Below are 72,089 nucleotides of genomic sequence, written 5' to 3'. Positions count from 1 at the left end.
CTCATAGGAGGCCTCCAATGGGAGAGTATGTGTGGGTGTTGTGTGTTAACCCTTTCTCTTGGGGAGTATAAACTCTAGGTTCCTTGTGTGGATCCTTAGCCTGTGTAGCCTAAAACCTAGGTGTTGTGTGTTGATCTTTGCTCTTGTGTAGGGCATAAACTCTAGATTACTTGTGTGGATCCTTGGCCTGTGTGGCCTAAAATCTGGCTGCTATGTGTTGACCCTTGCTCCTGTAGGGGGCATAAACCTGTGTCTCATGGAGACATGTTAGGTACCTTGTGTAGGTCCTAGAGTCAACCTAGTGTAGGTTGTACTAGTTTGAAGTGAACCTGACTTAAAACCTCTGTTAGTGAGATCCGGAACACTCAAGGGTTGAGTGCATCCATCGGAAGTGGAGTAGACATGTAGTCGAACCACTATAAAAATGATTGTGTTTGGGATTGCTATTTACTTTTACTGTTTGTGTGATTTCTCTGAATGTTCTCATAATGCATGTTTACATGATTACCTAGAACTAATTAGAATCACATCTCGCACACTGCCACATCCATCATGAACTATGTTAAACATCTTGTTTATGTTTTGAATAGTCTTATAATTGGATCCTCTATTTAGCTTGGAAACCAATAGAGTTACATTGAAGAAATCTTGTTATTTACATATTAGTTCAGGATAGCGTTGATAGGTTTTAAATCATCATAAAAATTTTAAGTCCTATTCACCCCCCCTCTAGGACATCTTGGCATATTCCCACTTTGACTAAAGTGGTCATTACCACAATTTCAATTGTTATCAGAGAGGGTCTCTCTTCAGGGCTTCACCGCCTAGAGAGTGATCTTGACTGAAGTTAGTAATATGGCCAAAGGAGAGGGCTCATCTGTAACTAGCCCTCCAGTATTTGATGGACCAAATTATGTGTACTAGAAGGCTAGGATGCATTACTTTCTAAGATCTTTAGATCATGTTGTTTGGGATATTGTTGAAAAAGGATATGTGCCGCCAACCGAGCAAATAGTACTTGAAAATGTCACAACTACCATCAAACCAAAATCAAAAGAAATGTGGACAGCATTCGATAAAGAAAAACAAACCTCTGAAGCTAAAGCAATTAATGTTATTTACTGTGTTGTGTCCCAAGAAGTCTTCAATCAAATTAGTATGTACGGAATAGCTAAAGAAGCATGAGACTTGTTGGAAACAACTCATGAGGGAACCAACAGAGTAAAAAGATCCAAGCTGCAACTCCTAACATCATAGTTTGAAAGTCTCATAATGGAAGAGCATGAGACCTCCATGGAGTTCTTCGCATAACTAAACATCATCTGCAACTCCATGGGTGGATTAGGAGAAAAGGTTCTGGTTCCAGAAATCTGTAGGAAAATTCTGAGATCCTTACCAGAACGGTTCAACTTGAAAGTTTCAACTATTGAAGAATGTAGAAACATGGATGAAATGAAAGTATAAGAACTCGTAGGTTCCCTACAAACATTTGAACTACACTTCAAGCAAACTCCTAAACCCAAAAATATTGTCCTCAAAACTTCAAACAAACACTACTAATGAGGAAGATGAAAGTGAAAGGGGAAATGAAGATGAAGAAGTGGCCTTGTTGGCTCAACGGTTCAGGAAATTCTTCCATAAAAACCGTGGCCGGCCATTTAAAGAAAATAGTTGGACAACAAGCATTATATAGGTAAACCTGGTAAAAAGTCCAAAGAACCACAGTGTTACACTTGTCGAAAGTTTGGGCACCTGTCCACTGAATGCCCAAATAGGAAAACCAAAGGAAAGGCAATGATAGCCACATGGGATGATACTAATGAGTCAAATTCATAATGTAGTGACTCAGAGAGTGATCGAGACCAAAAATCCCTGAAAATTCTTATAGTCTCTACAACCTCCAACATTCCCATAGAATCTGAGAAAATCAAAGAACCTCAAGCCACTGAATCATTTCCATTTAATGATGAGGAGACAGAGAAAGAAGAAGAAGAGGAAGAAAAGGATAAACTGCAGGATGCCTATAATCAACTTTATATTCATAGTATCAATATCCTTAAAAGACTTGGGATAAATGAAACAAAAATAAATTGGTGCAAATGGATCTAGACAAAACATTAGAAAACAATACACACTTGATTAACGATCTATAACAATACCACTCTGAAAATGATAAACTAGAAAGAATCAATCTGTCCCATAAATCTGAATCATCAAAACTTACTAAACAGATTGATCTATTGAAAGATGAAAATGAGCATCTAAAGAAAGAGAATCACACACTTAGGTTTGATGTAGAACAATCCAAGAAGTCGGTTGATCTAAATTACAAATTCTCCCAATGTAGTGAAAAATTAGAAAAACTCTTAGGGATGGGAAGACCTGGAAGAGACAAGAGTGGATTAGGATATGACAACTTCAAATCAAAATCTAAAAATGCAGCACCAGTGTTTAAGAAATCAGCTGCATCAGGAAGTAAAACAAAAGCTACTTCTATCTGTCATTCATGTGGAGACTCCAACCATTTCAAATTTGAATGTATTTCTCCAAGGTTGAATCAATCTAATTCTGATTCGAATCTTACTGGTAAATACAGAGAAACCTGAAAATCAATACAAAATGCCGAGAGTCCACTAAATAATATGGCAAAAGGAACACATCCATCTCTACCCAGAATGACCAAGAGAATGAAAGAGCTATTAAATCAAGTGGCTGAACTAAATCAGAAAACAAATGAATCTATGAAATAAGGAAACATGGTTCAGTTACCCAACATGCCTACCAAAATTGTTAATGAAGCAAAAAAATGACCATAATAAGAAATCCAGTCACAAAATGGGTAGCGAAAGAAAAGAAAACTTGTCTTGTTATTCACTCAAATCATTCAACAAGCAATAGTACTAAATGGTACCTAGACAGTGGGTGCTCAAGGCATGTCACGGGTGATAAATCCCTTCTCTCAAATTACACAAATCTTGATGATGGGATAGTCACTTATTGTAACGCCCTGAAATTCGGGGGTCGAGCATAACTCAGCTCCCGAGTTCCAAAACATCACTTATGCAACATAATTAATGAATGATGTATGTTGACTGTATTAGCACATAAACATGGGATAGATTAAGCCAAAACACAGATATGATTCAAGGATAAGTGAATAAAGCAAGCGGAAGACTTATAGTAAAATATGTGTACAAGTGTAAGTCCCTGAATTACATATACAACCAGATCGTGTAAAAGTGTTATTTATCAAAATTATAAGTACAAGTTACATCATTTCAGTTCCCAAAATAGTAATCCCATAGATCCCGCGCAACAGACCAAGGCTCGCTAGAACCCGTCTGAAAACTGCATATAGGAGAAGGCAGCCTCGTCGTCATCCAGCTCCCGCTCTGCCTCAGACGTCGCATCCACATCTGCAACATCAGGGCCTAAGACAGAGTCTGGTGGGTGTGAAACACCGCCCCATAAATGTGGGAGTGAGTGATCAACTCTGGAGCTATAAGGCAAAGGTTAACATGTTATCAGTTCAATCAAACAGTAATGATAAAGCAGGACAAGGAAATAAATCCTAAGTACTCTTGTTAATGCAGGTATGAATGCAATATGATGCGTGCCCTCACGCGTACACCCTCAGCGTCTTCATCTTACGTTACGCATGACATCGCCTCAAAGTGCGCCACATCTACAAAGCACATGCAAATGCGGTGCATGGTTATGATTACCAAGTTGTTATTAGTCCATTTCACACAACAGGATTGGGAAGCTAAGATACCTTCCTCATGTCACCATCCAAACAATGATCCATACTAGGGTCGTCAATCCTAGATATCGCATACGATCATATAGTTGAGGTCGTATCAAAGGGCTCGTCACCAATCAATGCACGCCTTTCATGCCTTTACTACCACAGATCGGCTCGTCACCTCCTTGCGGTATCCGGTATGCTCGAGGTCACTACAAAGGGCTCGTCACCAATCAATGTAGGCCGACAAAGACGAATATAGTGTCCCATACCACCATAATCGGCTCACGAGTTAAGTTGCTCACCGGTCACTACGGGAGGCTCGTCACCCCAGTAGGCCGACGGCTCGACCACGGTGTCCCATACCACCATGTCCTACTCATGAGTCTTAGCGGATCGTACCATGGTTATTAGGATTTCACCGGTAAGTTCGGTACCCTAGATTCAAGCGAGCGTCCATACATGGTTAACATACACTGGACAATCGGGTTATTTGACGAACTCGACTAGCACGAGCGCACGTTGAATTGAACGACATGGAGTGCGCAAACACTCCGCGTGGCCAAACCACTGCCGCCAACTCTAATACGGCTCGGGTTCGTCTAATACGTCCTACGTGGCGAAAGCAATCTCAACCACGAATATAGGGTCAATTACCGATCTCCTGGACTAAGGCATAGTCCCAAATATCCTACACTACTACAGATATTTATATGGAATGTAAAACAAGAATGGAACAACCACTCAAATCATGGTGCATACACATCCAAGAATATCAACTTAACATAAATGTAAGCATAGGAATGCTTGAATTTAAATAACTTGGAATGTAAATGCATAAAGGAAATCATGCGCATCCATAGAAGTATTGAGAACCACTTCTCAACGCCTGCATTTAGTGTAATCAGTTACACTTAGGTCATTCATGCATTTCTACAAACACTTAGCATACAAGGAATAACATACATGACGTATGTTGGAATACATGCACTTAGACAATTCCCTTTACCAAGGAGTTGTCATACATGCATCTAGCATACATACATGACCAATAATCATGGCAAGCACAAGTGCGTATTTTATACGTATACGGTACTTTATAAATACACTTAGAATACACAAATCTCAATATAGCACATGCATATCAGAAAGCAATGCAAACATAACATTTGACATGTGAAATCTCATCCATAACAAGAATAAATCACTAACTCTGGGATTGAAAGCCTTGAAAACCATAACATATACACTTAAAGTCCGCACCTTAAGCAAAGAAAGAACCGCCGAACTGATTTAGACGAGTTGTCTTCACAACGGCGCAAGAATACCCTAAAATAAGGATAGAAATGAGATACAACAACACCAAGTCTAGTCTAAGCTCTAACACAGGTTAGGGTTAGGTTAACTTACCCCAAAAGAACTCAAAATCGCCAAAGGAACGATTCAAAGTGAAGGTTCAAAGGTGAAGAAGAACAAGGAAGAATCAAGGTGATTCACCAACCAATCTCTCTCACTAACTCTCTCTTTTCCACTCTCTTTCCAAGCTAGGGTTAGAGAAAATTCGTATGGAAATGAGAGCTAGGGTTAAGGACTATATATAGGCCTTAAAATGATGGAAATAACCCCAGGGTCAAGGTATACTTAGGTTATAACCAAAGTACGCCTTTCTCGATCCAACGAAGCACTTCTGGTGGGCCTATAACCACGAAAGGTCGGACTTAAGCTCACTGACCATGGATCTAGGTCAGACTGAGTTTTCGTACCGACCGGCTCTTCAGATCAGCCGTGGCGGACCACACTCAATTCAACGGTCACGGAAACTCGATCAGGTCCACAAGCACTAGGATATGCCTGGGCCAACCATCCTGATCAGAGGGTGAAATTGGGTCAGAATCCAACGGTCAGATAGCTTAAAATCGTCGCGCAAGCGACACGACTCAGATTTCATAAAAAGCTTAATAAATTCCAACCGTTCTCACACTCTTCACTCCGAGCTCAACCAAATCGACCCAGAACATCAGATCGACTTGATTTTTGAGGTGAAGACCAAGCCCAACTCAGTGACCGCAACAGCCTAAGATCATCGCCATCGGACCGTCCAGGTCCGATCTAGATCTTCCAAAAATTCTCCAGAACAACTGGATTTAGCGATGGATCCCAGATTTCAGAGTAACGTAGCGCTCACTAATCTACACGTTTAGAGCCATGCAGATACAATTTAAAGTGATTGATGCGAATTTCACAAGCAATCGAGTAAAGCGCTAATTACCCCAAAACAACTACTTAAGGAAAGATTAGCACAAAAATTCCAAGGTCGTTACACTTATGTTGATGGAAGTACCACTAAGGTAGTAGGGTGTGGAACTATAGAAGGAATGGAAATGCTTGAAAATGAGAATGCTTTTTCCATAAAAGGACTGACTCACGATCTCTTAAGCATCTCTTAAATATGTGACAACAAACATGTGGTGACCTTTGACAAACTAAAGTGCAAGATTCTAGACTTATCAGGAAAATCCATTATCGAGGGCCTTCGCACCAGTGACCACTGTTATGTCATTAAAGGAAATAGAAAGTTTGATCCATATGCTTAGTAATAATTGAGCATGGAAAGCATGTCTAGGCTATAGCATCTAAGTCTGGATGAATGCATGCAAATGATGCATTTTTTTATGATTATCATGATACATTAGAGGTTTCTATACCTCAGGAACTTCTTTTTGTGCATAAACATTATTAATGTTTATAAGTTTTGATGATTACAACTTTTTGTAAAGATTTTGACTTATACTAAAGCTAACATGAAAATATTTGAAGATATACATGTATGGAAGATTATCGAAAACTAGAGATAACTCATCCCATCCTTCTTCTCGATAAGTGAATCGTTGAATCGAACAAGTCGTCGATATCATCGAAACCGCATCGATCCCATCGATGACCTCTCAAGAATTTGAAATGTTAGGTCAATTGGTCTGCCCTCAAACTCATAATCAATAACATCGATTAGGGTATATCGATAACATCGAACCAAGTTCGATGATATTGAAGGTTACCCGCTCGATAAAAGGCGGACGAGCAGGAAAATTTCATTTCTTTACTCGAAGCTCGTTCTTCTCTCTGTTGCTCATCCTCCTCGGCCGTTTTACATGTTTTTCCATTTATGAGCCTTCCATGATCACCCAAATCTGGTAATTCCTTGACTATTCCCTTAATTTCTCAAGATTGCACCTTGTGTCTTTGGGTATTTCTAGATTATAGAAAGAAGTTCTGTCTAGAAGATCATTAATTCATTTTCAAAATCCTTCAATCTTCTATCAAATCCCACTCTCATTCATCCCATTCTAAGTGGTAAATGTTCAATGGGGAAGGACAAAGGAAAAACTCCTATTTCTAAGGAATCCTTAAGATCCTCCAAACATAAACTCCTTGCACCTAAAGAAAGGGCAAAGGCATCTGATCAAGGGATCCCAACACACTAGTGAAGTACCAGACAAACATCACATGGTGGGTCGCAACATGCCACACCTGTTCCTCCTCCTACTATGGTAGATCCTATTCTGGCAAAATATACTGAAAGGAAGTTGGTCCATGAACGAAAAATTGACAGGGATTTCCTAAAACCCTATAACCTAGAACCTTTATTGGCTGCAATAGATTGGCTACCTATGTTCAATTTTAGCAGCCCATGTCATTATGAAAGAACCTATAGCTTCTTTGCTTCCAACCATTCTCCTGTCGTAGAACCTCCTTCCATCACTGTCTTTGTTGGGGATATAGATGTAGAAATTATCCCTGAATCTATTACAAGTATTTTGGGTCTCACTCTGTCTCCAGTTGGTCTCTCTGATCTAAATCTTGAAAATCCAGTGACTCGGTCTATGATCACGTCGTTCCTATGCTAGGGTAGGGATATTCCTTGGTACCAGGGTAATGCATTGAAGGCAAAATTATGGAAACCATGTATCGAGTTCTGCATGGCATCTTCGCCACAAATGTGTACCCGAGAGGTACAAACCAAGCTGACCTTACAGGATTTATGTTCATGATCATGTATTGTGTGGAAACTAGGATCAAGATATGTCTTCCCACTCTGATAATTCACCAGCCGGTGTACGTAATTCACACGTCTAGAGACGTCCATCCACCCTTCCCTCAGATTATTCACGTGCCAAGTGATAAGATCGGTCTTCCAATGACAAATGATCGGGAGCTACCTCTCCAACATTTCAACAAAATCAATATTAGAAAGAAGGATTTGAAGTTTCATCGATATCTAGAAGATCAACCCTCCTCGGGGATTCTAGAAGAAGGTGAAATGGGTGAAGGAGCTGCATAAGCTAAAGGAGCAGCACAGGCCGAAGGAGACCCACTCGAATCACAACAAGCTTCGCCTCCATCTAACGATGTGCAGGCCAAAAGATTTAAAGTACATCAAGATCAGATCAGGACGACATTACGAGAAGTCACTTAGATGAAGGAAACGATGAATGAATGGTTCACTGTCCTGGAAAGATTGGTGGCTGGGGTGCAGCAATCGGTACAGCAACTGGTTGATCTAATAACATGCTGACGAGACAATACCGCACCATCTTCATCAGCCCCTCCACCATAGTATCAATAGTCTTCGTGCCGTCACATACACTAGATACTCATCTCGGTGTATGGGCATGGATATCTTTTTGAATGCCCTGCGTCTTATGAGTGTATGTGATGGTTACCTAACATGAAAAGTTTAATATTTTTTTGTGTGGTTTATGCATATCCTCTACATATGGAAAACACTTGTATTTTGATGTGGCCATGGTTGGGTCAGAATTTTAGTTTGATTATTGTTGGATTGGATGTTGAAATACTGCTAAGCTTGGGCAGTTTTTATTGGGGATATTTTTATGGCTGTTTACTAGTTCATATATATATATATATATATATATGCTGCCATGATAATCTGATCTCTATAGAATGCTGATATCAACTGTGATTGCTTTCTTTTGCATATTCCTTAACGGTTGCAAATTGGATTGGGATTTCTTATCTTTATACTGCTAATTTCCTTGCGAAATCATAGCTCTCCTTCGCCCTCGTATGCATGGATGGTTTCCATGAGTATAGAAATGTCGTTATCTATTATACTCCTGTCTCTTCCTGATTATGCATTTAGAGATATCTACTATACTCTGTTATGAATTAGATTATCTAGATCTCTATTGTTTCTCCCATATTTTTATGCTTCAACTTCAATCACTAGTATTGCTATACTGCCCTTTGCCAATGACTGACAAAAGGGGGAGAACAAATCCCATCATGGAGAAAATTGTGTGCATCTTAATATGAATGGTGGTGCAGGTGTTAGGGGGAGCAGCTGTAAGAAGATAGGGGGATCAGCTACTACTGAATGATACATTCGTGTGTGTGAACTTCATAGTATCTTTGTAAATTTGTGTAAAGTCCATGTACACACAATTTAGGGTGTTGGTCTATATGTTGTTCTAGGACTTCAGGTGTTTTGTCATGTTATTGACAAAGGGGGAGATTGAAAGTGCCCTGGTTTGTCAATTAGCATGAGTGTTGAGTCAGCAAGACAAGTGAGCCCCATGAGAAGATCATTCAAGCGTCTGTCTCAACAAGATGTGTGCCCAAACTCGCCAAAGGTAAACTTAGCCTCACATCCCCTGACCTAAAACACCAGGTATATAAAACCCTTAAAAATGGATAGAAGATCTTAGGGTTTAAGGTGTGAAAAAATATTTTGCAAAATTAGGAAAATCTCTAAGTTTTCAGCCTTTGTAGATTTATCGATAAGTTCTTCAATGAAATCGAACTCTATTATCGATGTCCTCAAAACTCACTCGATGATATCGAATGAGGACTTCAAATGTCCAGCAGCCTAAATGCATCTTGGGCTGAATTCTTAATGAATCGATGACAGATCGATATCATCGACTTTCGAATCTCGAGTCCATCGAGAAGGCTCGATAAAATCGACATCTAGCCAGTTTACGTCCAGAAAATAGTTAAGGAAAATCATGTGATTATCGATGTCTAAAAGGGAGTCTCGATATCTTTGAAATTCAAATCTCAATGATATCGATGGACCTTCGATGATATCGGATTGGGACACAAATCTCACCATCAAGCTTTTAGGTAAAAATCTTTTTTAAGTATCAAGGATCACTCGATGATATCGATATTCAAATATCGATCATATCGAGACTAGGTCGATGTCATCGAAATACGACACTGTTGAGGCACAAAAAATATTCATTACATGGCCATTGCATTGGTTAGAGAATTCAATGGAGCAGATCCTTTTCAGGGTTGTTTACTCCTTATTTTGGTAAAAATGAGTAAGTTGGGGTATTTTAGTAAAAATGAGTAAGTTGGGGTATTTTAGTAAAAATGAGTGAGTTGGGGTATTTTGGTAAAAATGAGTAAGTTGCGGTATTTTGGTTAAAATGAGTAAGTTGGGGTATTTTGGTAAAAATGAGTAAGTTAGGGTATTCTGGTAAAAAGGATTGTAAGGGGTTATTTCGGTAAAAAAAAAAAAGAGTAAATGGGTATTACCTTGTATGAAGGAAGAAGTAGTTGTACACCATCATTTAAGGGAGAGCTTGGTGGACACCATTGTTTAAGAGATGAGGTTGGATTTTATGTGAAGGAGGAAGTGGTGTTGATCAACACTATGTAAAAGAGGGATGCCTATAAATACCCCTCCCCATGCCACATTTGGGGGGTTGGTTGTTTTTGGTTGGAAGACAATAAGGAAGGGAGACAAGAAAGAAGGAAGACAAGAGAGAGAGAGAGAGAGAGAAAGGGGAGAGGGTTTGCGTGAACCCGTGCAATGGAAAGTTGCTTTGCGTGAACCCGTGAAATGGAAAGAGGCCTTGCGCCTATCCGCACAAAGGAAAGAGCTTTGCGCCTATCCATGCAATGGAAATTGGGAAAAAGCCCCATGTGCCACTCCATGTGGAACAATGTCCAAACAAGAGGCTTTTGTTGTCCTGAAGAAAACCCTTTGCGTGAACCCAAACAACCACTTTTGCAAGAAAACCCTTTGCACGAACCCGCGCAACCACTTTTACAAGAAAACCCTTTGCGCGAACCCGCACAACCATTCTTACAAGAAGCCCTTTGCGCCACTTTATGTGAAAGCTTGTCTTAAGACAAGACTTTTCTTGTCTTAAGAGATAGGCCATGCGCCACTTTTTATGGAGCATTGCAAAATGAGTCTGGCAACTCACTTTTATAAGATATCCCATGCACCACTTTTCTCTCCCTTGTCTTAAGGGATGCCTTTTGTAGTCTTAGAGCCTTCCTCCATGCACCACTTCACATGGAATGTTATCCTGAAGACGGGCTTTTCATGTCCTTAAGACTCCTTCTTGGGCCACTTTGTGAGGAACCATGTCTTAAAGCTTGGCTCTTGCACCACTTTGCATGGATTTATGTCCTAAGACATGGCTTTTGCACCATTTGAAGAGGGAACATGTCCTAAAGCAAACATTTCTCGCTCCACATTTCAAGGGATGATCATCGCTCCACATTTCAAGCGACAATCGCTCCACATTTCAAGGGATGATCGTCGCTCCACATTTCAAGGGATGATCGCTCCACATTTCAAGGGATGATCGTCTCTCCACATTTCAAGGGATGATTGCTCCACATTTCAAGGGATGATCGTTACTCTACATTTCAAGGGATGATCGCCGCTACACATTTCAAGGGATGATTGCTCCACATTTCAAGGGATGATCGTCACTCCACATTTCAAAGGATGTTCGCTCCACATTTTATGGGTTTCAAGGAAGAATGAACGGAAGGATGATCATAACTGATCTCAATGGTCAGATCAACGAAGAATGAAGGAAAGGATGATCAGAACTGATCTCAACGGTCAGATTAAGGAAGAATGAACGGAAGGATGATCAGAACTGATCTCAACAATCAGATCAAGGAAGGATGATCAGAACTGATCTCAACGGCCAAATCAAGGGTTACAAGCTCGCATAACCTTTCCGCCTTGACGATGAACATCAAAAGCATCGAAATGTTGCCGAAATCAACATCAGACCTTCTATTGCATTCATTGTTTTACATTAATTGTACTTTGTTTTCAGAATCAAGGGAATCTGAGTATGTAAATGAACTCAGGATGAATAGATATCTTGTGATCATTGTTCTCTCATTATTTCTTTGTTTATCATTGAATAAATCTCCCAAATCGAATGCATTTGTTTTCTTGTCAAAACAAAATGGCGACTCTTCTGGAGATTCTTTTCAATGATAACTTAGAAAATATTCAAAGAACGTTTATCAATTTTTGGCATCTGTATAAACGCCAAAATGGTGACTCTAAGTGGGAACATCCTCCCCTTCATCTCTAAAAATAAAGTATGATTTTATTTAAATAAAGTAACTAACATTGTGTTCTAAATGACAGGTATATCGCAACGACCTTTCTCCCATCTAACGTGGTTATCTACTTCGTATCCAACAAATTTCCACCAAAAAGCATCAAAGAAGATCAAATCAGTTGTGATTAAGGACAAACAATATTAGGTAATATTTGGAATGGTTTCTGCTTCACCTGTAGCACATCAAGACGATGAAGAACGGATGATAGTGACATCTAAAAAAACGAAGGGTTCGATCTTCTTTCACAAAGAGTATCGTCCCGCCAAGTATGGTTAACGAATCAATCATGCGCAATACTATGAGCGACTACCATGAACAACAGTAAACCTTGAGGAAAGCCTTTAAATGAGAGGTTAGTTCGACTAAATTAGGTGCTGCTCGCTGACGAAAAAGCAAATCAATTAACTAATTCATCAGTCAATAGAGAACCCTGGGAGCATTGTCATGACTTGCCAGAGTAGAAGAGCAAGTTAAATTTGTAATTTGAAAAGAGTTAAAGTGAAGCTGCTCAACTCTCATATGAATCGACTATTTCAAAGTCTTAAGAGAACAACAGCAGATATTGCCGAAGAAAGAAAGCAAAATAAAGGATCGTCAAAGGTAAAGAGTTGAAATTCCAATAAAGAGAATATTGGCGATTTTACAATTATGAAAGTAAAGAAATCGGACAATTCAAGGACTACATGAAACATACATTTGAAGAATACGAGATACTCCCTATGATGGCTAGTTGCGGAGAAAATAAAATTGCCACGGCTAAAGTATTTAAAGGAATGAAGCAAAGAAGAAAAGGTCTTCTACCGAAGATGACCAACGATAATAAAATTGTCATAGAGAGGACATATGAAATAAAAGAGAAAGTAATGACATATGGTCCAGATTGAAAATATTCACTCCATAGATAGAAGAACAGATAAGAAGAAATGAGATAAGTATATTTATCATGGGGGCACATTTTCATCAATATACCCGCGGGTTCAGCAAAATATATCATCTCCGAATACCAAGAGGATTCACGGCATTTTGACCAAGAAGTTTCATAGCATTTTAACTCAGAAGATTCATGACATAATTATTCAGGGGGCAGATAAAAGAATACAAAATATGTTATCTTTGAAGATAAATTACAGTTTTGATTTGAAAGATTATTAGCATAATACTTCCAAATCAAAAGGGGGCAAGATAAGCTGAATACCAAGAAGGCCAAAGTTTCAGATAACCAAAGTCTCAGAATCTAAAGTCTCAGAATCTAAAGTTCAGAATACAAAGTCTTCGAATGTCGGTGTAATACATGAATAAAAGACAGATGGCAGATTCCCAAGCATATAAAGTTGAAGTATATTATTATTGTCGAGCACCGACGATGGTTGCTGGATTATATTAGAAAAACTACCATTTCCATCGCCAAATCGCTGACGTGAAGATTATTCTATTATCAAAATTTATCAGAATTGATATTATTATAGCAACAGCTGTAACGCCCCAGATTTTGAGGGTCAAGCAAAGCTCAACTCCCGAGATCCAACGCATCACTTATGCAACATAGGTAATGATGTTTAAATGTTGTCCATATTAGTGCATTAAATATGAGGGGGATTATATTAAATTAGCATATCATACTCTAGGTGCAATTAAATTAAGCAAGTGGAAGACTTAAGTATGTGTATTAACACATGAAAGTGTTTCATAAACTGGAGTATGAATATGTACCAGGCTGAATATATACAAGTGTTGTTTCAAAATATATAAAATGTCAAAATGTAAATGTCTGACTAATCCATATAACCCTGTAACCCCGTCGAATCAAAACAAGGCCTACGAAGACCCACCTGATAGCTAAACGTAGGAGAATTCCTCCTCCTCAATGATGAAGTCTATTTCAGCTACATAGGCTCCATCATCACCAACATCTACAACAGAGTCTGGTTGGTGCTTTAAAACACCATCCCAAAGTGGGAGTGAGTGATCAACTCAGTGGTACTATAAGGCAAAGGTTAACATGTTATCAATTCAATCAAGCAGTAATGATAAAGCAATACAACAATCACTTCCTAAATACTCTGATTATTGTAAGAATGAAGTGCAGTAATGATGCATGCACTCACACAAAGCTCCCTCACAAGCGACAACATCAGCCTTTCACGCATATCCAACTCCCTAATCATGCCCTTCATCTACAAAGGCACATGCAATGCGATGCATGGTCGTGTTAGCTGGGTTCTTAATTAGGCTTATTCATATAGCAGATTTGAGAAGCTAAGGTACCTCCCTTTAAATCATTTACCCAAATAAAGGATCCATCTAGGGTCGTCAATCCTAGTTAACCACATAAGATAGGCAAGTTGTAGGGCATCACCCTAATGAAAATAGTGGATGGGCAAATTTAAGAGTTTATACTCAAAGTCACTATGGGGAGGCTCGTCACCTCAGCATAGGCCAATAGCTTGAACATGGTGTCCCATACCACCATGCCTGACTCATGAGTTTGGGTTGCTCACTGGTCACTACGGGGAGGCTCGTCACCCCAGCGTAGGCGACAGCTCGACCATAGTGTCCCATACCACCATTCTCGGCTCATAAGTCTTAGCGGATCAAGGTACCATGGTTGAAACGAGCATTAACATTGGTAAGCGGTACCTTAGATTCAAGCAGGGATGTCCATACATGGTAAATACATAATAGGCCAATCGAGGTATGAGCGCACACTGAATTAATCAACATGGAGCGCATAAGCACTCAACATGGCCTAACAACTGTCTACAATTGTCGTTCGACTCGAATTCACCAAGCATATCAAATGTGGCGAGACTAATTCTGCCCTCAAACGGGAATTGTTACGGATTGCCTAGGCCAGGGTATGGCCCCAATCTTACTCAGATGCGGTAGGTAGATACATGTGATAATCATATCAGCATTTAGCAAATAATCTAAGTAAATACTTCATTTGAGCATTTTATCAAAAACATTGACCATGTTACTAAGTATTTGCATTTTGTCCATATATTTGCATAGAGGCAAATAAGATTGCACAAAAGAACTATACATATATATAAGGCAATACAAAATCCTAAGTTAATTCTTGTAATAAATACAAATCATTAACAATTTCTCATTCAGACAATTTAACAAACACTTAGGCTATAATACACCAAATACATAGACTAGGTTAGTTACAACATATATTTCAGCAAATCCTTATACAAAGAGGTCAACATGCATATAATAACGATGACTCCTAGATCAGTAGACGTGGCAAACACAAATCATATTTTCATATTCATTCAAACATTTCAACAAACACATGAGATGCATCATATATTCAACATAGTTTGCACATGTATAATTTATCGAAAACGTCGTGACTAACATCATATGGTAGCAATCAAGTCAAATATAAATCATTAGCTGACATTGAAAGCATTGAAAACTATAACCTAAACATTTATAGTCCGCACCTTTCGTCAGAATGCTCAATTAGGATGCAGTTTGAATCCTACGTTCCCAAACACAGAACAACGGATACCTAAATCATGAAATAGGTTAGCTATTTCGTTGATTACTCAATCCTGCTTTCTAAATCAGGATTAAGGTTAGGATTTCTTACCCAAATCGTAGTTGAAATGAATCGGTTAGCTAGATGTAAAGGCGATCCAGTGCGTGGAGTAGCAGGAAAGAATCACTGCAGCAAACTCCAAGGATTTCCCCTCACTCCCTACTCTTTTCTCTTCCTTTCCCTCTTCTCTCTCCTAGGGTTAGAGAAAATTCGTATGGGATAGTTATGGGGCGGTTTAAGGGATTTATATAGGCTCAGAAGTGATGTCAATGGCCCCAGGGCCATGGTATACTTAGGTCATAACCAAAGGGTGTCTATTTTTGACAAACGAGGTTCATCTGGAGGTCTGTTACTCACCTACGGCATAGGGTAAGTTTCTTGACCATGGATTTAAGCCAAGTTATGATTTCGGTTCGATCGAATTAGCAGATCGACTGTGGAAGACCGGTGTCAAATCAATGGTTGTGTCACTCGATCAGGGCCATAAGTATACAGATATGTGCAGAGAAATTTCCCTGATCCATGGGTGAAGTTCGGTCAGAAAATGACAGTCTGAAATCCTCAATTTCACCCACAAGCAAAAGGCCCAATTTACTTAAGTTTCGTTACGTTTTCTAAAGATATTCACGTTTCTCACACACTTCGCTCAGGGCTCAAGTTGTACGCTTCAGGATACTATCTAGGCTCGATTCCCATGATGGTTGTCAAGCCCAATAAGACGGTCATAATCCTATAGTTTTGCGGTCATCGGACTTTCAACATGTGGTCCAGGTCCGACATGGAGTTTCAATATGCTCCTAAGAGCAATAGGCTTTTGGGATTTCTCCTAGGTTTTTAAGTAGTGTTGAGTTAGCGATTCTGATGGTTTTGGGTCTTTCCATTTGTATAAATAGTGGCTGGAGTTAAATCCACCGATTATTTAGTTCAGTACTTAACTAAATTTTCATCTAACTTCCACAGGGTATGGTCCTTAGGGATTTTTACCTGAGGTGTTACTCAGGTCTTTATATGGATTTTTCTAAGACGTTGTAACAGTAAATGCCTTCAAAATATTGGCAATTATCTACTCAAAAGTTCTTATTTTTAAGATCAACTATTAGTCTTCAATTACAATATATTTGTTCTGGTAACAAGTGTCACAAGGTCTCTTGCCTTCTTGATGATAGAAAAATATTATCGCATAAGATTCTCAAAGGTTGCAAAGAATAAACTAGGGAAGAATTATCCATCCTTCAAGGGTATCAATAGGCTTCAATTCAGAAGTATTATCTTCTGAAGAAATATTTATGCGAAGTTGACCTAGAAAGGGGGCATGATCTATGTCTACAAAGTAATGTGGTAACTTCTCATTGTGAAGAATGATCCAGTATGAACATTTAAGAGTTGTTTTTATTTCCAGGCCCAGTTATATGGTCCAATGCGGTAACTTCTCATTGTTCTAGTAATGATATCACAAGTCTCCGAGTACTAGATCTGATGGAGACAAAGAACAAACGGAATCATCATCAGTAACTTTTATGACCTTCAGAAAGTTATTAAATGAAAATTGTAAAAAGTCTTATCTATTTTTCAGAATCAGCAAAGATATAAAGAAAAGTCTACGCCAAGGAGCACAAGCTAGAAAAGACTCAGTAAAAAGACTCAGCAGTTGAACCTTTAAAGCTGGAGATGACATCTCCAAAAGCACGATATAATGAGCAAAGAATGCAATGCGAAGCATGATGACAAAGCACAAAGATGAAATGATTAAATCATTATCATATTATGAATATCACGATCGGCCTAAAAAAGAAGAAGTTTTCAATATATTTCAAAATTATCAATACTTCATAAAGCTAAATTGAAAATTATAATGTCTTGAGATACTAATTCCGATTAATTTGGTAGGAAAGACTATCATTCGAAAGCTTGGGTTATGCAGATCATGAATAAAGGAAACAATCAAAAAAGTTGTTACGGCAGGAGCAGCATTAAAGAACAACCCCCTAGATACAGAGTTCAAAGAAAGAGACACCAGAGTTGATCAAAGATGTTGTTGTAACAGCAGCAACAATGAAAGATAGTTCTCTGACCAAGATACTCAGAGACGAAGTCTCCATAACTGTTACAGTGGCAAGTTTGATGAAAAGAAAATTTTATCCTCTAGTGAAGCATCCGCTCTGCACTGCTGGCGGGGGACATTCAAGTCTTCCATTCGAGCGCGATCATTGAAGTCTTCCGTTCGAGCGAGATCATTCAAGTCTTCCATTAGAGCGTGATCATTCAAATCTTTTGATCGAACGCGATCATTTGATCTTCTGGTCAAGTATGATCATTCAAGTCTTCCGTTCGAGCGCAACCATTCAAATCTTCCATTTGAGCGTGACCATTCTAGTCTTTTGATCAAACATGATCATTCGATCTTCTGGTCAAGTATGACCATTCAGTCTTCCATACAAGCATGATCATCCAGTCATCCTTTAGTTGTAGTTCATTCAGTTCTTCAATCGGAAGAAGATCGATCCTCCATTTGATTTCATGAATCGATCAAAGAAGGATCGAGCGGACATCTGTTGAGCCACAAAAAATATTCATTGCATGGCCATTGCATTGGTTAGAGAATTCCATGGTGCGGATCCTTTTCCAGGTTATTCACTCCTTATTTTGGTAAAAATGAGTAAGTTGGGGTATTTTGGTAAAAATAAGTGAGTTGGGGTATTTTCGTAAAAATGAGTAAGTTGGGGTATTTTCGTAAAAATAAGTAAGTTGGGGTATTCTGGTAAAAAGGATTGCATGGGCGTATTTTGATTAAAAAAAAGAGTGAATGGGTATTGCCTTGTATGAAGGAAGAAGTTGTTGTACACCACCATTTAAGGGAGAGCTTGGTGGACGCCATTGTTTAAGAGAGGAGGTTGGATATTTGTGAAGGAGGAAGTAGTGGTGATCACCACTATGTAAGAGAGGGATGCTTATAAATACCCCTCCTCATGCCACATTTGTGGGGTTGGTTGTTTTTAGTTGGAAGACAAGAAGGAAGGGGGACAAGAAAGAAGGAAGAAAAGAGAGAGAGAGAGAGAGAGAGAGAGAGAAGGAGAGGGTTTGCGCGAACCCATGCAATGAAAAGTTGCTTTGTGCGAACCCGCGCAATGGAAAGAGGACTTGCGCCTATCAACACAAAGGAAAGAGCTTTGCGCCTATCTGAACAATGGAAATTGGGAAAAAGCCCCATGTGCCACTCCATGTGGAACAATGTCCAGACAAGAAGCTTTTGTTGTCCTGAAGAAAACCCTTTACGCGAACCCGCGCAACCACTTTTGCAAGAAAACACGCCACTTTATGTGAAAGCTTGTCCTGAGACAAGGCTTTTCTTGTCTTAACAGATAGCCCATGCGCGACTTTTTATGGAGCATTGCAAAATGAGTCTGGAACTCACTTTTGCAAGATATCCCATGCGCCACTTTTCTCTCCCTTGTCTTAAGGGAAGCCTTTTGTTGTCTTAGAGCCTTCCTCCATGTGCCACTTCACATGAAATGTTGTCTTGAAGATGAGCTTTTCATGTCTTAAAGACTCCTCCTTGGGCCACTTTATGAGGAACCATGTCTTAAAGCTTGGCTCTTGCGCCACTTTGCATGGATTTATGTCCTAAGACATGGCTTTTGCGTCATTTGATGTCACGTCTCGGATTTTTCCCAACTTAACAATGGACGTCCTTAGGTAATGGGTCGATCATACAACCTTATTGACTTCTCAGAACTCATTCCCAAATTCTCAAATCCCCTTTCAACCCATTCCCTTCAAACTCTCACCTTTCACCACCTTATTCTTCAAATTTTTCTAAGTACTTTCACATTAGACATTAATCCTAAAGTTTAAATAATGAAGAACAATACTTAAACTAAAATTTACAATAAATAGGTTGTTAGAATAGAGCAGCTTCTCCTACCCCAAAATCATATATTGCACGTCGAATAAATCATTTATAAGATACGCTCATTTCAAAAGTCACATGGCAAAACCACCACTAGACAACACAACGGGGCGCGGCACCACCGACCTTACCGCGGGGTGCCGCCAGTGCACCAAATTTCGATGGACCCTCGCTGCAATTTTCTGCACTTTTTGACCGACTTCAAAAAGTCATATCTCCCTCAATATAACTACGATTTAGGTAATTCAAAAGCCAAATTGAATCTTGATAAGTCTAGTTTCATATAAAAATAAGTAAAAAATAAAATAAAAATTTTAATATAGTTGAATCTAGGTTGATGTGACAACTATCAAAAAATTATTAGTTCGGACAGCTGCTACTTCCTGAATTTTTAGAATTTTTGTAGAACACGAAACTTAAGGAAATTTGGTGGAGAGAGTAGACTTGATGATGAACTACTAAAAAAATTAAAATAATATACTAACTAAAATTGCCAAAAAGGACATAAAACTACTCTAGGACCTTAGTCTGTCATAATTAGGGCGGAATTTAGTTAAGTACTAAACTAAATAATTGCTAGATTTAACTCGAACCACCATTTTCATAAATGACAAGACCCAAAATCATTAATACCATTGACTTAATGTCCCTTACAAACTAGGAGAAATTCCAAAACCCAGTTGCTCTCGGGAGCACAATGAAACTCTGTATCGGACCTGGACTGCGCATCGAAAGTCCGATTAGCGAGAAACTATAAGGTTATGACCACCTTATTGGGCTTGACAACCATTACAAGAATCAAGCCCAAATAGTATCCAAAAATGCACAACTTTAGCCTTGAGCAAAGTGTGTGAGAAACGCGAATATCTTTAGAAAGTGAACCAGAACTTAAGTGAATTGGGCCATTCGCTTGCGAGCGAAATTGAAGACTTCGGACCATCAAATTCTGATCAAACTTCACCCATGGATCAGGAAAATTTTCATGCTCTTATCCGTATACTTGTGGCCCTGATCGAGTGACAATGACCGTTGATCTGATATGGGTCCTCCACGGTCGATCCACTTCTATCATACCGAAATCATAACATGGCCTAGATCCATTATCAGGGAACTTACTCTGTGACATAGACAGGTAATGGACATCCAGACGAGCCCCATTTGTCAGAAACAGTCACCCTTTGGTTATAACTTAAGTATACCATGGCCTTGGGGCCATTGAAGTCAGTTCTGGATACGTTCGATGAATTCGAGCCATACGGTGATTGTCAACAGTGGTTAAGCCACATGGAAGTGCTTATGCACTCTATGTCGATTACCTCCGCATACGCTCGTACCAACCGAACTTGTCAAATAACCCGATTGGCCTATTGTGTGTTTACCATGTATGGACGTTACTGCTTGAATCTAAGGTACCGCTTACCAATGTAAAAACCTGTTTCAACCATGGTACCAAGATCCGCTAAGACTCATGAGCCGGGCATGGTGGTATGGGACACTGTGGTCGAGCTGTCGGCCTACACTAGTGTGACGAGCCTCCCCATAGTAACCAGTGAGTAACCCATACTCATGAGCTGGGCCTGGTGGTATGGGACACCGTGTTTGAGTTGTCGGCCTACATCGGCACAGCTTGGTTGTGGTCCTAACGTGGGTTGGGGTGAGCCGTCTGATAAGGACCCCCTTCGAAAATAGCGCTCCAGTCAGTAAGGCGTTTGTGGAGTGACCTCGAGTATAAAATTTTGAACTTACCTATCCACTGTTCTCGTTAGGGGTGATGTCCTACAACTTGCCTATCGTATGTGGCTAACTTGGATTGATGACCCTAGATGGATCCTTTTTGGGGTTATTGATATAAAGGGAGATACCTTAGCTTCCCAAATCTGTTGTATGAATAAGCCTAATCAATTACTTGGCTAACATGACCATGCACTACATTGGATATGCTTTAGCGAGGAAGCGCACATTTAGGAAGTTTGTCATGCGTGATCATAAAATAAAGTCGCTGAGGGAGTGCAGGCGAGGGCATGCATCATTACTGCATATCATTCCTGCATTAACAAGAGTAGTTAGGAAATGCTTGTTGTACTTCTTTATCATTACTGCTTGACTGAATTGATAACATCTTAACTTTTGCTTTATAGTTCCACTGAATTAGCTACTCATTCCCACCTAGGATGGTGTTTTAAAACACCAACCAGACTCTGGTTTAGATGCAGGTGACGATGGAGTCTATACTATGGAGCAAGTCTATATGGATGAGGAGGAGGAATTCTCCTATGTCTAGCTCTCAGGCGGGTCTATGTAGACCTTGTGCTGTTTCAACGAGATCACAAGGATATATGATTTAGTCGAACACTTTACATTTTGACATTTTGTACATTTTGAAACAAAACATGTATGTATTCAACCCTATTACATTATCATACTCAGGAGGCAGATAATCGCTTACTTATCTCAATACATATATTTCAGTCTTCCGCTTGCTAAATTACATTATCTCTGGAGTATGATTTGTTATTTTAGTATAATCTCATTCATGCTTAACCCATTAATATGGGTGAAATCTAAACATTATCATCCATATTGCATAAGTGATGTGCTGGATCTCAGGAGCAGAGCTTTGCTTGACCCCCGATTTTCGGGGCGTTACATTTGAAGAGCGAACATGTCCAAATGCATGGATTTTATACTATTCTCATGGGGACTTGTCCTAAAGCAAGCATTCTTCGCTCCACATTTCAAGGGATGATCGTCACTCCACATTTCAAGGGATGATCGTTGCTCTACATTTCAAGGGATGATCATCGCTCCACATTTTAAGGGATGATTGCTCTACATTTCAAGGGATGATCGTCGCTCCACATTTCAAGGGATGATCGTCCCTCCACATTTCAAGGGATGATCGCTCCACATTTCAAGGGATGATCATCGCCCCACATTTCAAGGGATGATCGCTCCACATTTCAAGGGATGATCCTCGCTCCACATTTCAAGGGATGTTAGCTCCACATTTCATGGGTTTCAAGGAAGAATGAACGGAAGGATGATCAAAACTGATCTCAATGGTCAGATTAAGGAAGAATGAACGGAAGAATAATTAGAACTGATGTCAACAGTCAGATCAAGGAAGAATGAATGGAAGGATGATCAAAACTGATCTCAATGGTCAATTAAGGAAGAATGAACGGAAGAATAATCAGAACTGATCTCAACGGTCAGACCAAGGAAGATTGAACGGAAGGATGATCAGAACTGATCTCAACGGCTAGATCAAGTGTTTCAAGGCCTCATAACCTTTCCTCCTTAACGATGAACATCAAAAGCTTCGAAATATTGTCGATATTGCCATCACACTACCTTCTATTTCATTCATTACATTGCATTAATTGTACTTTATTTTCAGAATCAAGGGAATCCAAGGATGTAAATGAACTCAGAATGAATAGATATCTTATGATCATTGTTCTCTCATTATTTCTTTGTTAATCATTGAATAAGTCCCCCAAATCAAATACATTTTTTTTCTTGTCAAAACAGACACAAACTGTCTAACAAGTTTATAGGAAAATTTCTTAAAAATATCAATGAATTGAAACTGGTATTGATATCATCGACATTCAAAACCAGATGATAACAAGGGATGCTCAAAAATATCAATACCTGTTAAGTTTCAAAGGCAAGTTTGCTTTCATGTTTTCAAATGTCGAGGAATCGAACAATATATCGACAAAATTAGAGTTTGAAATTCGATGACATCAAAGCATGTTCGATATCCTCGACCAGTTGACAAAAAGGTTCAAAAGAATTTTATAGATTGAGTTCATGTCATCGAGCAGCCATTCGATGTTATCGAGAGTATACGCTCGATGATATCAAAGCCTGCTCGATGATATTGAACTCTGTCAAAAATATGACTATTTTATTTTCGTTGGAACTTTTTACCTATTTAATGAGAGCTTGCCTTAAGTTATTTGTAGAGAAAATAAATAGAGCTTTTGAGTATTTAATTCAGATCACCTACCCTAAGCCTTTTTCTCTCATGGGAGTTCATCCTCCAATCCACCCTCATCATTGATATTTAATAGAGTGGATTGGGGAATGAACTTGTACATTCAAGGATCCTCCAGCTACCACCTTAATGGCAAACCATTGAGCTAGGATACCTTAAATGCATAGATGCTTAGAATCACTCCATCTCTAATATTGAAAAACATTTAATAGAGTAGGATTCCAACATAAACTTGACCCAACCCGTCCCTTACATTAGAGCATCATCTGTGTTGCGGTTCAAGGGAGCTGAAGATTCTTCATCATCAAAGGAGAAGATCTTCATCAACGTGCTTAATGGGGCTCATCTGCTTATCTATAAGTCATTAGAGTCCAGAGACCCTACTGATCATTCCTTTATGTAGGATTGGGTCACAGGTGATTCTCACCCCTTTCAAGTCCTCATAGGAGGCCTCCGACAGGAGAGTACGTGTGGGTGTTGTGTTGACCCTTACTCCTGGGGAGCATAAACTCTAGGTTCCTTGTGTGGATCCTTAACTTGTGTAGCCTAAAACCTATGTATTGTGTGTTGACCTTTGCTTTTGTGTAGGGCATAAACTCTAGGTTCCTTGTGTGGATCCTTGGCATGTGTGGCCTAAAATCTGGGTATAGCATGTTAACCCTTGCTCCTGTGTGGGGCATAAACTTGTGTCTCGTGGAGACATGTTAGGCACCTTATGTAGGTCCTAGAGTCAGCCTAGTGTAGGTTGCACTGGTTTGAGGTGAACCTGATTTGAAACCTCCGTTAGTGAGACCTGGTACACTCAAGGGTTGAGTGTGTCCACCGGAAGTAGAGTAGACACGTAGTCGAACCACTACAAAAAATGACTGTGTTTGGGATTGCTATTTACTTTTACTGCTTGTGTGATTTCTTTGAATGTTCTCATAATGCATGTTTACATCATTACCTAGAACTGATTAGAATCACATCTCACACACAGCCACATCCATTATGAACTATGTTATACATCTTGTTTATGTTTTGAATAGTCTTATGATTGGATCCTCTATTCCGCTTGGAAGCCAATAGAGTTACATTGAAGAAATCCTACTATTTGCATATTGGTTTAAGATGGGGTTGATAGGTTTTAAATCATCATAAAATTTTAAAAAGTCATATTAACCCCCCTCTAGGACATCTTGGCATATTCCCACTTCAACTAAAGCACTCATTATCGTAATTTCATATTCAACTGTTTATATTAGTGGATATGTGATGATAATGTTGCCTTTATGATTTGGGTAAACTTATGGTTATGCTTCGTATGAGATAAATGCACGTTGGAAAATCCTCCTTTTAGGATCACAAGATTGGAATCTGGTGTATGGTCGTTGGGAGCCTAGAATGGGGTATGACGGAGGCTGTCGACACTGGATTCGTTAATCAGGAATTTTCTGAGCTCGGTTTCTGAGTTTGGGGTGTGACAACGATAGTGTAAATTTTGAGGATAAAATTTTTATTTGGAGGGGAGAGCTGTAAGGCCTGTATCCTAGATCACACCGTTCCTTAGACTTTCGCAATCCTTCCCGTTGAATTTCGGCAACCTACAACCTGTAATCAGCGTTTGCGTGTGACCCTAAATTGCATCCTGTAAATCTGAGTCAACTTGACCTGAGACTTTTACCATTATGATCGCATCATCATCACGGTTCCAACGTCGCATCTTATGCACCGATGCAATACCCAGACCAAGAGTTGTGGGTCCATGTTTAATTCGAGGAAATGCCACACGTTGCAAATCCCGAGAGAATCTCTACAATCCATCACATCAATCAATCACAAGTCAAGTACATCCCATCACAACCCATACCTCTCTCTTCACCAAGTCAAATAAACCCATACCTAGCCATTCCTTTCTTACCAACAAGTGAAGGCAACCCATACCCCATGCCACCCCAAAAGTCAAGAGAGCCCATACCCTCTATGTCACCTCCTCTTACAACATCCTCTCTCTCTCATTCTCTATTATTTTTTTCGTAGCAACTAAGAGAGAAAAAGACTAAGGAGAGAAAAGAGAAAGAACCTAAGATCAAAGCCCACTTCCTACCACCAAATCTCACCATCCAACCCTTCAATCTTCATCATCCTCCATCAAAGAAGAAGCCAAGGAGCTAAGGAAGCCATAGAACCAAGAAGAAGTGGAATCCGTGGGTGTTTTATAGGCTTAGATTTGTGTTTTGATGATGGTCCAAGTGGGGCTACCGATTGATGGTATGGATCTCACTTTGGACCCTAGGTGTGGCCAATGGCCCACCATGATTCATATGTTCATTCCATGATGGGGCCATTCTCCTTAGACCCCATCATGATGTTTATTTTCCTAGTATGAAAAGGTCATCTAGAACTTGCATTTTGAGGGAGAAGGGATCTCCACCATTGATTTTGATTAGTGTGCCCACATGTAACGGGACCGACTTGATGTGTGTTTGTAATGCATGAAAGGGAGGGCTCATTATAGGGAGCCCTCCATCACTCGACTCTCTCTCTCTCTCCCCCTCTCTCTCTTCCTTGTTTGCAGCCCACCATGATGCAAGTATTTTATCTATGTTGTCCATGATCAAGCCCACCTTGCTGACGTCTAGCGGACCGGGCCACCCTGGCTGTCCGTTTTGGACAGCCCCTAATGAAGGGAAATTACAAATATCAACTTATTTCAAGGCTAGTGGGCCACACGTGTGGACCCACCTTGGTGTATGTGTGATATTCACACCGTCCAGTGGCTGGACGTGTGGAACCACCTAGATGTATTTGCTTCATCCACACCATCCAGTAGCTGCACGTGTGGGGCCACCATGATGATGTGGTGTCCATACCGTCCGGCGAAGGACAATGGGACCCACCTGATGTATGCACCCTATCATTGACTGTCCACATGGGATGGTGGGGACCACCACCTATATAGCTGCTGGTTTGATGTTAGCAGGCTCTGTGGGTTTGATCATGAGGCATGTGTTAAATCTAAACCATCCATTAGTTGGGGACCCCACCTATAAAGTTGTTGTATTAACGTCAGCAGGCTCTGTTGGACTGATCATGGGGTATGTGATACCTCCATACCATTTGTCCATTTTTCCATGGACGTGGACCCACCCCACACATGCTGCACAAGTGGGGGTGGGGTCCACCTTAATATATGTATTCTACAGCCACGTCATCCATTTGGTAGAGATAGTGGGCCCCTTGATGCATGCATCCTATATCCAGCCGTCCATCTATTTTGACGTGGGACACGTGGGGCCCATTTTGAGGTATGTGTTGTATACACCATCCATCCATGTGGGACCAGCCGTGATGTATGGATCTGATCCACACCGTCCAGCACTTTAGACGGTGGGACCCACCACATGTATGTGTTATATATCTAGTCCGTCCATCCTTGGACGCAAACCCCACTATGATGTTTTTGTTTCACCCCATTGTCCATCCACATGGCCCCCACATGATGTACGTGTTTGATCCTAGCTATCCATCTGGTGGGGCCCATTTGGAATGTACAGGGCCCACCCCAATGTGATGTATTTATGGCCCATTAATGAGGCCCAATGTAATGTATTTGCGACCTATGTATGAGGCCCAACGTGATGTATGTGGGCCCATTGCGATTGTATGAGGCCCATCATGATGTAAGTATTATATGTATGTCGTTTATCCATTCTAAGCCTTGGACCCCGCCACCTTATATAGGCCCACCACATATGAGTGATGTGTACATGCAACCCATCCATTTCCTAGGTATTTGGAGGGCCGAGGGCCCCATTATGATTCTGATTTCCAAATGGACTGCACCTAGACAATAGTGGTTAAAAGTCCACCGTTGTAAACCTCCCTAGGGCCCACTATAAGCCCACTTCCACCTTTACCCTATTCCCCTAAGCCAAATCGTTAGGCACCCATTGATGATGGAGCTTTCCACCATGCCTTGTAGTAATTATCCTAACATTGAAATCCACCTTATGCTCAGGTCGGGCCCATGGAAAGGCCCAATTCATTGCACGATTTAGGTTGAAGAAACCCACTGGTTGTACCTAGTTTCACCTACCCTATTACCCTTGTCGTAGATAGAAGAATACTTAGTATCATGTTGGTATTTCCACTGCTTAGAGCCTATCTTGGTGGTTGGGCTAGATCCGTCATCCCTCTATGGACCCCGCCATGTATTTAGGCCGATTATTGTTTATATCTAATAACCATGCTAGTCTACTTAGTCTAGTAGGACACACTAAGAACATGCTTAGTATAACATCATAATACATGCCCATACGCATCATTTGTATGCCAGATATGAGGAATGATTGATCATAGCATATGTCATTGGGCTGAGATGTTTATAGGACTCCCTACGAGATGGAGTTACCCCACATGATCGTGCGGTACGCGCAGGTTTGATGCATGACTAGATGGTATGACTCATCGATCTCATATTTGTGTGACATGATCACTATACGTGATAGGGACATCAGGGTCGTGGCCTCCACAGGCACATCGTGGATGGCTGGATTGGATACCAAAAATACTTAGTTCTAGCACTGTGGGCACATAGGATGTCCTTGGGTGAAAGTGTCAGAACCTTTTGGTACCAGGAGACGCTCCAACGTCTAAATTGAGTGGATACATGAGCGAATGAGTGCTGAATACCAGTAGGCCGTGTCTCCCACTGTGTCGTGGTCGGTTAGAAGGGGGTGTGGCCTTATCCGCCTGAGTAAGGGGGTTGTAAGCTAGGCTAAGTTTGACCATCTCACAACTAGATCTGCTATCGAAGAGTCGGGTAGGTATTGGTAGACTTCTGGTTAGGAAGATAGTGTGGTCTCTTCCACTCGCTAGGCTGTGCGGCTAGGGAGATGGCAGTCAGTGTGGAGTTTACTAGACCCCAATGATATCCCAAATGGGAACTGTACTGATATATGTACTTGATGAGGACTGGCATGCATGTTTTACATCTCGCATATGACATTTGGCTACGTAGGCCTCGCCTTGCATGGCCTCGGTATGGATGACAACATTCATGCCTTGCATCACATAGTCTTGGTACGGCTGATAGTATTCATGAACTTACCAGCATATTTCTGCATTACTCTGATATTGTATACTTAGCACTTGCCTTACATACACACTTACACCACCCTCTAAGCTTTTCTTAAGATTATGCACAACCGTTGTGTGCAGGTGGCGTCGAATTGTAGCAGCGTTAAGGCAGGAGTGCATGGCAGATTATTTTGGAGTATTTTAATCATCTTGTATTTCCCTTTCCATATTATACTCAAAGTTTTTGATATAGTGGATATGTGGTGATGTTATTTTTGTGACTTGGTTATGCTTGTGGTTATGCTCCTTTACAAATAAAAAACATTCAGACTAAAAATCCTTCTTGTGGGATCCCAGGATCGGAATCTAGCATATGGGTGCCAGGATCCAAGAATGGGGTACTACGGAGGCTATCGGCGCCATATTCGGTGATCGGGAATTCCATGAGCCCGGTTTCCAAGTTTGGAGCATGACAGAAGTTGGTATCAGAGCATAACTTGGGAATACCTGAGGATCACATCACATATCTACTATAAACTTAGAATGAATAGGTCCCGAGTCTGAATAACTTAGTAATTTTCTAATATATACCCTTAACGTGTGCGCCTTCGAGAGTTCTTAAGGTTAACAGACCCATGTTCCTTCCTGTAGGACATGCTGCCTAGGAGAGCGACCCGAGTGACTCCCACGGCCTCGACAGTGCCCGTGAGTGCAAATCAGCTGCAATAGATGCTACAGGCGATGACCACTATCTTTCAGGGGTAGGGTAGGCGGTCCGTTGTTACGCTCGCCCAGGTAGAGAAGGAGCGCGCAAACGCCCTCCTTCGAGACTTTCGATGGCTCGATCCCCCGTGCTTCCAGGGCAAGCCAGACCTGATAACAGCCGAGAGTTGGCGCTCCAATATGAAGAAGATATTTGACACCATGAGATGTACGACCCAGCAATGGGTCCCATTAGCTGTATTTCTTCTCCAGGGTGAGGCTGAGCACTGGTGGGCATCAGTCACCCAAGTAGCATGAGCCTATTTTGAGTGGACTTGGGAGGATTTTGTTGATCGATTCGACCCAAAGTTCTTTCCCTAACATGTGCGACAGCAGCACGTATTAGAGTTTGAGACTCTGGTCCAAGGGGACATGTTGTATCTCAGTATAAGGCTTAATTCGTCACCCTATTGACGTTCATGATGTATCTTGTCAATGCTTCAGGGCGGAAGGCCCACCGTTTTGAGAACGGCTTGCACTCTTGCCTCAGGAACTGTGTTATCAGACATATGCTTCTGACATTTGAGCAGGTAGTGTAGAGGGCCAGATATCTGAGGCAGATTAAGCTGATTCACAGAGGGTGTGTAACTGTAGAGGAGACTGTAAGAGGAAGGCACCCTCCGGTAGCTTCCAAAAGTAGCCGCAACGACGCACGACCCGCCCAGCATTCCGAGCACCAGCACCACCTCTGGGACCATTCCCAGGTGCTTACTTTAGATGCGGTAGGATAGGACATCATAGGCATGAGTGTCCCCATCCACAGCATCAGCAGCCAAGGGAACCACAGCAGCCTCCACAGCAGCAGGATCGACCGCAACACCAGCCTCTAAGACCTCTCCCGAAATAGTAAAGGCAATAGGTCAGGTTACCGCAGCGACAACAGCAGTAGCAGAGACCTCATAGGAGACATGCACCTCCCCAGCAGGACCCTCAATCATCTGAAGGGGTCGTCGAGGGTACTCTCCTTTTTTCTGTATGCATAGCTCATGTATTGTTTGACTCTGGTGCATCACATTCCTTTGTGGCTGAGAATTTTTACCGATCGATTAGTTTGCTGTTAGAGTCTACTCGTGAGGGTTTGTCGGTATTGACGCCCTTGGGGAAGACTGTAGTGTTAGGCCGATTTTGCTCATCTTGCCCCATTCTGGTTGGGGATATCTTTTTACCTGCCGATCTATTTGTGTTGCCAATGTCTGAGTTTGATGTCATCCTTGGCATGGATTGGCTCATTGAGTACCACGTCATATTAGACTACTCCTCCAAGACAATCACGTTCTGTATACCCGGTGTGTCGTAGTTCCATTTTGTAGCAGAGCCTAGAGGAGAGCAGCTTTCATGCCTATTGTCGTATGCCATTTAGGAGTCAGTTGCTTTAAGTATCGACCAGCTGCTGGTCATTTGTGGTTTTCCTGATGTGTTCCAGGAGATTCCGGGTTTACCACTTCGCTGACACAAGGAGTTTCAGATTTATCTCGTGCTTGGTACCACGCCTATTTCGAAGGCCCCATATCACATGGCACCATTGGAGTTGTGAGAACTACAGAAGTAATTGGATGAGTTAGTGAGTTGGGCTTTATCCGTCCGAGCAGTTCACCATGGGGAGCACCGGTACTCTTCGTGAAGAAGAAGGATGGCTCGTTAAGGCTTTGTGTGGATTACTACAAGCTCAACAAGGTCACAATTAAGAAAAGTACCCGCTCCTGAGAATTGATGATTTATTTGATCAGCTGCAGGAGGCTCAGTTCTTTTTTAAGATAAACTTGCAATCTGATTATCATCAGGTTCGGGTCTGAGAGGAGGATATCCCGAAGACAACCTTTAGGACACACTATGGTCATTTTGAGTTTCAGGTCATGTCCTTCGGACTGACTAATGCGTCGGCAGTATTCATACAGTTAATGAACGAGGTCCTCCATCCGTATCTCAATCAGTTTGTTGTGGTATTCATCGATGACATTCTGATATATTCGAGGACCTGTGAGGAGCATGAGCAGCATCTGGAGATTACCTTGTAAAACCTATGTGCACATCAGCTCTATTTGAAGCTGGAGAAGTGCGAGTTCTAGCAGGATTAGATGAAGTTCCTCGATCACATGGTGATGAGGGAGGGAGTCACAGTGGATCCCTCGAAGATTGATGTAGTGCATTGGTGGGGCTAGCCCACGAACGCTTCTGAGATCCGCAGTTTCCTTGATTTCGCGGGCTACTACCGACGTTTCATTGAGAGCTTCTCACGTATTACAGCCTCGATGACCAGGTTGACTCGGAATGGCACTGAGTTTGTTTAAAGCGACGCATGTGAACAGGCATTCGCAGAGTTAAAGGACCGTCTAACGTCTACACTTGTCCTCACTCTTCCCTCTGGGAGTGACGGATTCGTGGTTTTTACCGATTCTTAACATATTGGTTTAGGTGTTGTCCTGATGCAACATGGGAAACCGGTGGCCTTCGCGTCTCGCCAACTCAAGGTCCATGAGAAGAACTACCCCATGCAGGATCTAGAGTTGGCTGTAATTATCTTCGCACTAAAGGTGTGGAGGCACTATCTCTATGGGGTCAGGTTCAAGCTCTTCTATAACCACAAGAGCTTGAAGTATCTCTTCTCACAGTCTGGGTTGAATATGAGGCAGAGGCGTAAGATAGAGCTCCTGAAGAACTATGATTTTGATCTTCAATACTATCCCGACAAGGTGAACGTGGTGGCCAATGCTCTCAGCCATCAGCCACAGGGCTTAGTGGCACATATGATGGTTTAAGAGTGGAGGATTTTCAAGGATATAGTAAAGTACGACTTCAAGTTTGGTTTGCAGTCTACCATTATTTAGTTATCGAGCCTATCGATTCAACCCTCTCTTGTCGCAAGGGTGATTGAGGCTCAATAGACAGACGAGTCATTACTGGGTTACCAAGTAGAGGCCGCATCAGAGGAGCAGGTAGATTAGAAGATTGACTCTGATAGTGGACTCCATTTTAGAGGTCGATTGTGTCTCGAATGATCCAGAGTTGCGCAAAGATCTGATGACCAAGGCACACTGATTGAGATTTACTATCCACCCGGGCTCCACGATGATGTACCATGACATGAGGAGGTAGTATTTTTGGGCAGGGATGAAGTGCCAAATTACCAATTTTGTGGCCGAGTGTGACACGTGCCAGCGTGTCAAGTCCGATCACCAGAGACCTCCAGGTCCATTGCAGCCGCTAAGCGTCCCATTCTGGAAATGGGAGGACATATCCACCAATTTTATCATGGGCTTACCGAGAACTCAGCGCGGTCATGACGCCATCTGGGTTATTGTTGATCGACTGACGAAGTCAGCACATTTTATTGCGATTCATGTGACCTGACCTCTAGATCAACATGCCAGATTATTCATTGAGGAGATTGTGAGACTGCACGGCGTTCCAGTTTCAATCATTTCTAACCGAGACCTGAGGTTCATGTCTTAGTTTTGGAGGAGCTTTCAGAGAGCAATGGAGTCTGTTTTGCAGCTCAACACCGCGTATCATCCACAGACCGATGGGCAGACCGAGAGGGTCAACCAAATCCTTGAGGATATGCTTAGAGCTTGCGTGATTGAGTTCGTAGTAGTTGGGATGAGCATCTGCAATTGGCTGAGTTCGCATACAACAACAGCTATCAGGCAACCATTAGCATGGCTCCATTTGAGGAACTATATGACAGACCGTGCAAATCTCTGAGTTGTTGGACCGAGATTGGGGAGCAACATCTCCTAGGTCCCGAACTTGTGCATTAGACATCAGAGGTTATTGATATCATCAGGCAGAAGATGTGCACAGCTCAGAGCTGGCAGAAGAGTTTTGCTAATCGTTGGCGCCATCCCTTGGAGTTTGCCATTGGGGACGATGTGTATCTCAAGGTCTCACCCATGAAGGGTGTGGTTCATTTTGGAGCAAAGGGCAAGCTTACCCCGAGATTCATAGGACCTTTCGAGATCATTAGACGAGTTGGTGTTGTGGCCTATCGACTCGCCTTGCCATCTTAGTTGTCTAGTGTCCACAACGTTTTTCATATATCTATATTACAAAAATGTAGGTGAGACATCGTTCCTGTTATTAATTGGTAGTCGTTGGAGGTTCGTGAGGACGTTTCTTACATTGAGCAGTCAGTTCATATCCTTGATTGGAATGAGTAGGTCCTCTAGACCAAGGTCATTCCCTTGGTGAAAGTGCAGTGGGATCATCATAGCGCAGATGAGGCGTCTTGAGAGTATGAGGCTGAGATTCGCGAGCGTTATCCCCATCTCTTCGATGTTTGATTGTATATTGTATTGTGTTTTGATATGATGTCATGATTTTCTCCTTTTATGAGTTATTTCTAGTTGTGATGATAGTGTAAACGCTACCAGAAAAAGGGGCAAAGGCTACGGATAAAATCCGTAGCCTTAGATATATGGCTACGGTTCTAGTCCGTAGCCATTCCGTAACATGACCGTAGTCATAGGTGCCGTAACAATAGGTTTGGAACTTATAGCTACGGATTTAATCCGTAGGTATAGGTTATAATAGCTACGGATATAATCCGTAGCAATTATATCTGTAGTGATAAGTATAAATAGCTACGGATATTATTTGTAGCTAAAAGTCCGTAGCAATATGCCAAATTTAATAATGGCTACAACTGTCAGATTACCGGCTACGGTTAATATCCGTAGCTATTTCGTACATTAAAAAAATATATATAATCATTTGTTCATTCAATTACCACCTGCATAATCATTCATTCATTCCATTACAATCAATTACAATCATTCATTCATTCAATTATAATCAATTACAATCCTTCATTCAATCAATTACAATTACAATCAATTACAATCCTTCATTCAATCAATTACAATTACAATTACAATAATGCTAAAAATACAAATCTTTGGCTTTATTAAAGAAATTTGCTCGACTTCACCCTGAAATTTCAATGATAAAGAATTGAAAGAGAAAATATATTTTAACGGTATGATATTTTTTTTACAAGTAAATAGGCCTTTTTCAGCCATCACCCACCTAAAGAATCAAAAATCAATTGTTGTCCAAGTCCCCACCTTTTCCTTTCAATTTCTCAGTGATCTCTGTAAAATTACTTCCACGGTCATTTATGTAGTACTTTGAAGAGTTGTCTCGAAATGCAAGTCTAGTAATGACAAAGTCACTTCCTGCAACAGCTTCATATACTCCATCATCTTACAAATAGTCATGGCATTCATAAATCAGAATGACCATTGGGGGAAAAAAATAAAGTGAAAGAAGTGCATTATGTATAACCATTTTCTTTTTTTTCTTAATAAATTAATAAAAACTCAAAGAAGAATGAAATTAACACAAAATGAATGGTCTCACCATATGGTTTGTAGGGCCAAAATAAACGTTTAGTCGATTTCCGCAAGGAGGACCATTGGTAGCCACAAGTACCCACTTCGTCTCACCATATGGTTTAGGTTATAAGTTTATGTTAATGTTGTAGGTTATAGGTTTGGGTTATAGGTTTAGGTTTAGGGATTTGAGAATACATTTATGTTTTAGGTTTAGGTTTAGGTTTTACATTTAGGTTAAGGTTACAGGTTTAGGTTTAGGTTTAGGTTATAAGTGTAGGTTATAGGTTTAGGTTTAGGTTAGGTTATATGTTAAGGTTTAGGGAATTGAGTTTAGGTTATAGGTTATAGGTTAAGGTTTAGGTTTAGGTTATAAGTTTAGGTTTAGGTTATAGTTTTGGGATTTAAGAATAGGTTTAGGTTATAAGTATAGGTTTAGGTTAATGTTGTAGGTTATATGTTTAGGTTATAAGTTTATGTTAATGTTGTAGGTTATAGGTTTAGGTTATAGGTTTAGGTTTAGGGATTTGAGAATACATTTAGGTTTTAGGTTTAAGTTTAGGTTTTAGGTTTAGGTTATAGGTTTAGGTTAAGGTTATAAGTTTAGGCTATAGGTTTAGGTTTAGGTTATAGGTTTAGGTTATAGGTTATAGCTTTAGGGAATTGAGAATAGGTTAAGGTTTAGGTTTAGGAAATCGAGTTCGGGTTCGGGATTAGGTTTAGGTTTGGATTTTCAAGTTTAGGTTTAGGTATAAGTTAGGGAGTTGAGATTAGGATTAGGTGTAGGTTTAGGTTTAGGGATTTGAGAATACATTTAGGTTTTAGGTTTAGGTTTAGGTTTTAGGTTTAGGTTATAGGTTTAGGTTTAAGTTTAGGTTAAGGTTTAGGTTTAGGTTTTGGTTTAGGTTTAGGGATTTGAGAAACATCACTTATGCAACATAATTAAGGATGGATGTATGTTGACTGTATTAGTGCATAAAACATGGAATAGATTAAGCCAAAACATAGATATAATTCAGGGATAAGTGAAGAAAGCAAGCGGAAGACTTATAGAAATATATGTGAACAAGTGTAAATCCCTGAAGTACATATACAAACCAGGTCGTATGAAAGTGTTACTTATCAAAATTACAGGTATCAAGTTACATCATTTAAATTCCAAAAATAATCCCAGAGTCCCTTGCATCAGACCAAGGCTCGCTAGAACCCGTCTGAAAGCTGCATATAAGAGAAAGCAGCCTCATCATCATCCATCTCCTGCTCTACCTCAGAAGTCGCATCCACATCTGCAACATCAGAACCTAAGACAGAGTCTGGTGGGTGTTTAACACCGCCCCAGAACGTGGGAGTGAGTGATCAACTCAGTGGAACAATAAGGCACTGGTTAACATGTTATCAGTTCAATCAAGCAATAATGATAAAGCAGAACAATTAAATAAGTCCTAAGTACTCTTATTAATGCAAGGATGTATGCAAAATGATGCGTGCCCTCACGCGTACACCCTTAGCGTCTTCATCTTACGTTACGCATGACACCACCTCAAAGTGCGCCACATCTACAAAGCACATGCAAATGCGGTGCATGAATATGATTACCAAGTTGTTATTAGTCCATTTCATACAGCAAGATTAGGAAGCTAAGATACCTTCCTCATATCACCATCCAAACAGTGATCCATTCTAGGGTCATCAATCCTAGGTATCTCATACGATCATATGGTTTGAGGTCGTACCAAAGGGCTCGTCACCAATCAATGCATGCCTATCACACCTTTATTACCACAGTTCGGCTCGTCACCTCCTTGCAGTATCCAGGCATGCTCGAGGTCACTACAAAGGGCTCATCACCAATCAATGTAGGCCGACAACACGAATATAGTGTCCCATACCACCATAATCGGCTCACGAGTTTAGTTGCTCACTGGTCACTACGGGGAGGCTCGTCACCCCAGCGTAGGCCGACAGCTTGACCACAGTGTCCCATACCACCATGTCCGGCTCATGAGTCTTAGCGGATCAAGGTACCATGGTTAATAGGATGTCACTGGTAAGTTCGGTACCCTAGATTCAAGCAGTAGTGTCTATACATGGTGAACATACATCGGACAATCGGGTTACTTGACGAACTCGACTAGCACGAGCGCATGTTGGGTTGAACGACATAGAGTGCGCATACTCCGCGTGGCCAAACCACTGCCAACAACTCTAATACGACTCGGGTTCGTCTAATACGTCCTACGTGGCGAAAGTAACCTCAACCATGATCATGAAGCAGATTACCGATTTCCTGGACTAATGCATAGTCCCAAACACATTACACTACAACAGATATATGAATTGAATGTAGAACAGTAAAAGAAACAACAACTCAAATCATGGTACATAAGCACTTGAGGAATATCAACTTAACATAAATGTAAGCATATGTAATGCTTGAAATTAAACGACAAGGAATGTAACTTGCATAAAGGAAATCATGCATATCAATGGAGTGTTGAGAATCACTTCTCAACGCCCGCAATTAGTGTAATTAGTTACACTTTAGATCATTCATGCATTTCTACAAACACTTAGAATACATGGAACAACATATATGACGTATATTGCAATACACACCTTTGGACAATTCCTTTTACCAAGGAGTCATCATACATGCATCTAGCACACATACATGACAAATAATCATGGCAAACACAAGTGCGTATTTTATATGTATATGGTACTTTATACATACACAAAGAATACACAAATCTCAATATAACACATGCATATCAGGAACGCAAAGCAAACATAACATTTGGCATGTGAAATCTCATCCATAACAAGAATAAATCATTAACTGGCATTGAAAGCCTTGAAAACCACAACCTATACACTTAAAGTCCGCACCTTATGCCAGAAAAGAAACACCAAACTGATTTCAGACGAGTTGTCTTTGTCAACGGCGATAGAATAACCTAAACCAAGAATAGGAATGAGATATAACAACACCAAGACTAATCTAAGCTCTAACACAGATTAGGGTTAGGTTAACCTACCCCAAGATGAACTCAGAACTGTCAGAATAACGATTCAAAGTGAAGGTTCAAAGATGTAGAAGAACAAGAAAGAATCCAAGATGATTCACCAACTTATCTCTCACTTCCTCTCTCTTTTTCACTCTCTTTCTAAGCTAGAGTTAGAGAAAATTCGTATGGAAAAGAGGGCTAGGGTTTAAGGACTATAAATAGGCCTAATATTGATGGAAATAACCCCAGGGCCAAGGTATACTTAGGATATAACTAAAACCTGCCTCTTACGATCCAACGAAGCACTTCTGGTGGGCCTATAACCACAAAAGGTCGGACTTAAGCTCACTGACCATGGATCTAGGTCAGGCTGAGTTTTCGAACCGACCGGCTCTTCAGATCAACCGTGGCGGACCACACTGAATTCAATGGTCACGGAATCTCAATCAGGTCCACAAGCACAAGGATATGCATGGGCCACCTTCCCTGATCAGAGGGTGAAATTGGGTTAGAATCTAACAGTCAGATTGCTTAAAATCGTCGCACAAGCGACACGACTCAGATTTCATAAAATCTTAATAAATATCCAACCGTTCTCACACTCTTCACTCCGAACTCAATCAAATCGACCCAGAACATCATCTGGACTTGATTTTCGAGGTGATGGTCAAGCCCAACCTAGTGACCGCAACAGCCTAAGATCATCGCTAATGGACTTTCGACGTGCGGTCCAGGTCCGATCCAGATCTTCCAAAAATTCCCCAGAACAACTGGATTTAGCGATGGATCTCAGATTTCAGAGTAATGTAGCGCTAACTAATCTACAAGTTTTGAGCCATGCAGATACAATTTAAAGTGATTGATGCGAATTTCACAAGCAATCGAGTATAGCGCTAATTACCCCAAAAACAACTACTAAGGAAAGATTAACACAAAATTTCCAAGGTCGTTACATTTAGGTTTAGGTTTAGGTTTAGGTTAATGTTAGGTTATAGGTTATAGGTTAAGGTTTAGGTTATAGGTTTTAGCTTAGGTTAAGGGTATAGGTTTAGGTTTAGGTTTTGGTTAAGGTTTAAGTTTAGGTTATAGGTTTAGGTTAAGGTTTAGGTTTAGGTTATAGGTTATATGTTATAGGTTATAGCTTTTGGGAATTGAGAATAGGTTAAGGTTTAGGTTTAGGAAATCGGGTTCAGGTTCGGGATTGGATTTAAGTTTAGATTTTCAAGTTTAGGTTTAGGTTAGGGAGTTGAGATTAGGATTAGGTGTAGGTTTAGGTTTAGGGATTTGAGAATACATTTAGGTTATAGGTTTAGGTTTTAGGTTTTAGCTTTAGGTTAAGGTTTGGTTATAGGTTATAAGTTTAGGTTATAGGTTATAGGTTATAGGTTAAGGTTTAGGTTATAGGATTTTATTTAGGTTAAGGTTATAGGTTTAGGTTAGGTTTAGGTTTAGGTTATAGGTTATAGCTTTAGGGAGTTGAGAATAGGTTTAGGTTTAGGTTTAGGAAATCGGGTTCGGGTTCGGGATCGGGTTTAGGTATGGATTTTCAAGTTTAGGTTTAGGTTTAGGTTAGGGAGTTAAGATTAGGATTAGGTGTAGGTTTAGGTTTAGGGATTTGAGAATACATTTAGGTTTTAGGTTTAGGTTATAGGTTTAGGTTATATGTTTAAGTATAGGTTAATGTTAGGTTATGGGTTGTAAGTTTAAGTTATAGGTTATAGGTTATAGGTTTTGGCTTAGGTTTAGGTTAAGGTTTAGGTTTAGGTTATAGGTTTAGATTTAGGTTATAGGTTATATGTTATAGGTTATAGCTTTTGGAAATTAAGAATAGGTTAAGGTTTAGGTTTAGGAAATCGGGTTCGGGTTCAGGATTGGGTTTAAGTTTGGGTTTACAAGTTTAGGTTTAGGTTTAGGTTAGGGAGTTGAGATTAGGATTAGGTGTAGGTTTAGGTTTAGGGATTTGAGAATACATTTAGGTTTTAGGTTTAGGTTATAGGTTTAGGTTTAGGTTAAGGTTTGGTTATAGGTTATAAGTTTAGGTTATAGGTTATAGGTTATATGTTAAGGTTTAGGTTATAGGGATTCAACACAAATACCTTTTCATAATTCAGAGAAGGGAACTCGAGGGTTTTGCTTACCTTTCATTGTATGCTTCCAAGGTACAGATGGCCCCTGAAACACACATACATCCTGGGAATCGCTTCTCAAAACTGCAAACTATTTTGTTTTGAAACTCGTTCATCTCACTTGAAAACCTGTCACATAATGAATAACTGTAACCACAATGATAACTATTATGAATGCACTATAATGAACAAATTATTATTACAGATAACTGTAATTACAACATAGATATCATGTACACGATATCACATAATGTATTGTTTGATGAACTACACATGTACATTCTTGATAAGAGATGTACCAGATGCTTGAATCTGAAATATGCAGCTCCAATCCTCCCACATGCAACATCCACCTGAAAGAATGTGCATAACTATCATGCTTGAGTAATCAATACAGGAATGTACAAGTAAAACCATAAAACCAGAGATACTGCATTTTCAGGATCTCCTCCATAGTTAACGATCTCATTCTAAAGCCCTTCTCCCTCCTCCTTTACCCAGACTTGGGACCGACAATGCAAGGAGTTACATTGGCAGAGTTAAAAAAGGGCTTAGGCTCCATTTGGTTTTCAAAAAAAAATATTTTCATAAATACTAATGTGATGACCAAATGGAGCCTAAGACTATAAATACGTTTAAATATAGAGTACAAAATTCATTCAATATTTATTTTAAAAAAACACAAGTGTCAAATTAGTTCAAAATTAGTTCAAAATGCACACTACACGTGTTCAATTATAGAGTACCAAATTTGTTCAAATTATTGAATTCTCAAAGCCTCTTTCCCTCATTGCACAAATGATCCCGGACTGGCCTCTCCAAGTGTAGATGCGAACCCATCTTCTTTCCACAAAGGAGGGTGAGGTCGTATAACCTCAGTCAGGACAACAACAAAAGCTCCATCCTCCAACGGTTCACAATGGACAGTTGCATTTGGATTAACTTCATGTACTTCACCACGAGCAACTACACCACGTTTTCCAAAACCAAGCAAGTCGCATCTCTTACTGATATATATAATATCCGGCTACATTTACACATAAAATGGCATTGGTATTGTTAGCATTTATAATATAATTGTAAGCTCAATACAGTAAAAAATTTATACTTGCATACCGATGATGCCTGAGTACATTTAGCGATTATTGGTGATGAGAGATTTTGAGTATACTGTCTCTCTTTCTGCATATCCACCAATGTTTTCTTCATCTCAACTATATCTTAAGTCATATCATCCAATTTTTTCTTCACCTAAAATAACTCTTGAGTTACGCTCTCTTTTTCTTTTGTCACATTCTCTACCTTTGAACGAGCAAGGGCTAACTTCTTCAGTCCTAGCTTACTTATTAAGCAACCTAGACCACGCATTCCCCCTCTATTGTTAAAACCAACCAACTGTAAAAAATTGTAAATCAAGTTATTAGGAGATTCATAATTACCATAAAACTTATGTAATTTTTAAATTTTATTAGTACCTCCGTAAGGGCATCATCCATGCCAGTCATACTAGAAGTAGGATTGCTACTATAGAGCTCATCTAGTTTTCCTGTGAAAAAATACAAATGAATGCAATATAATTCAAAGTTATACATAGGCTTTTCATAAGGGTACTAATTAGTGGTACGAGGGATGCACTTACAGCAAGGTCAGGATACTGGACATTTCTTGTATGGGCTCTTAAGAAGACTTCACATCTACCTATCTTGGCATCAGAGGTAAGATTCTTCTCCATCGCCTTTGGCACATTACATATCATTCAAATACACATCATTAATAGATTTAGATGAATGATAATTCAAATTTAAATTTAATTTTAAAGTATAATATCTATTTTTAAATACATACCATCTTATGGCGAGTAACAACCATACTGTGCCTCCCAAAACATGCAAGTCCTTTTAGCTTGGCCCAATTGACTGTATTCCTTGTGCTTGCCCTCTTGAATTCCTCGGTGGTACGTTGATCCACGAAGACCCTCCAATCCTCCATAGGGATACCTGGGGGGGCAGGACCATCTCTCACAGTAATAGGATCCTTGTTTTTAATATATTTTATAGTCAATATTCTCTTGTAATTCCTCCATGCTTCATTGATGCGTTTTGTAACGTAATCAAGACTTGCATCCTAACTTTGACCCTCAAATTCATAAAACTGTGACAATCTTTCTGTGATCATATGAATTTGTTCATGAGGTACCTGGCGAAAGTCCAGGTATATGATCGGGAAATGAGAACGGGTGAGGACACCGACATGCAATGTAAAGTCTCTGTGATCGGAACAGTCCTCCTTCGATTGCCCGAAATCATTTGTCTTTAGGACTTTTTTCCTATCAGGTTGCACAAGTAAAGAGACCCCCTAGTAATGCCTCTCTTTCTAGATGAAGAAGAAGCTAACATAATTACATAAAAAGAATAACAGTTATATATACACATCATTGATTACCGCCAATATATAAGAAAAAGGAAATTTACATATATAATTAAGGAGAAGTATCTTATTACCTTTGGTGTTGCTTGAATCTGTACTCCCAAGCACCTGCGCACCCAATACCTCTGGTTGTGAATCCATGTGCCTATTTCTTCCCTAATATGAAAAGAAAAAAAAAAGCTAATGGTTAAGAAATAATTTAGATCACAGATAAAGTACAAAAAATTCGCTATATTATCTAAAGCTTGATTAGATTTCCTCCAATAAATATCATTTTGTTACATGCTTAGAAAATATAAACAAATCAGTAAATTCTCTTTGATCATTTTCTTTTCTTTGTTTTCTCAACCACAACACTGATGTCTTCAAATTAATTTAATATTAACTCATCAACCATTGCTAATGCGGTGAGATCAGGTCCTACATCGGCATTACTTATAGCCTTTAATCGTTCCGATAGAACACACGTCTCTTCTTCGACAAAAAAAAATTTTGAAACCTCCAAGACCACTTGCCAATCAGGATTTTTTGGATCTCTGGAGTAGAAAACTTGTGTGCCATGCTCTGCAAGAATGAAGGGCTCATCACCGACTTTATCTAAACTGTAAAGATTAGACAAATTTACTAATCTCAAATTCACTTCGACATCAAAAGAAACACCATGATGTGTCACTTTCACCCAATCGCACTTAAATAGGATGGGCTTGTACCGTATTCGGTACTCCAATTGGATAATTCTATGAAGGACTCCGTAGTAAGGTTGATTTTCATCCACTCTATTGATATCCTTAGCACTTGATCGAAAGGTTGTCATACCCTCTGTCCTAACCCCATTATTTTGGTTCATTTTATTCTCCTCATAGTCCTTAGTGACAAAGAGGAAACCATTAATACAATACTTATTGTATTCAATAGAAAAAGCTAGAGGTCCTCTCACTACATCTTAAATTCATTATCGTCAGATTCAATGAACTCTAGTTGCCTCTTCAACCAAGATATGAATTCATCCTCGCTAGGCACCCTGTTGGTCCTCTTATAGCATCGCTGCAAGAAATCTTTGTGCTTCCTGCGCGATATTCGATAACATTGTTATATTGAAATCGCATAAAGTAAGGAAGATATATATATATATATATATATATATATATGAGCTTATTGTACATACCCTTCTCATTCGTCGTAGCTGGGATGACTCTTCAATACCCATGTACGAGCTTATTCATATTCGATACCCGCTAGGATAACACTTTGACCCGAACCTACTGGTCCAACGTCGTCATCATTAGGGTCATCATCAATGATATCTTTCAACTTACGTAGTCCTAGAATGACTCTGTTAAACTGTTTTTCCAGCTTTTCCAGTAGGCTTGTTTTCTGTTTTCCTTTATATTGGCTTCAGAATATAATTGTCTCCTCTTGGATGTACTACTCTGCAATACAACCCTCAGGTCGTGTCTTGTTATGGACATAGGCCTTAATTGTCTTCATGAACCTGACAAAGTTAATGATACATTATATATATATATATATATATATATATATATATATATATATATATATATATGCAAATGTAGATGTTAAGCTAATTTATTCTTATTAAGCTCATAGCGTACCGTTCAAATGGATACATCTATTGATAGTATACATGACCACATATGCGAGTCTCGTAAGCCAAATGGATTGACAAATGCATCATAATGACAAATATCAATGGCGGGCATATATTTTCAAGCTGACATAACGTCCTAGCCATGCCCCTCTAGAAAGTAAGGAGTGTTTGAAGGTCTACGGTTGTCGAGCACAATGCATTAAAGAAGGTGCAAAAGCTTGTAATTATAGGACGAATGACCTTCCTATTCCTGAATGCATGCTGAATGAGAACCGGGAGCAGATGTTGCATCAACACATGGTAAGAATGAGACTTCATTCCCTTTAAATCCACGCAATCTTCCTTTACAATGGTCCTCCAATTCGTACTAAAACTGATCGGAACACACAGCTCATGCAAAGTCTGGATGAAAAGTTTTTTCTCTTCTTTTCTTAGACAGAAAAGACCTTATTTCTGAATCACCTTGCCATTGTTCTTTTTTAGCCATAGACGCTTCTTAATTCCCAATTGTTTCAGGTCCCTGCGCGCATTAACATCATCCTTGGTTTTGCCAGGCGTGTTTAACATCAAGGGAACAAGGATTTCACATATATTTTTTTCAATATGCATGACATCAAGGTTGTGACACATGAGAATATCTTTCCAATACTCCAAATCAAATAATATAGACCGTTTGAAGAACTACGGTGATTCAACATCATCCGCTACCTCTTGTCGACCTCCATCAATACCCCTTATAATACTCTTCCCAGACTTCCCCCACTACATATTCAAGTTCGCGGTTTGTCTTTTGACCTCAATCCCATCCAGACGGATCGGTTGATGTCGTATCTCTACCTTCTTGTTGAACATGCCAGCACTTGTATCCTTCCTAGCCTTTTCTGACATTAGCAACCATTGTCTGTGGCCCATATATACATGTTTCTTTCCATATTGGAGTCGCAAAGAATCTGTGTTAGGACCACATACAGGACAACCATACTTATCTTTTGTCCTACAACCAAAAACGTTACCATATGCTGGAAAGTCATGGATTGTCCAAAGCAGAACAACACACATGTTGAATTTGTTTTCATGGTATGCATCGAACGTCGTGACCCCTTCTCGCCATAACTTTTGCAGTTCATCAATCAATGGTTGTAAATAAACGTCAATATCCTTTCTCGATTGTTGCAGTCCCTTAATGAACAAAGTCAACATAGTAAACTGAGGTTTCATGCAAAGCTTTGGTGGAAGGTTGTACATCACACACATAACGGGCCATGAACTATATGACATACTGAAAGTACCGAATGGGTTAAACCCATCTATAGCCAAACCCAATCGAACATTCTGAGGCTCAGCTGAAAAATCTGTATACTTGTCATCAAGATTCTTCCATGCAATAGAATCAGCCGGATGCTCCATCTTTTCATATTGAAATTTCCCGGTTGAGTGCCAAGACATTTCTTTCACCAACCATGGCACACTGAACATTCTTTGTAGCCTTGGTGTTAATGGAAAATACCTTAACACCTTCCTAGGTATTCGAGATTATTTTTTCTCAGAATCCATTTCAGTCTTGTACCTAGAAGTTTTACAATTTGGACAAATGGTTTTCATCTCATTCTCTCTCCGGTATAAGATGCAGTCATTTAGACAAGCATGGATTTTCACATAATCAAGACCCAACTTTGTAATGATCTTCTTCGCTTGGTAGGTATTAGTTGGGGCCTTGTTACCAAAAGGTAACACCTTTAGTAGTTGAGGGAGCTCTGTAAAGCTTTTTTCACTCCATCCATGATTCACCTTTAATTTGAAAAGTTGTACAATGAAAGTCAGCATGGTGAAATCTTGGGCCCCAAGGTATAGCTCAGTCATTGCATCTCGTAAATTTGCTTCAAACTCATTAGTTTCATTTTCTCCAAAGACGCCTTTAACTATAGGGGTCACATTGGGATCATCCTGTACAACTTCATCTAGGTTATTACTACCAAGTTCTTGAACGATCATGTTGTGAACCTCATTTAAGTTCGGGACGCTATGGTATTGTTGGGAACTTAATTCACATACAGTACACTTAGGTGATACATGCTCCCCATGCATGTTCCAAAACCTATAGCTTGGGTCGAATCCATTTTCATTAGATGTATTTCCATATCATCATAAGAAACCAAAAAAATGTGCACATCTGTAAGTGGTGCATGGACAAGGAACAGATTCTCTACCAGGAAGGTTTTCTTATGCAAACTTTGAAAAACTTCTGATTCCAGAAAAAAAATGTGGGCCTGGGAAACTTAGTGTCATCCACTCCCTATTCATTACAGTTAGATCTCGATTAACCAAGGGGTCCATTTTCAACCTGCACCTTACCAAAAATTAAAGTTGAAAATTAGCCTCATGCACCATCTTCCTCAAAAGTTGGAAATGAAGGAAGTGCTATCAAATGATTGAACCCATACATATATTATCTACCAAATACAATGTATTAAGGAGTTCGCAATCATTGTATTTTTACAACAAATTAATAATGTTGCTAACATTTTGCTCTACCCAATGTGATTTCTGTGAAACCACTACAATGAGATATTTCATAAAAAGTCTTAGAAGAAAGATGCTTTCAGTTTTAAGATGTTTTTGTAAACATGGTATAAATGGCACTTAATAGAGAAAATATATATTGGCTATGTCGACAAGGGAAAACTAGTTTTCAAATCATGTTAACACAAATCAATAATGATGGAGGGTAAATGAAACATTCCAAACCTCAATTTGTGTTGTAACATTGTAAAACTTGGTTATAGAATACAACAAGCTTTGGAGTTCTCCCTATGTTTCCCTAATTTTTCTACTTCTATATTTGTAAGCACATTATAAATTTTCACAACAACTCCGACCTGCTGGGAAAAGGCTATGATTATGATGAAGACAATATTGATGGTGATTGGGAAAAGGCAATGATTATGATGAAGATAGTACTGATGGTGATTATTTCCAAAGATTCAATGGATAATAGCCAATTGTAGGTTAGGGATGCATTAGTCCAATTCTAGTTTCATCATCTTTCTAAAATTCTAAATAATGCACAGAGATGGATGCGCAAAGTCCTTGTGCTTCCCTATAGAATGGATTGTTCTCTTTGCACAACAAACCATCAAATGGGCTTAAATTAATACCCATAACTGCACCCGCACCCATTTAACCATCTCCATACCCAGCCTGTTTCGAGCCAGGTTCAAGTACCCAGCCTATTGCCACCACTACCTTTTTTTTCTTTTTCTTTTCTTTTTCTTTTTTTTTTCTTTTTTGAAGATTCCACTACCAGAAAACTAGGCAAAGGCTACAGATAAAATCAGAAATTACTTGTACACAGCCAATTTAATTTTTGGATTGTAACTTAATGATAGTAGGTTTGTGATTTAGACAATTTAATTTGAGTTCATACGTGCAACATGTAAAATTTTTAAGTGGTTGTATGTCAAGTGCCACACCCTTCTAAAGTATCAATTAACTGCAACATTATTTACCATTGTTTTGGTGGAATCTTGTGTGGTAGGCAAAGTACTGAATGTTCACCTCTAGTACTTCGTCCAACTCAAGAAAACTTCTTTTTATTCCGAAGTACTATCTCTACATTAATTTGGAGGGCCAAAAGATGCAAAAATTTAAGTTGATAATTGTCAAGGAATTAAATACCTTGTGTAGTTTCAAAAAGAGCAAGATTTAAACAACTGGGTGATAATAGCTAAAGGCTTGAACCACACTGCTTTACAATTATATCACCCTAAATGGGTACATCCACATTATTTATAATCTTTGATAATTAATTTAATAAAGAGGAACTCAAAAGTCAAACTTGAAATGAATCAAATGCAATTCTAAAAGCATCATTGCCATCTTGGAATTTAAAATCACTAGAAGAGAATTCTAAAAGTTAAAATCATAAAAAAAAATAACAAATAGAGATGTGTTATATACCTTGTAAAGGGGGACCTTATTTACACTAGCCCTGCTTTGCAAATAACAACTGATGCTACTAGCATGGCATTTGGCACCAAGCTAGAAAAATTACAAACAATTGTTATCACCAGAGTGCAGAAAAGGCCAAGACATGTGGAAGACTTCATAGTTTAACTACAAAGATGCAACTAATACATGAAGGAGAGAAAAGGCAAACCAGGCCCAATTGGGGTAGTGATACAATAATAAGTACACCCTTGTCACGGCTTTAGTTTTTAAGTTTGGTTTTAATTTTTATCACTTGAAAATCATACGAATACCACAATGGGGAAAAAAAAGGACAACGTAGAAAAAGCACCCATCACATCAACAGAAAAAATTAATTCCATCCATTTGGGATAAAATGATTCAGAAAATCATAATATTAGGGTGTCTGCACTCACGGAAGGCTGCAGGCAACACATCCCTACTCATTCTCCCACAGAAAAAACATAATTGCAGATAACTATTAAGTTAAATTTTAGCATATAGGGAAGAAACAAAGCTCAGCTTTCAATTGAAATATATAAATCAATGTGAATTTAATTTGTGGAATTATTATTTTTTTTTTTTGTTCAGGCAATTTCACTAACTAGTATCAAAGTGAGCACAAAAGCAAAGTAGAGAAGATAATGGTCCAGCACCAAAATTTAAAACTTCTTTAGATATTATATGTTATTAATTAGCCTGCGTTTTTCAACAAGGATTTACAGGATGACTTTGGGTTGGCGAAACATACATCCAAGGGGTGTAGCCTATCACATATGTAGCCGCTTAAACCTCCACCACACAACCCTTGTCACTTGAGTTGGATCTTTCTCATAGCTCCATCAACCCCTTTCTAGTCCATGAAATGAAGACAACTGGCCCTAGAGTCCACATTACTTGCATTTAGAAAATAAGAAAAAAAGAAAATTCAGGATAAAAGCCGTAGCCATAGACCTATTACAAACAGGGAGCAAACAAATGCCACAAAGAAGAGCCTCAGTCAATTACTAGCATGAATATGAGCCTGTCCGATAATGGTGTTACCACTGTGAATGAGGAAAAGGTGACTTTGTTAGACAGTGAGAATCATAAAGAGATTAAAGCTAGTAGAGATCAGTTCCCTTTTGGGAGTGGCGACAACCTGATAGGCGCTTTAGTCGAAAATCCCTCTATTCCTTTTCAAGCTGACATGGGTCTTGATGGGACTGCCATTCTGAATTCAATGACTAGGGAAGAGAAGATGTCAGTTGATCATCCAGTAGGTGATTCTAGAAATGATGTTCAAGTTGTAGAGGAAGATAAAGCTTGTGATTCAGGAAACCATGTTGAAGCTACACGTGAAGAACATACTGTAGCAAATAGTAATAGTTATGTTGAATCCAAGTTACTGGTTAAGGACCATTCCTCTATTTCAGAAGGCCAAAACCCAGATGCTCTTCCTATCAAGCAAGTTGGTCATCCCCTGACAGCTGCTGCAGGAGACATTGGTAACTTGGCTGCAGTGGAGATGGAAGAGAAAGCAACGGATGAGGTTAATCAAACTCAAACAGCTGCAGGGAACATAGAAAAGGTGATGACCGATGAGGTTGAACAAATTCAAATGGCCACTCATTCTACATCAGATGTGGGTGGAGAAACGAAATGCAAAAATATCGATCCAGCTACTGGGATCGATGCTGTTCTAAATGAGAAGGCCATGGAATCAGATGGAAAGCTAGTGGAAACCATTGTGAGTTGTGAACAGGAAAGCATAGAACTGGATAGTGAGAGAGTGCTTCAAGGCGTGAGTATGCAGATGCTAAAAAAAAAAAACTTGCTATCAACCGTTCGATATTCTCGGAATTCGACAAAACCATTGATTCAACATTCTCTTCATAATCTTAAAGGTCCATCAATGTTTTCTTCACAATATCCACAACCCATGAAACAAAATCCTAAAATCCCCAAATCCCCAATTTGTAAAATCAGAAAAACCCAAATTCAGGGTCCATATTTGAATTGGAAATCCACAAATTACTAAATCCCCAAATTCATAAATCAACATTGAGATTAAGAGAGATTGAGAGAGAGAGAGAGTGAAATACCTCGCGGTCAAGGATGGGCAGGGAGAGAGAGAGAGAGAGAGAAGTGGAGCCGTCCGAACGAGTCCCTCACGCAGTCGAGGATGGGCAGGGAGTGAGAGAGAGAAGTGGGGAGAAGATAAAGAGAAAGGAGCGAGAGAAAGGAGTGAGAGAAGATAGAGAGAGAAGTGGGCACGCGAGAATGAAAAGCGCAGCGGGCGGGCTCTTTTGTTTTTTATGTGCGTGGCCGCCAAATTAAGATGAACGGTCATGTTAGGGGCTCCGTGTGGCCACTATGATGTATGTCATTTATCTATGCCTTCCATTCAATTCAAAGAATTATTTAAGGATTTATCCCAAAAAATGAGGCAAATAGAAGACTCACATGGACCACACCACAAATCAACAAAAGGCACTTAATCTCCATTATTTCCTATGGTGTGGTCCACTTGAGCTTTAACTTTATCTAATTTTTGAGCTAACACATTAAAATGATCTGTCAAAATGGATGGACGACTTAGATTGAACACAAAAATTGTGGTGGGCCCCCCATAGAACTTCTAAGAGACCATCAATACGAGTAAAGGCTACGGATGATTGGAGTATTAAGCTACGGATTTAATCCGTAGTAATATAGCTATGGTTTATATCCGTAGCTAAGGACTCCAATCAATCATAGCCTTTGCTCATTTTTTGGTTGTGAAATTTTGAGGATGAAATTTTTATTAGGAGGGGAGAGTTGTAAGGTCCGCATCCTAAACCGTACCGTTCCTTAGACTTTCGCGATCCTCTCTGTCGAATTTCGGCAACCCATGACTTGTAAACAGCGTTTGTGCATGACCCTAAGTTGCATCCTGTAAATCTGAGTTGACTTGACTAGAGATTTTTACCATTGAGACTGCACCATCGCCGTGGGTTCAACGCCACATCTTGCACACCGATGTGATACCAAGGCCAGGAGTTGTGGGCCCAGGTTTAATTCGAGGAAACGCCGCGAGTTGCAAATCTTGAGAAAATCTCTACAATCCATCACATCAATTAATTAATCACAAGTCCAGTACATCCCATCACTCACCCATACCTCTCTCTTTACCAAGTCAAATGAACCCATACCTAGTCATTCCTTTCTTACCAACAAGTGAAGGCAACTCATACCTCATGCCACCTCATACCCCCAAAAGTCAAGAGAGCCCATAACCTCCATGTCACCTCCTCTTACAACATCCTCTCTCTCTCTCTCATTCTCTATTATTTTTTCCTATCAACCAAGAGAGAAAAAGGCTAAAGAGAGAAAAGAGAAAGAACCTAAGATCAAAGCCCACTTCCTACCACCAAATCTCACCATCCAACCCTTCAATCTTCATCATCCTCCATCAAAGAAGAAGCCAAGGAGCTAAGGAAGCCATAGAACCAAGAAGAAGTAGAATCGGTGGGTGTTTTATAGGTTTAGATTTGTGTTTTGATAATGGACCAAGTGGGGCCTACCGATTGATGGTATGGATCTCACTTTGGACCCTAAGTGTGGCCGATGGCCCACCATGATTCATATGTTCATTCCATGATGGGGTGATTCTCCATGGACCCCATCATGATGTTTATTTTTCTAGTATGAAAAGGTCATCTAGACCTTGCATTTTAAGGGAGAAGGGATCTTAACCGTTGATTTTGATTAGTGTGCCCATATGTAATGGGACCCACTTGATGTATGTTTATAATGCATGGAAGGGGGGCTCATGGTGGTGAAGCCCTCCATCACTCGATTCTCTCTCTCTCTCTCTCTCTCTCTCTCTCTCTCTCTCTCTCTCTCTCTCTCTCTCTCTCTCTCTTCCCTGTTTGTGGCCCACCATGATGCAAGTATTTAATCCATGTTGTCCATGATCGGGCCCACCTTGCTGACGTCCAGTGGACCGACCCACCCTGGCTGTCCGTTTTGGACAACCCCTGATGAAGGGAAATTACAAATATCAACTTATTTCAAGGCTGGTGGGCCACATGTGTGGACCCACCTTGGTGTGTGTGTGATATTCACACCGTCTAGTGGCTGGATGTGTGGACCCACCTGGATGTATTTGCTTAATCCACACCATCCAGTAGCTGCACGTGTGGGGCCACCATGATGATGTGGTATCCATACCGTCCAGCAAAGGACGGTGGGACCCACCTGATGTATGCACCCTATCAACGATCGTCCACATGGGACATGGACCCCACTACAATGCACATATTTTATATCCACACCGTCCAGTGGTCTGGATGGTGGGGACCACCACCTATATAGCTGTTGGATTGACGTCAGCAGGCTCTGTGGGTCTAATCATGAGGCATTTATTAAATCTAAATCATCCATTTGCTAGGGAACCCACCTATATAGTTGTGGTATTGACGTCAGTAGGCTTTGTGGGTCTGATCATGGGGTATGTGATACCTCCATACCATCCGTCCATTTTTTCATGGACATGGACCCACCCCACACGTTCTACACATGTGGGGGTGGGGTCCACCTTGATATATGTATTCTATAGCCATGCCGTCCATCTCCTAGGGATAACAGGCCCCTTGATGCATGTGTCCTATATCCAGCCGTCCATCTGTTTTGACGTGGGACAAGTGGGGCCCATTTTGAGGTATGTGTTTTATACACCATCCATCCATGTGGGACCAGTCATGATGTATGGGTCTAATCCACACCGTCCAGCACTCTGGATGGTGCGACCCACCCCATGTATGTGTTATATATCCAGTCCATCCATCCCTAGACGTGGACCCCACCATGATGTATTTGTTTCACCCCACCGTCCATGCACGTGGCCCCCACGTGATGTACGTGTTTAATCCTAGTTGTCCATCTGGTGGGGCCCATTTGGAATGTACAGGGCCCACCCCAATGTGATGTATTTATGGCCCATTGATAAGGCCCAATGTGATGTATTTATGGCCCATTGATGAGGCCCGATGTAATGTATATGCGGCCCGTGTATGAGGCCCAACGTGATGTATGTGGGCCCATTGTGATTGTATGAGGCCCGCCATGATGTAAGTGTTATATGTACATCGTCTATCCATTTTAGGCTGTGGACATCGCCACCTTATGTCGGCCCACCACATATGAGTGATTTGTACATGCAACCCATCCATTTCCTAGGTATTTGGAGGGCCGAGGGCCCCGTTACAATTCCAATTTCCAAATGGACCGCACTTAGACAATAGTGGTTAAAAGTCCACCGTTGTAAACCTCCCTAGGGCCCACTGTAAGCCCACTTCCACCTTTACCCCATTGGGCTAACCCAAACCATTGGGCCCCCATTAATGATAGAGCTTTCCACCATGCCTTGTAGTAATTATCCTAACATCGGAATCCACCTTATGCTCAAGTCGAGCCCATGGAAAGGCCCAATTCATTGCATGATTTAGGGTGAAGAAACCCACTTGTTGTACCTAGTTTTACCTTCCCTATTACCCTTCTCATAGATGAAAGAACACATAATATCAGGTTGGGCTAGATCCGCCATCCCTCTATGGACCCCGCCATGTATTTAGGCCGATTATTATTTATATCTGATAACCATGCTAGTCTACTTAGTCTAGTAGGACACACTGAGAACACGCTTAGTATAACATCATAATACATGCCCATACGCATCATTTGTATGCCTGATATGAGGAATGATTAATCATAGCATATGTCATTGGGCTGAGATGTATATGGGACTCCTTATGAGACGGAGTTGCCCCACATGATTGCACGATATGCGTAGGTTTGATGCATGACTGGATGGTATGACTCATGCATCTCGTATTTGTGTGACATGATCACTATACGCAATAGCGACATCAGGGTCATGGCCTCCATAGGCACATCAAGGCTGAATTGATACCGAAAATACTTGGTTCTAGCACTGTGGGTACATAGGTTGTCCTTGGGTGAAAGTCTCAAAACATTTTGGTACCAGGAGACGTTCCAACATCTAGACCGAGTGGATACGTGAGTGCACAAGTGCCGAATACTAGTAGGCCGCATCTCCCACTGTGTCGTGGTCAGTTGGATGGTGGTATGACCTTATCCGCCAGAGTGAGGGGTTATAAGCTAAGCTGAGTTTGACCAGCTCGCAACTAGGTCTGCTATCGACGAGCCGGGTAGGTATTGGCAGACTACTGGTCAAGCAGATAGTGTGGTCTCTTCCACTCACTAGGTTATGTAGCTAGGGAGGCTGCAGTCAGTGTGGAGTTTACTAGACCCCGATGATATCTCAGAGGGGAACTGTACTGATATATGTACTTGATGAGGACTGGCATGCATGTTTTGTATCTCGCATATAACATTTGGCTATGTAAGCCTCGCATCGCATGGCCTCAGTATAGCCGACAGCATTCACGCCTCGCATTACATGGCCTTGGTATGGCCAAAAGCATTCATGTTGTACATCGCATAGCCTTGGAATGGCTAATAGTATTCATGGACTTACTAGCATATTTCTGCATTACTCTGATAATGCATAGTTGGCACTTGCCTTGCGCACACACTTAAACCACCCCCTAAGCTTTTCGTAAGCTTATGCATGACCGTTGCGTGCAAGTGGCATCGGATCATAATAGAGCTGAGGCAGGACCACGTGACAAATTAGTTTGGAGCTTTTTGATCATCTTGTATTTTCCTTTCCACATTATACTCAAAGTTTTTGATATAGTGGATATGTGGTGATGTTGCTTTTGTGACTTGGTTATGCTTGTGGTTATGCTCCTTTACAAAAAAATTCAAACTAAAAATCCTCCTTATGGGATCTCAGGATCGGAATCTGGTATATGGGTGTCAGGAGCCGAGAATGGGGTACTACAGAGGCTGTCGATGCCGGATTTGGCGATCGAGAATTTTGTGAGCCCGGTTTCCAAGTTTGGGGCATGACACGCAATATCTGTGTAACCCTCAAATAGTCGAGGATAACCTTCAACTGGTTGAGGGTCACCTTCAACTAGTTAGGGACACTCTTCGACTGGTCAAGGATCGCGTGAATTTAAAAGTTCATATTGTTGGAGTTCAAGTCGAAGTTTCTCAACTAGTCGAGCCAGAGCTTAGACTGGTCGAAAGAGGGCTTAGACTAGTCGAAGCAGGCAGATTTTTTGGGTTCCTTTTCTTCACTTCAAGTCTTCGATTCTCTTCATTCCTAACTTGGTTTTCTTGGATCTTTGGTATGCGAATTCTTTATGTTTGGTCTTTTAAGATCCAACCTTTGGCTTGATGCTTCTTGAGCATTAAATTCATGCTTTTAACATTCTTTTCAATCCAAGCTCTCAGATTCACCTTACAACATAAACATGTATGAAATAGACCATTAAGCATTATCATGTTCATAAAACCAATATATAAATTGGGGATAATGTGTAATATTTGACCCTCAACATAATCCCTAACCAGCATTTTGCTAGTCCCAAGCAAAGTATGCGTGAAAAAAAAAACCTCAATGCTCAATGTCTAAAACCACTTTAAGAAAACAATCTTTTGTACACTCAAGCATGAATGGGTAGAATTAATATACGAAAGTGAGATTTTGAAAAACTAGAGCCGAATCACATAAGCGATCTATCAAATAGATTCTTTATCAATCAAATCAGAGTATAAGTCTATATATCATGTTTTTTAATGTGCCTAGTGAAAATTAACTTCCCATAAAAAAAATATTATCTTTTCATCATGCTAGCCATGCTCATCACTTCAAGATTGGTTTGAAACTCAAGTACTAATTCCAAACTTATCCCCTTCTCCTTCTTTTTCCAGTTTTTTATTTTACATCAATAGTCAATTTTTATTCATTCTTTATTTTTGCATTCTTTTCCAGTCTTTTGTGGTCCTTTCAGTCTTTTCACCACACATGACCTTTTTGTTGATCTCCTATTTTTTAACTATTTCTTTTCTTCTTTTAAGGTGGATAAAATTTTCCAAACTTGATTCTCACCATCTATCAATGATTCACATAGTAACAATAAAAAATTCTAGCATGTCTTACAGAAGACAAATTGAATATGTCTTGTGATTTAGATTAACATGATATTCAAACTTCCTCTTAATCAATTGAGTGCAAGAACTTAGGTGATAGATTATTTAGTTGATCAAACTCTGACAATCTAAAATTCAATCTCTATCTTATCATACTCAAAGCATTCGTAAGTACACAATTCATCGCTTCCCAAACAGATTTCAGCTTGAAACATTGAAATTTTCAAAAAATTTGCTCAAATATGAGAAAACACTGATTAGTTTACGTAATTCCCCATCCCCAACCTAAAATCTACATTATCCTCAACATAAAAGAAATAAGCATGTAATGCAAAAGAGGCAATGAAAAGAAAAGGAAAGTGATGGAAAGATAATACTTGAAGAAGGAATTTTGAGGCTTTTCAATGATCTTAGTGTGAAGATGGGTTAGCACAAGAATTAAACCAACATAAAGTAAACTATCCAAGACAGCAAAAAGTAAACTATCCTAAACAGCGGAAAGTAAACTATCCTAAACACAACATATATGAAAGTAATAAACCTAACTATACCTTCGTCAGACTAGGAGGTCAATCCTAGTAAACAGGATCAATTATAGGTATGGACATGTCCTGTGAATCAAATTTTTCAATAAATGGCTTTAAACGATATCCATTTACTTTGAAAGCATTGCCATTGTTCATATTCTAAATCTCGAGGCCCCATGAGGATGGACATTAGTAACTGTGAAAGGGTCGGTCTAACGAGATTGGAGTTTACCCGGAAAAAGATGTAACTGAGAATTGTACAAAAGGACCTTCTTACCTGATGTGAATGATTTTTGAAGAATATGTTAGTCATGAAACACCTTCATCATGTCCTTGTAAATTCTCGAGTTCTCAAATGCGTCATTCCAGATTTCTTCAAGTTCATTCAACTAAAGTTTGTGTAGCGAGCCAGAGTTATTCAAATTTTTAATAGCCCAGTAGGCCCTATGTTCCAACTCCATAGGTCAGTGGCATGCCTTCCCATAGATAAGTCTAAAGGAAGACATTCCAATGGGGGTCTTGAAAAGTGAGAGCTCTCAGTCCTAGAGGGAGGGTGAATAGGACTATGACAAATAAAAATAAATACGGAAAATAAATGTAGATAGCTGAAACAAATAGCAACCTCAAATGCAATAGTATTGAGAGGTTGATACAAATGTTGTTCAAAGGACAACCTTACACAAAAAACCAAGGTTTATGGTAGGACAACCTGATTTCTTAAATGCAATAAGCATAAAAAACTCAAACCAATGCAAAGAGCAATAGAAACAAATCTAGCTATTACAACGCTCACCACAAATACATGAAATAAATACAAGCATTCACCACATACAAACCACATACATCATCACTATCCAAATTCTAAGAATTATAGTGGTTCGGTGTGTACACCAATTGTTCTAAAACAGTCACACCTACTCCACTCCCAATAATCATAACCCACATGATATTGGCTTTCACTATGAAAGAAGGTTTTCCAAGGTTCACCTTAAAACCTTTACAATTACGTTTTCAATGGGCTACCACAATTAAAAACCCCGCACTGAGATTTTCTGGCTTATCTCAGTCAAAACCACAATAGAGATTTTCTGGCAATCTCAAAAATCAAAAATTTGTAATTGAAAGTACTTATCTGTAGATTCTCTTTGAATGTGCCTAGAAGAACCACTTCTTGATGATGAAGATGTCCAATGTTCAATACTCAAATGGAAAGGTTTTAGGTCTAAATGATTTTTAAATTAAATTAACCTTGGGCTACTTTAATTCAATTTCTTAGATTTCAAAAAGGGTAGAACAGAATTCCCTTTTATCAAATCAGATTAAAGTAGTAAGAGATCAAGAAATTAGAAATCAAAAAGCTATAAAAATAATCTTAAATTACCGTATAGTAGCTTAACAGTCACGGGGACTTATCTATTAGAGTGGTAGCTTGAATTGGCTTGGAATGAATGAAAAAAGCTGAGAAAAGTCTTCTATTTATTTAGTCTGAAAAACGGTTCCCTCGACTGGTCTAAGGTCAGCCTTGACTGGTCCTGGGAGCAACCAAATTTCAAAAATTCTGGAGCGATCAGATAAAACTGACCCTCGACTGGTCAAGTGGCCTGCTTGACTGGTCGAGCATGGCACTCGACTGGTTAAGTGGGGCTTAAAATAGTTACTGGAGTTTGATTCGAGCCAGTCTCGACGACTGGTTGAGCAGGGTGCTCGACTGGTCAAGGACCCACTAGAAAAATCTAAAAATTTGAATTTAAACCTGGACTGGTCGAGAAAAACCCTGAACTGGTCGAGCCAATGCTTGGACTAGTCGAACATTGACAATGATTATTCGAAGCAAAGCCTATAAAAAGCACAATGACCCATTTTAAATATGCAATATGAATGACCTGATCCTAAGGTCTTTCTAGGGTCATTTATAACTCAAATGTTGAACATTGACTTGTCGCTTTGGTAGATCCGGTAGATTTTCTTCTTGAAGTACTTAAAGCTTGATCTTATATACTTGAAACTTGAACATTTTCTTGACCATGAAGTGTACTTGAACTTGATCATGAACTTGAAGTAGTACTCAAACTTGGTCTTGAACTTGATCATGTACTTGAGCTTGGTCTTTGAACTTAAATATGAACTTTAACTTGACCTATGAGCTTGATGAAGCACTTGAAGTTGATGTAGGACTTGAAGGTAAACTTTTCATCACTTGAAGAAGTCTATCATACCTAAGTGGTTTGTCACTACAAAATTTGACAATATAGGGTGCTAGACATACAACATAGTACTTACAGGTCTTAAATGTAGTACGGTAAATCGATAAAGTATCGGTCAAGCAGATTGACCAATCCTTACAGTCAGGGTTAACCATTTTTTCCAAAATATATTTAATTTTCCTATTGGAAATCTCATCTTGCACACTTGTTTGTGGGTGGTATGGAGTGCTCACTTTGTGGGAGATGCTGTATTTCTTCATTAAGTTTACAAATGGCCTATTACCAAAATGTGAACCTCCATCACTAACGATGGCTCGAGGCGTTTCGAACCAGGAAAGGATTTTTTTTAAGAATTTAATGACCATTTAATGATCATTGTTCCGGCATGAAATCGCTTCAACCCATTTAGTGACATAGTCTACTACTAGCAAAATATATAAATTTCCAAAAGATTGGGGGAATGGTCCCATGAAATTGATGCCCTAACAATCAAATGCGTCAATGATCAGAATGGGGTTTAAAGGCATCATGTTTTGATGAGACAATGCTCTCAATTTCTAACAACACTCACAAGCTTTGCAAAACTCATAAGTGTCCTTGAATATAATGGGCCAGTAAAAGCCACACTACAAAATTTTAGCCGTTTAAGCAAAAAAGTGACCACCACAGGCCTGAGAATGATAGAAGGAGATGACACTTTAGTATTCATTGTCTGGCACACATCTCCTTAAGATTTAGTCTAGACAATATTTAAATAAATACAGATCATCCCAGAAGAATTTGCGTACCTCGAGGAAGAATTTTTTTTCTTATCTTGCGCAGTCCAATGTGTTGGCGTGAAACCTGTAACAAGATAATTAGCAATATCAGCAAACTAATGTAAATAGAAGACTTTAAATAATTGTTCGTCAGGGAACATGTCATTTATATGTGTTGTCTCAAGGGACTCAGAGAGATCAAGGTAGGAAAGATGGTCAGCTAGTACGTTCTTTACTCCTTTTCTATCTTTTATTTCCAAATCAAATTTCTTGAGAAAGAGGATCCATCTTATCAAGCAAGGCTTAGCATCATTCTTAAAAAGAAGATACTTGAGCACTGCATGATCAGTGTAGATGATGATCTTGGATCTAATCAAGTAGGACATAAATTTGTCCAAAGCGAATACTACTGTGAAGAGTTCCTTCTCTGTAGAAAAGTAATTCACTTGGGCAGGATTTATAGTTCTACTTGCATAATGAATAACGTAGGGCTTCTTTTCTTTTCTCTGGCCGAACACCGCCCCAAGAGCATAGTCGGACGCATCACACATAATTTAAAAAGGAAAGTTCTAGTTGGGTGGCTACATAATAGGTGCAGTGGTTAACATACCCTTAAGCTTAGAAAAAGCTTCTTGGCATTGCTCAGTCCACTCGTATGGTATGTCCTTTTGAAGCAAATTGCATAAAGGACGAGAGAGATGACTAAACTCTTTTATGAATCTTCTGTAAAATTCGGCATGTCCTAAGAAGGATTGCACATCTCATATGTTCATGGGTAGAGGTAAGTTAGATATATGATAAATCTTAGCCTTATCTAGCTCAATTTTATTGGATGAGATTATATGTCTAAGGACAATTCCCTTATGAACCATGAAGTGGCACTTTTCCCAATTCAATACCAAGTTCTTTTCCTCACATCGCTTTAGCACATTATTCAAATTTTCCAAACATTCGCTAAAGGATGGACCAAAGACAAAGAAATTGTCCATGAAGACCTCTAAATATTGCCCTACCATATCAAAAAAAAATTATCAACGTACATCGCTGAAAAGTGGCGAGAGCATTACATAGCCCGAATGGCATCCTTCGATAAGCAAATGTGCTGTAAAGAAATGTAAATGTTGTCATTTCCTGATCTTTAAGGGCTATCTCAACTGATTGTAGTTGAATATCCATCAAGGAAATAGTAATAGGAATGACCATCTAGCCTTTCTAAGATTTGATCAATGAAGGGCAAAGGAAAGTGGTCCTTCCTCATGACGATATTCAACTTCTTGTAGTCAATGCACATTTTCCAACTAATAGTGACTCTAATTGGCACGAGTTCATTGTTGGCATTAGCTACGATGGTGATTCCGGACTTCTTAGGAATCACCTGAGTTGGACTCAACCATTGACCAAACAAAACTTCGGGCTGGCTAAATGTTAAGTTGGGCTGGCTGAACTTGCAATAGAAATTTTGAAAGTTGTTATATACTTGCTCGAATTTTTTTAGGTTAGCCGAATTTGGTAAGGCTAGCCAAACTAGAAGTTTGGCTAGCCGAACTTCAGAGAATTTACACTATCCATGCTATATTTACGGCCATGATTTATAAACACCTAACCTAGGGTCATTCGAGGGTTATACCACCTGATGATTGATATGTACAAAGAGCTTTAATCTTGAACCATGCAATGTCTTTAAAGCTTGAGATGTTGAGATGATCTTGAGTTGATCTGCATGACTTGTCGAAGACTATTGGAGTGTACTTGTGTTCAATCCAGAAATTGGTCTACGAAATTTTACAACTCTAAGTGTGCTTCAAATACAAGCACTTACACACTTGCTCCTAAATTAAAAAGTGCGTGCTCGATCCGGTAGTCCTCGATTACACAAGAGACGGTTGGGATACCCAGATCTTTGTGCTTTTATGGCACTTCTTATTTTAGGATGGCACTCACTTTTTCAGTTAACATAAATTTTTTTTAGTAGTGCATAGATCTTTTAGGAACTTGGCATACGATGGTATTTGTTTAATGGCATCCAAGAGAGGAATGTTGATATTCACCTGTTTTAGCACCTCTACAATATCCTAAGAGTTATATTGAGGTTTTGGTGCAATCAACTGTTGGGGAATGGCACTACAGTTTGTATGCTCTTTCCAGCTCTTTGTCTTGTAGATTAATGTTAGGTCCATCAACTCTCTCAACTTTTTTTACGTCCTTAGGCTCATCAGCCCTCGTCGGGATAGTCTCATCAATCATTTTTCCACTTCTTAGGGTGGTGATGGATTTATCCTACTCTATGTGATGAGAAGAGCTCGGGTCAATTTCTTCACATTATGGCTTTGGATTGGGTAGAGGTTGGGCTAAAAATGTCCATTTTTACATGTATGTTAGCACAAATATCACACATAACTTCCACAACCTCCTCGGGTTTGACAGTTTCAACTTTCTTACATTTCATGGCCTCAATTTTTCTCGTGAGATTGCCCACCCTTGCACTCATGTCGTCTTCTTCTTTTAAAACATACATTCCTCCCCTTTCACTTGATCGAGTAGGCTTAGAAGTGGTGTGTCTTGGGGAGGTGTCCCATGATTGCACGTCTTCTACGAGTAGATCAAAATAATCTCACGCATCATCAACCTCCTTATTTATGAATTCACCGTTACACATCATCTCTATAAACTGGCACATGGGCGAAGTCAATCCGTTATAGAAAAATCTTACTACCTGTCATATCTCGTAGCCTGACATGAATATATGAAATCCTTGAATCGCTCCCAACTTTGGAAGAAGGTCTCTTCCTCTTTTTGAGTGAAATTCATGATCACCCTCCTTAAAGTATTTGTTTTGTACACAAGGTGTCACACCCCAAACTCAGAAACTAGGCTCACAAAATTCCCGATTGCCGAATCCGACGTCGATAGCCTTCTTAGTACCCCATTCTCAGCTCCCAGCACCCATATACCAGGTTCCGATCCTAGGATCCTACAAGGAGGATTTTCAACATGAATTTAATTCACAATAAGCATAACCCACGAACAATAACCAAGACACCATCACAAAATTCACTATGATCAAAAGCTTTAAGGTATAATGTGCATAAAGGGAAATACAATATCGATAGTCAAAAGCTTCAGAAGCTCTGCGGCACGGTCCTGATCCTGCTCAGCTACAGTCTAGTGTCACCTACATGCATCAATCATGCATAAGCTTAAGAAAGCTTAGAGGGTGGTGTAAGTGTGTGCGCAATATGAACGTGCTCAAAATACAATATCAGAGTAATGCAGAATCATGCTGATGAGCTCATGAATGCAATCAACCGTACCAAGGCTATGCGATGCAAGGCATGATTGCTATCGGCCACACCAAGGTCATATGATATAAGGCCTACATAGGCAATGTCATGTGCAAGATGCACCTCAAACATATCAATCCACATATCAATCCAGCTCATCTCTGGAGCATCATATATCAATACAGTTCTCAGTGGATAATCACTGGGGTCTACTACACTCCAAATGGCACTGCCCCTTCCTCAGGTGGGCCGTCCAAGTGGGCGTAAGAAACCTCACTATTCGCCTGGCCAATAGCCTGCCAATACCTATCTGGCAAGTCGATAGCGGACCCATTTAAGAGCTGGTCATACTCAGCCTAGCAATTACCCCCTACCCTTGGGCGGGTAAGGCCACACCCCCTTCCAACCGACCACGACACAGTGGAAGACACTGTCACTTGGTATTCGGCCCTCGTGTGCTCATGTATCCACTTGGTCCCGACGTTGGAGCGTCTTCTAGTACCTTCAGGTTTAGGAATTTTCACCCAGGGACATCTATAGCGCTCCGATGCTAATAACAGTATTTTCGGTGTCTAATCTTACCATCTACGATATGCCTGTGGAGGCTACGACCCTGATGTCGCTAAGGCGTACAATAATCACAATACACAATGCAAGACGCATGAGTCATACAATATAGTCATGTATCAATCCTGCGCATACAGTGCGTTCATGCGAGACAATCTCCACCTATTAGGGAGTCCCATAACAACCTACCCAATGGCATATGCAATGGTCAACCACATCTCGTATTAAGCATATAGATGATGCGTATGGGCATGTATCATGATGACATGCTAAGCATACTCGTAACCGGTGTCGATGTAACGCCCTGAAATTCAGGGATTGAGCATAACTCAGCTCCCGAGTCCCAAAACATCACTTATGCAACATATGTGATGATGGATATATGTTGTCTATATGAGTGCATAAAACATAGAATAAATTAAGCCAAACTACAAACATAAACCAGGGATAAGTGAAAAATGCAAGCGAAAGACTTAAAGAAATATATGTGTACATGTGTAAGTCCCTGTGGTATGTATGCTCTGTCAGGTCATAATACAAGTGTTTATCTCAAAAATACAAGTATCAAAATGAAGTTATCAATTCCAAAAGAAAACCCAGAATCCCCATATATCAGGACATGGCTCACATGAACCCGCCTGAGAACTACATAATAGAAAACGCGTCGTCGTCATCCTCGAACTCTTGCTCTGCCTCAGGGGTCGCGTCATCATCTGCATCTAAGACAGAGTCTGATTGGTGTTGAAACACCGTCCCAGAATGTGGGAGTGAGTGATCAACTCAGTGGAACTATATAGTAAAAGTTAACATGATATCAAATCAATCAAGCAGTAATGATAAGGCAATACAATTAAACAAGTCTAAAGTACTCTTGTTAATGCAAGGATATATGTATAAATGATGCATGCCCTCGCCTGCACTCCCTCAGCGTCTTCATCTTACGTTACGCATGACAACCTCCCGCAGTGCCAACTACTTCTATGCACATGCAATGCGGTGCATGAACATGATTACCAAGTTGTTATTAGTCATTTTCATACAGCAGGATTGGAAAGCTAAGGTACCTTCCTCATATCAATTTCCATACAGTGATCCATTCTAGGGTCGTCAGTCCTAGGCAATCTCATACGCTCATATGGTTCTAGGTCGCTGCAAAGGGCTCGTCACCAATCAATACACGCCTATCATACCTTAGTTATTACTCTAAGGCTCGTCGCCTTACCACAGTATCAAGGTATGCTTGAGGTCACTACAAAGGACTCGTCACCAATCAATGTAGGCCGACAGCGCGAATGTAGTGTCCCATACCACTATTATAAGCTCACGAGTCTGGTGTGCTCACTGGTCACTACGGGGAGGCTCGTCACCCCAGCGTAGGCCGACAGCTCGACCACGGTGTCCCATACCACCATGTCCGGCTCATGAGTCTTAGCGGATCAAGGTACAACGGTTAACGGGATTATATCAGTAAGTTTGGTACCCTAGATTCAAACAATAGCTTCCATACATGGTGAACATACATCGGACAATCGGGTTACTTGACGAACTCGACTAGCACGAGTGCACGTTGGGTTGAACGACATAGAGTGCGCAAACACTCCGTGTGGCCAAACCACTGTCGACAACTCTAATACGGCTCGGGTTCGTCAAACACGTCCTTCGTGGCGAAAGCAATCTCAACCACGAACTCAAGGCCGATTACCAATTTCCTGGACTATTCCATAGTCCCAAACATATTCCATTACAACAGATATTCATATTAACACTTTAGAACAGTAGTGGATTAACAACCTAAATCATATAGTATGTGAGCATTTGAAGAATATCAACTTAACATGGATTTCAACATAAGTAGTGCTTAAACTTAAAGAACAAAGAATGTAAATTGCATGTGGAAATCATACACACCAAGATGAGAGTTGAGAATCTCTTCTCAACACCCGTAAATAGGATAATATACTACACTTAATCATTCAGACATTTCTACAAACACTTAGACTACATATTCCAACATATACGACGTATGTTGGTGAAAACACACATTTGGACAATTCCTTTTGCCAAGGAGTTGACACACGTACAACTAGCACAAGTACAAGACAAATAATCATGGAAAACACATGTTCGTATTATATACATATACGATACTTTCTACATACACATAGAATACACAAATCTCAACATAACTCATATATATCAGGAACGCAATATAAACATCACATTTGGCATGTGAAATTACACCCACAATAATAATAAATCATTATCTGACATTGAAAGCCTTGAAAACCATAACCTATATGAATATAGTCCGCACCTTAAACCAGAAAAAGCACACCGAACTGATTCAAATGATATGTCTTCGTCAACGGCGACTAGATAACCTAAGGCAAGGATAGAAATGAGCTACAGCAACACATAGACTATTCTAAGCTCCAAAACAGATTAGGGTTTGATTAACTTACCCAAGAATGAACTTAGAATCGCGGAATAACGATTCAGAAGTGATAGTTTAAGGATGCAGGGAAACAAGAAAGAATCTCCAAGGATTCACCAACTTCTCTCTCACTTACTCTCTCTCTCTCTCTCTTAGCTAGGGTTTAGGAAATTCGTATGGAATAGAGAGTGAGGGTTTTAAGGTCTTTATATAGGCCTAACATTGATGAAAATAGCCCCAGGGCCAAGGTATACTTAGGTTATAACCAAATCAGGCCTCTCTCGATCCAACAGAGCACTTCCGGTGGTCCTTTTTCCACATGCGGTCGGACTTAAACTCACTGACTATGGATCTAGGTCAGACTGAGTTTTCGTACCGATCGGATTTATAGATCAGCCGTGGCGGACCAATCTTAATTCAATGGTCACCAAAACTCGATCAGCTCCACAAGCACTATGACATGCCTGGGCCACCTTCCCTGATCCAAGGGTGAAATTGGGTCAGAATACAATGGTCAGATTGCTTAAAATCATCGCGCAAGCGACACGACTCAGATTTCATAAAATCATATTTAATTTCTCACCATTCTCACACTCTTTACTCCGGACTCAAATAAATCGACCCAGAACATCATCTGGACTTGATTTTTAAGGTAATGGTCAAGCCCAACTAGGTGACCATAACTGTCTAAGATCATCACTATCGGACTTTCGACGCGCGGTCCAGGTCCGATCCAAAGCTTCTAAAAATTCCCAAGAGCAACTGGATTTAGCGTTGAATCCCAGATTTCAGAGTAACATAGCGCTAACGATTCTCCAGGTTTTGAGTCCTGCAGATCAAATTTAAAGTGATTGATGCTAATTTCACAGGCAATCGAGGTTAACGCTAATTAACCCACAAATAACTTCTTAAGCATTTGAGGTAGTACTCGGGTCTTTGCACAAAATTTTTCGGGTCATTACAGTCGATAACCGGCATCGATAATCGGCCTCAATAATTGGCCTACGTGCAAGGCGAGGTCCATAGATGAACAGCAGATCTAAACCATAATTTGAAGATCGACCCTTGGCCGTGGATATATCAATTTCAATAGCACGGAGTCTACGACGAGGATGACCCATGCAACATCAATGGGGCCTAATAATTTGGGCTAACCCACTAAGAAAATGATGAGAATGGGCCTATTAAGGCCTAAAGGAAGGTCACAATGTGGAAGTTTAACCATCATTGCCCATCAATGTGGATATTTAACTAACATTGCTCCCAAGGAGTGGCCCATATAGAGCCACACATATAGTGGTCCCATGACCTCACACAAAGGCCTAATACACATCACCATGGGCCTCACTCATGGGCCTAATACACATCATGGTGGGCCTCACTCATGGGCCACATATATATCAAATGGGTTGTAATACATAAGCCTCATATACATCAAACGGGCTGCAATACATGGGCCCCGAATACATCACAATGGGCCTCTTATATTGTCACGCCCATTCCCGATCGCCGAATCCAGTGCCGACAGCCTCCGTAGTATCCCATTCTCGGCTCCCAGCATTCATACGCTAGATTCTGATCCCAGGATCCTACAAGATGATTTTCCAAAGTACATTTATCCATAATAAGCATAACCACAAGTTTACCTAAATCACAAAGGCAACATCATCATCACATATTCACTAATATAAACATTTGAATACAATGCTGAAAGGGAAATACATATGTCAAAATCAAAGCTCCAGAAGTTAACTACATGCCCTGAGATCCACGCTGCTGCAACCTAACATCATCTGCACATATCTATCGTGCATAAGCTTATAGAAAGCTTAGAGGGTGGTATAAGTGTGTGAGCAGTATATACGTGCTCAAAATGTAATATCAGAATAAACGAAAATACTGATAAGTCCATGAATCATACAATTCAAAGTAAGCAAAAGTACTGACAAGTCTTATAGAAATTCATCAACCTAATCCAGGATATGCGATGAAAGGACATAACAAGCCAATGCCATATACTGAGAATAATGTATGTCAGTTTTGCAATGTGGAGACATAATGAGTCAAATATCAGATACCGATGATGCAAAACTATATGCAATTCTGAAGAACTACAATTACCACCAGCCTCATCTAGGTCATATGAATGCAGAAACGTAGCAACCCAAAAATGTCATATGCCAAGGATGTAATGCAATATGCAATATGTGGTGCGAATGAAATGACCAAGCTGCAATGTGAAGTCGGGATAATAGTACGTGGTGTTGCAGGCTATGGGGCCTATCACAAACGACTTATATCCAAACCAGTCCCATATCTAAATTTGGATAGATAGACTCAATGTGGTAAACTCCTGATCTCATGCTAGTCACGTGTCCCACCAAAATCCTGGCCATTGCAAAGGTACACATAACAAATAATTGCGCATCACTAGCCCGAGTAGATAGTGAATGAATGAATGAATAAATATGCAACTCCTGCTCCACAAATCAATACTGTATATCTCTGAGATCATCATCGGGGTCTAGTACACTCCAAGATGGCTACCTCCCTAGCTGGCCGCATAGCCCAGTGAGTGGAAAAGACCTCACTACCTGCCTGCCAGTAGTATACCAATGCCTACTGGGCTCGTCGATAGCGGACCCATTTGGGAGCTGGTCAAACTCAACCTAGCTTATAGCCCCCTCACTCGGACGGATAAGGCCACACCCCCTCCCAACCGACCACGACACAGTGGGAGACGTGACCTACTAGTATTCGGCACTCGGGCTCTTATGTATCCACTCGGTCTAGATGTTGGGGCGTCTCTTGGCCTCGGAGGTATATGAACTTTCACCCACGGACATCCAAAGTGCCCAGATGCTCAAACTAAATATTTTCGGTGTCCCATCTGACCATCCATGACATGCCTGTGGAGGTCACGGCCCTGATGTTGCTAGGGCGTACAGTAATCACAATCACACGATGTAAGATGCATGAGTCATGTAGTTTAATCATGCATTAATCCTGCGCATACCGTGCGCTCGTGTGGGATAACTCCACCTATCAAGGAGTCCCATAAACCATCTATACTATGACATATGCAATAGTCAATCACATCTCATAATAAACATGCAGATGATGCGTATGGGCATGTATCATGATGCTATGTTGTCTCATACTCATAATCAGTATCAGTAACCAGCACCAACAATTGGCCTCGACAATGTGGACATTTAACCAACATTGCTACCAAGGAATGACCCACATAGAGCCAAACATATAATGGGCCCACGACCTTACACAAAGGCCTAATATACAACACAATAGGCCTTACTTAAGGGCCACATATAGACAATAGGTGGGCCCTGCGCATAGGCCTCAATACATCACAATGGGCCCCATCACATAGACCTCCTATTCATCACATTAGGCCTTAAACATGGGTTACATATACATCACACAAGTCAAATACACGTCACAATGGGCCTCAACTACGAGTCGCATATACATCATATAGGTCTTGATAATCGACCTTGGCAATCAAAATCGGCCTCGATAATCGAAATTAGCCTCAACAATCGGAATCGACACTCGAAATCGGCCTCGATACTCGACCTCGACAATCGGAATCGGCCTCGATACTCAGCCTCGACAATCGAAATCGTCCTATACAATCGGCCTCGACAAATCAAAATTGGTCTCAATACTCGGCTCAACAATTGGAATCGGCCTATAAAATCAACCTCGACAAATTGAAATCGACCCTTATACTTAGCCTCGACAATTAGAATCGGCCTATACAATTAGCCTCGATAAATCAGAATCTGCATATACAATCATCCTCGACAAATTGATATCGGCCTCAATAATCGAAATCAGCTTATACAATTAGCCTCAACAAATCAGAATCGACCTCGATAAATCAGAATCGGCCTATACAATCGGCCTCGACAAATCGGAATCGGCCTCGATAATTGGAATCGGCCTATATAATTGGCCTCAACAATCGGAGTTGGCCTATACAATCAGCCTCCACAATCGAAGTCGGCCTATACAATTGGCCTCGACAAATCGGAATCGGCTTCAACAATTGGCCTTGATAAATTGGAATCATCCTCGATAATCAGAATCGGCCTATATGATCGGCCTCAATAAATCAAAATTGGCCTCGATACTCGGCCTCGACAATCGGAATCGGCTTATACAATCGGCCTCGACAAATCGAAATCGGCCTATATAATCAGCCTCGACAAATCAGGATTTGCCTATACAACCAGCCTCGAGATTCAGAATTGGCCTATACAATCGGCCTAGACAATCGAAAACGTCCTATACAATTAGCCTCAACAAATCAGAATCGGCATATACAATCGACCTCGACAAATCAGAATCGGCCTTGACAATCAGAATCAGCCTATATAATCGGCCTTGACAAATCGAAATCGGCCTCAATAATTGGAGTCGGCCTATACAATCGGCCTCGACAAATCGAAATCGGCCTCAACAATCAAGCTAAATAAATCGGAATCGACCTCGAAAATCAGAATCGGCCTATACAATCGGCCTTGACAAATTGGAATCGGCCTCGATACTCGGCCTCAACAATCGGAATTGGCCTATACAATCAGCCTCGACAAATCGAAATCGGCCCATATAATCGGCCTCGATAAATCGGGATCAGCCTATACAATCGACCTCGAGAATCAGAATCAGCCCATACAATTGGCCTAGACAATCGGAATCGGCCTATACAATCGGCCTCGACAAATCAGAATCGGCCTATACAATTGGCCTCGATAAATCAGAATCGACCTCGATACTCGGCCTCGACAATCGGAATCGGCCTATACAATCGGCCTCTACAAATCAGAATTGGCCTCAATACTCGGCCTCGACAATCGGAGTCAGCCTATACAATCGGCCTCGATAAATCAGAATCGAAATTGGCCTCAATAATTGGCCTCGATAAATCAGAATAGACCTTGACAATCGAAATCGGCCTATACAATCGGCCTCGATAAATCGAAATTGACCTCGATACTCGGCCTCGACAATCGAAATCGGCCTTAACAAATCGAGATTAGCCTATACAATCAGCCTCGAGAATCAGAATCGGCCCATACAATCGGCCTAGACAATCGGCCGAATAAGGCCTAAGGGAAGATCACAATGTGGACATCTAACCATGATAGCTCGTCACTGTGGACGTTAAACCACCATTGCTCCCAAGACATAGCCCACCATAATCATCATTACATACATCATAGAGTAATCACACATCGCAATAAACCTCATATACATCACATTCGGCCTCATACAAAGGCCCCACATACATCTCATTGGGCCTCACTCATGGCCCTTTATACCTCACATTGGGCCTCAACCCATGGGCCATCAAATACATCAAGTGATCGCATTCACGGGCCACACCAATGGGCCTCATATATATCAAGTCGGCCAAATCACATGGGCTACACCAGTGGGCCTCATATACATCAAGTGGATTGCGTCCATGGGCCGCACCAATAGGCTTCATATATATCAATTGGGCTACATCAATGGGCCGCACTAATGGGCCTAATACATATCACAATGGCCCTTGCCCATAGGCCACGAATACATCACAATGGACCTTGCCCATGGGCCTCAGATTCAAGCAGGTGGGCCCTATTATATGGGCCTTGTATACATCACATTAGGCCTCATCATAGGTCCAATATACATCACAATGGGCCTCTTCATCTGGGCCGCAATGCCATCATAATGGGCCCTATCCCGTGGGCCTCAAATACATCATAATGGGCCTCTCCATCTGGGCCTCACATACATCACACTAAGCCATACAGCAGGTGGGCCCTGCACAACTAGCAGGTCGGTTTACACCTCCCAAATGGACCCACCAGATGAACATCATGGATGTACAGCTCATACATTAAGGTGGACCTTACCATAACGTTTATTTTCCATCCAATCTATTCACAAGGTCACAAGACCTGGATAAAGAGGAAAACAAATTTCATACTTATCAAAAACTTTCGTACTCCCAAAAGGAGTTTCAATGGTAGGCATTCAATCCCCACTGACTTTTGTGGTGTGGTCCACCTGATCAATGGCTGGATTGCATGGTGTGGCCCACCGTGATGTGTTTGAGATCCAACCTATTCATAAGTTAACATAGAGATAGATGAAGTGAAAATAAATTTCAGTTTGATAGGAAGCTACCGTGGCCTATTGAAGTTTGAATAGTGGATGACATTGTCCCGATTTGTAAATGGTGGGGTCCACTTGAACTTGAGATTTGACCCATCCTATAAAATGATCCCTCAAATGGTTGAACGGTATGGATACAACACATGCATCATGGTAGGCCCC

The 72,089-nt window shown here is 40.3% G+C and overlaps 1 long non-coding RNA gene across 1 annotated transcript; it reads right to left on the bottom strand.

Annotated features, from left to right (window-relative positions):
- Window positions 1–34,137: 34,137 nt before the first annotated feature.
- Window positions 34,138–34,641, bottom strand: LOC131244501 (uncharacterized). Its single transcript, XR_009170336.1, has 2 exons — window positions 34,475–34,641; window positions 34,138–34,377 (listed from the first exon to the last, which is right to left on the bottom strand). It is a non-coding gene; the product is annotated as an uncharacterized LOC131244501 (long non-coding RNA).
- Between the last annotated feature and the right edge of the window lie 37,448 nt (window positions 34,642–72,089).

The sequence above is a fragment of the Magnolia sinica genome, chromosome 4 (genome assembly GCF_029962835.1).
Source record: "Magnolia sinica isolate HGM2019 chromosome 4, MsV1, whole genome shotgun sequence".
Lineage (NCBI taxonomy): Eukaryota > Viridiplantae > Streptophyta > Magnoliopsida > Magnoliales > Magnoliaceae > Magnolia > Magnolia sinica.
Note: the sequence above shows the minus strand (reverse complement) of the source record. Positions and strands in the feature narration are given on the sequence as shown.